General features: G+C 48.7%; 1 protein-coding gene across 2 annotated transcripts; it reads left to right on the top strand.

Annotated features, from left to right (window-relative positions):
* The first annotated feature begins 33,044 nt into the window (after positions 1–33,044).
* Positions 33,045–65,976, top strand: FOXK2 (forkhead box K2). Of its 2 annotated transcripts, XM_044296613.1 has the most exons (10): positions 33,045–33,477; positions 54,590–54,784; positions 55,059–55,206; positions 55,299–55,445; positions 55,643–55,836; positions 57,481–57,656; positions 59,523–59,813; positions 59,933–60,142; positions 62,044–62,103; positions 64,069–65,976. In XM_044296613.1, exons 1-10 carry the CDS (start codon positions 33,179–33,181, stop codon positions 64,275–64,277), a joined length of 1,929 nt encoding a protein of 642 aa, XP_044152548.1. In that variant the 5' UTR covers positions 33,045–33,178; the 3' UTR covers positions 64,278–65,976. The 2 variants fall into 2 exon arrangements, with proteins under 2 accessions (XP_044152548.1, XP_044152549.1); XM_044296614.1 differs by lacking the exon at positions 62,044–62,103.
* Positions 65,977–71,788: the final 5,812 nt, after the last annotated feature.

Below are 71,788 nucleotides of genomic sequence, written 5' to 3'. Positions count from 1 at the left end.
CCAGCGGTTGCTACTGGTAACCAGGTTGTTGCGGAACCCAAGGTCCCTCTCCCTGACAGATTTTCTGGGGGAAGGGACAAGTTTTTGACGTTCCGTGAGGCCTGTAAACTATACTTTAAACTGCGTCCTTACTCCTCTGGTAATGAAGAACAGCGGGTGGGTGTTGTTATTTCCCTGCTGCAGGGGGACCCGCAGTCCTGGGCGTTCTCTTTACCTACTGATTCCCAGGCTCTTCGGTCAGTGGATGAGTTTTTCGGGGCCTTGGGTCTCATATATGACGACCCTGACCGAGTCGCACTGGCTGAATCAAAATTACGGAGACTCCTACAAGGAGAGCGGCCGGTAGAGGAGTATTGCTCTGACTTCCGTAGGTGGGCTACGGATACCCAATGGAACGACCCGGCTCTCAGGAGTCAGTTCTGCTCTGGGTTATCCGAAAGGGTTAAGGATGCGCTTGCATTGTATGAGACCCCCTTTTCCCTTGATGCAGTTATGTCCCTTTCTATCCGTATTGATAGACGCCTTAGGGACAGGTTGAAAAAACCGGAGCCATTGATAACCCCTCCCAAGCAGCAGTTAGTCTGTACGGACATAGACGAGCCTATGCAGCTAGGAGGAACTACTCGTCAGGTCCGTCCTCCTGAGGTTCGCCGTCGGCGTGGGGGTTGTTTTTTTTGTGGGGAGAGGGGTCATTTCATTAACGTCTGTCCTTCTTTCCTCAGAAACAAAAAAACCGTCGGAAAACTACTAACCCCAGGCTGTGTGGAGGATGTCAGCCGGGGGGTATACGTTTCCTCCATACGTACATCGCAATTTTTGTTGCCAGCGGTTATTGTTTTTGGTGATAAGACAGAGACTGTTTCTTTCTTTCTAGACAGTGGAGCAGGGGTAAATTTGATAGATGCCCATTTTGCCCGCACTTTGGGTTTGTCTCTCTGTACGTTACAGAGACCTATTCCCATATTTGCTATAGATTCTGCTCCTCTGTCTCAGAGAAACCTCACCCACATCGTTCATAATTTACACCTTCGGGTAGGGGACCACCATAACGAGATGCTTTCATGTTATGTTCTGGAGGGGCTTCCCACTCCGGTGGTGCTGGGCCTACCCTGGTTGGTAGCGCACAATCCAGTGGTGGATTGGCAGGCCAGGGAGATATTGGAGTGGAGTGAGCCGTGCAGAGAAAATTGCTTAAATAGCAATTGCTTAGTCGCCTCCATAACTACCCTACCTACATTTGTTTCGGACTTTGAGGACGTTTTTTCTGAAAAGGGTTGTCAGAAGTTACCACCTCATCGCCCTTATGATTGCCCGGTTAACCTGATTCCCGGTGCAAAATTACCCAAGTCCAGGTTATATAATCTTTCAGGTCCAGAGAGACAAGCCATGAAGGATTATATCTCCGAGAGTTTGGCTAAGGGACACATCAGACCCTCTTCTTCACCCGTGGCTGCAGGGTTTTTCTTTGTTAAAAAGAAAGATGGGGGCCTGCGTCCTTGCCTAGATTTTCGTGAATTAAATCGGATAACCATCCGAGACCCATACCCTCTTCCTCTCATTCCTGACCTGTTTAACCAGATTGCAGGTGCTAGGTGGTTCTCCAAACTCGATCTTAGGGGGGCCTACAATCTGATTCGTATCAAGGAGGGGGATGAGTGGAAGACAGCTTTTAACACCCCTGAGGGGCATTATGAAAATCTAGTTATGCCTTTCGGCCTGACCAATGCTCCTGCCGTCTTTCAACATTTCGTTAATGACATTTTTAGTCATCTAATCGGCAGGTTTGTGGTAATATACCTAGATGATATCTTAATTTATTCGTCTGATCTGAAAACACATGAGGAGCATGTCAGACAAGTACTACAGGTCCTACGGACGAATGAATTATATGCTAAAATTGAAAAATGTGTTTTTGCCGTTCAGGAGATACAATTCCTAGGTTATTATTTATCTGCGTCAGGTTTCCGTATGGATCCTAGGAAGGTCCAGGCAATTTTGGATTGGGATCTTCCTGAGAACCTCAAAGCACTACAACGGTTCTTGGGCTTTGCGAATTTCTATAGGAAATTCATTAAAAATTATTCGGTGATCGTAAAACCCCTTACTGACATGACTAGGAAGGGGACTGATTTTTCTAAATGGTCTGACGCCGCTAAAGTTGCTTTTTCCTCTCTAAAAGAGAGGTTTACCTCAGCACCTGTACTAGTCCAACCTGATGTCTCTCAGCCTTTTATTGTTGAAGTCGATGCATCAGAGGTGGGAGTGGGGGCTGTGCTGTCTCAGGGTCCGTCTCCTGGCAAATGGCGTCCTTGTGCTTTCTTTTCTAAAAAACTATCTGCAGCGGAACAGAACTACGATATTGGCAATAGGGAACTGTTAGCTATTAAACTTGCGTTTGAGGAGTGGCGTCACTTTTTAGAGGGGGCAGTCCACCCCGTCACTGTGTTTACGGACCACAAAAATCTGCTGTACCTCGAATCAGCTAAGCGTCTCACCCCTAGACAGGCTAGGTGGTCGCTATTTTTTACCAGGTTTAACTTTGTGATTACCTATCGTCCTGGGGTAAAGAATACCAAGGCTGATGCACTATCTCGTTGTTTCCCTGGAGGGGGTAATGTGAGTGATCCGGTACCCATTCTACAAAGAGGAGTAGTTGTCTCTGCGGTACACTCTGCCTTGGAGGGGAAGGTGTTAGAGGCCCAGGGGGACGCCCCGGTCTCTTGCCCTTCAGAGAAGTTGTTTGTACCGTTGAACCTACGTCTCGAATTATTAAAGGAACATCATAATTCGGCACTTGCTGGGCACCCGGGTAGTAAAGCAACCTTAGAGCTATTGTCTCGTCGTTTTTGGTGGCCAAGGTTGCGTCAGGATGTATTGGATTTTGTGTCTTCTTGTTCTACCTGTGCGCGCGCAAAAGTTTCACATACACGTCCTGCAGGGTCTCTATTACCACTCGTCATTCCCAATAGACCATGGACACATCTGTCTATGGATTTTATCACTGACTTACCTTTGTCTGCGGGTAAAACAGTGATTTTGGTAGTAGTGGACAGGTTTAGCAAAATGGCACACTTTATTGCGTTACCCGCACTACCTAATGCTAAAACTCTTGCTCAGGTATTCGTCAGTGAGATCGTGAAGCTTCACGGGGTCCCCTCCGATGTTGTTTCGGACCGGGGAACCCAGTTTATTTCTAAATTTTGGAAAGCTTTTTGTTCCCGTTTAGGGGTTCACTTGTCCTTTTCCTCAGCTTTCCATCCTCAGTCGAATGGACAGACTGAGCGTACCAACCAAAACCTGGAGACATATCTAAGATGTTTTGTGTCTGAAAACCAAGAGTTGTGGTCGTCATATTTACCGTTAGCTGAGTTTGCCATAAATAATCGCCGTCAGGAATCCACTGGCAAGTCACCTTTTCTTGGTGCATATGGTTTTCATCCCCAATTCTGTACTTTCAAAGAGGGGGGGTCTTCTGGGGTTCCCGAAGAGGAACGGTTTTCGTCATCTCTTTCATTCAGTATGGCAGAAGGTGCAAGCTAACTTGAAAAATATGGGAGGTAAATACAAATGCATGGCTGATAAGAGACGGTCGCCAGGTCCGGACCTAGGAGTGAATGACTATGTGTGGCTGTCTACAAGGAATATCAAGTTGAAGGTTCCCTCTTGGAAACTGGGTCCTAGGTTTATTGGTCCTTACAAGATTGTAGCCATCATCAACCCCGTGGCTTTTCGCCTGGAGTTACCTCAGACTTTTAAAATCCATAATGTCTTTCATAAGTCGTTACTCAAAAAATATGTTCCTCCTCTAGAACCGTCACCGCTGCCACCCCCTCCTGTTGTCGTGGATGGTAGTTTGGAATTTCAGATATCCAAAATTGTTAATTCTCGTCGGGTCCGCCGCTCTCTCCAATATCTGGTGCACTGGAGAGGTTACGGTCCCGAGGAAAGAATGTGGGTTCCTGCGTCTGAGGTAAACGCCGACAGGCTAGTCCGGATTTTTCATGCCTCTCATCCTGAGAGACCTGGTCCTGAGTGTCCGGAGGCCCCTCGTAGAGAGGGGGGTACTGTCACGAGGGTGTCAAGAGCCACGCCTGACTCCGTTGTACCCGGGGTCAGGAGGTCGCAGCGGTTGGCTGCACGCTCTATGTCAGATAGGGAAGTTTCCTTATTGTAGCTTTCTGGGTTTGCTTTACAAACCCTTTTGGCTCACTCAGGGATCCGTAGCTCCTTCTCTCAGCTGTTCCTTGTCCAGCACTCCCAATCCTCCTTATATTCCCCTCTCACACTTCTCTGGTTGCCAGATATAGAGCTTCCTGCCTGGACATCTATTCTGACCCACTGGAGCTGTGTTGCTGCGTTCTCTGAGTGTTGCCTTAGAACGCTACCCTCCGGATCCCTGTTGGACCTTTGTGGACAATTGTTGCCGTCCACCTGGGTGTTTGTGTTTGTCTGTGTTTGTCTGTCCTCTCCCTGGTGTTTCCCTCTTAGTGCAGTGGTGAGGACTAGCGATCCCACCGGCCCGTTCATTATCTAGGGCTCATTTCAGGGAAAGCCAGGGTTTAGGCACGTGATCGCCGCACGGGTGAGGAACCCGTCTAGGGACGACAGGGCAGGCAGGTACCAGCTGCAAGGTGAGTTAGGGGTCACCACCTTTCCCTCTCCCTTGTGCAGGGCCTTCCCTGTTTTCCTCCCTGTGTGTGTTGCCGGTCATTACACCCACATGCCTTTCCGCAAACTCACAACGTGCCTTTTTGTTTTTAGCTGAAAGTAATGGCTTTCTTCTGGTCACTCTGCCATAAAGCCCAACTCTATGGAGCGTCTGGCTTATTGTCGTCCTATGTACAGATACTCCAGTCTCTGCTGTGGAACTCTGCAGCTCCTCCAGGGTTACCTCGGGTCTTTGTGCTGCCTCTCGGATTAATGCCCTCCTTGCCCGGTCCGTGAGTTTTGGTGGGTGGCCGTCTCTTGGCGGGTTTGTTGTTGTGCTATGTTCTTTCCATTTGGTTATGATAGATTTGATGGTGCTCCTGGGGATCATCAAAGATTTGGATTTTTTTATGACCTAACCCTGACTTGTACTTCTCAACAACATTGTCCCTTACTTATTTGGAGAGTTCCTTGGTCTTCATGGCAGTGTTTGGTTAGTGATGCCTCTTGCCTAGATGTTGCAGCCTCTGGGGCCTTTTAAAAAAGGTGTGTATATGTAATGACAGATCATGTGACACTTAGATTGCAAACAGGTGACATCATGTCACTAATTATGTGACTTCTTAAGGTAATTGGTTGCACCAGAGCTTTTTATGGGCTTCCTAACCAAGGTATTCACCACATACGCACATGCCAATTTTCTGTTTTCTATTTCTAAACAATAGTTTTATTTATATATTTTTCTAATTTCACTTCACCAACTTAGACTATTGTGTTCTGATCCATCACATACAATTCAGATTAACAAAACATTGAACTTAAGGAAGGTATATGGAAGAAGATAAAGAACTAGCTGACTGCCTCAATGAATACTTCTGTTCAGTTTTTACAAAGGAAAATGAAGGAAAAGGACCTCAGTTAAGAAAGAAGACTAATGAATCTTTTGATGCATGTGTCTTTACAGAGGAAGAGGTTCTAAGTCAGCTGTCTAAAATCAATACAAATAAGTCACAGGGGCCTGATGGGGTACACCCAAAGCTATTAAAAGAGCTCAGCGGCGAACTAGCAAAACCATTAACAGATTTATTTAACCAATCACTGGCAACAGGAGTCGTCCCAGAAGATTGGAAATTAGCAAATGTTGTGCCCATTCACAAGAAAGGTAGTAGGGAGGAATCGGGCAACTAAAGGCCAGTAAGCCTGACATCAATAGTGGGGAAATTAATGGAAACCATACTTAAGGAGAGGATTGTGGAACATCTAGAATGCCATGGATTGAAAGATGAAAAACAGCATGGGTTTACTTCAGGGAGATCATGTCAAACTAATCTCATTGATTTTTTTGATTTGGTGACTAAAATAATAGATGGCGGAGGTGCAGTAGACATCGCTTATCTAGACTTTAGTAAGGCTTTTGATACTGTCCCACATAGAAGGCTTATCAATAAATTGCAGTCTTTGGGCTTGGACTCCCATATTGTTGAATGGATTAGGCAGTGGCTGAGGGACAGACAACAGAGGGTTGTAGTCAATGGAGTATATTCAGACCAAGGTCTTGTTACCAGTGGGGTACCTCAGGGATCTGTTCTGGGACCCATATTGTTTAATATCTTTATCAGCGAAATTGCAGAAGGCCTCGATGGTAAGGTGTGTCTTTTTGCTGATGACACAAAGATTTGTAACAGGGTTGATGTTCCTGGAGGGATACACCAAATGGAAAAGGACTTAGGGAAACTAGAGGAATGGTCAAAAATCTGGCAACTAAAATGTAATATTGATAAGTGCAAGATAATGCACCTGGGGCGTAAAAACCCAAGAGCAGAATATACAATCAGTGATACAGTCCTAACTTCAGTATCTGAGGAAAGGGATTTAGGGATCATTATTTCAGAAGACATAAAGGTAGGCAGACAATGTCATAGAGCAGCAGGAGATGCTAGCAGAATGCTTGGGTGTATAGGGAGAGGCATTACCAGTAGACAGAGGGGGCGCTCATGCCGCTCTACAGAGCACTAGTGAGACCTCATTTGGAGTATTGTGCTCAGTACTGGAGACCATATCTCCAGAAGGATATTGATACTTTGGAGAGAGTTCAGAGAAGAGCTACTAAACTGGTCCATGGATTGCAGGATAAAACTTACCAGGAAAGATGAAAGGACCTTAACATGTATAGCTTGGAAGAAAGACGAGGCAGAGGGGATATGAGAGACACTGCTAAATACATAAAGGGAATCAACAAGGTAAAAGAGGAGAGAATATTTAAAAGAAGAAAAACTGCTACAAGAGGACATAGTTTTAAATTAGAGGGGCAAAGGTTTAAAAGTAATATCAGGAAGTATTACTTTACTGAGAGAGTAGTGGATGCATGGAATAGCCTTCCTGCAGAAGTGGCAGCTGCAAATACAGTGGAGGAGTTTAAGCATGCATGGGATAGGCATAAGGCCATCCTTCATATAAGATAGGGCCAGGGGCTATTCATAGTATTCAGTATATTGGGCAGACTAGATGGGCCAAATGGTTCTTATCTGCCGACACATTCTATGTTTCTAATGTACCAAAATACGGGGGAAAAAAAAGTCAAGGGGGTGAATAATTTTGCAAGTTACTGTATCTATCACCATCTATCTGTCTGTATCTATCTATCTTATATCTATTTATACATTATCTATCAAACTAAACATTATGGGACACATTTACTAAGGGACTTGCGACTCCTTTTTTAACTGGCCCTACTGGGGGTTCTGACCGGGGTCGGGGGCATGTCAGGGCCCAGAACTCCAGCTGTAAATGTTACTGAAAAACTACACCAGTTAGTGGCTGGAGTAGTTTTTATGTAGGTTGCACAGACTGCCACAGTTAAAAATGTAACAAAACCTCAGCTGTGAGAAGTATTAAGTCAATGAGCATCAGAATTGCACGGACCCACCCACTGTGCACTGGAGAGATCTGGATACCACAATACTGCTCCCATTAACTTCAATGGGATCTGGGTGCAACAGCTACTGCAGGACCGCTGATCGGTGGGGTGCGCGGTGTCGGACCCCTCCGATCACATAGTGATGGCCTGTCTTGAGGATAGGCTATCATTTGTAAATGGTTGGACAATCCTTTTATGCCATACACGTTAGATGTCTAACAGCCGCACCTGCCAGTTTCGTCAGGTTTTGGCCAAGCATCTAATGCGTATGGTGGGGTCCTGACTGCCCCCCCTCAGAGAGTTAAGGAGTGGGCATGATGGACTGCATCTTTTATAATGTATAGGGTGAAAGCCATGGTTAATTCTGTGTCAGAGAGCCTCAGCAGACAGATTACATCACGTGTCATATATGGTGGAATGAAAATCTGTCACAGGAAATCCGCTCTGGATATGGGGTCTTCAGTGGTCTTCTGGAGTGGTTTCACATAAAATATCACTGCATTGCTGAGGTAAAATAGGGGGTTTTCCAGCAAATCAAAAATTGGTGGCAATGAGGTTAGAGAAGCTTAAAAACATAGAAGAAGCAATACTCACCTCGATCGATCCCCCACATGTTCCGTTCCCGTGCTACCTGGACCCATGTCACACTGGCAGATTATCGCTAACGAGCATTTGCATTACCGCTCTTTAGAGATCATCTTGCAGTGTAATACTGCCGCTAATTGCCTGATGAAAAGGAAAACGCTTGTTCATCGAGCAATTCTGATTTTTAAGCATGGTTAAAAATCAGCGCTTGCTGGCGGCAGACTGTGCCGTCTAATCACTATCTGCTGCCGGCAAACCACTAGACAGTATGGAGACAAGCGATGGTAAAGTGATAGCTCCACCCCCCATGCTGTGGAGGAGATCCCTGCATGTAATAGCAGCAGTCTCCTCCGCTAGCCAACAAGCGATTGCCCTCCCGACAATCGCTTGCTGATCCGCCTGTCTAATACAGAGAGGTGGGGAATCGGTGGAGCTAGCGGTTCCTTAGCACCATTTTTTGTTACGCTGGAAACCTCCCTTAAAGAGGTTGGTCCACTACATTTTTACCTATAAACAGGTTACGTAGTACTTGATATGATCGACAGGGATCCGACCGATGGAACCCCCACCAATCACAAGGTGATCACAGTATGTTCCATGCACTGTCTAAGAGGTGCCAAGTACAGCGCTTGGCTCCCTCCGCTAGTCCCATAGAAGTGTGTGGAGCAGTGGTCACAAGTGCCCCTCCACTCCATTCACACAGGGGACTCGGGGACTTCTGTTCTGATGATCAGTGAAGGTCCTAGCAGTCGGACCCCCAACATGGATAGATGGTAAGTGTTTATTAAAGTAATATCTCTCTTAGGTCAACGCATTATCCTAGCGCGTCCACCTGTGTCGGAGGCAGACACCTCAAGAGGAATACGATGGACACCACTGTAAGCCAATGGCCATGTCTACGACCCTAATTGTGAGTTAAACATGCACTATTATAGCGGTTGTAGGCTCCACTTATTACTACATCGTGTTCCTGACAGCCATTCACACACTTCCCAACACTCTGGGATAAATTTAAGATTTTAGACAATTTCTGAGGTAAATATTTTTACAAATAGCTTTTTTTCAAGGTAAATTTAATGTGGCACTGTATACCTGAGGTAAATATGACGTTTGAGATTTTGCCACATTTTAAATGTATTATTTTATACAAACCGGATTCCCAAAAAGTTGGGACACTATACAAATTGTGAATAAAAACTGAATGAAATGATGTGGAGATGGCAAATGTCAATATTTTATTTGTAATAGAACGTAGATGACGGATCAAACGTTTAATCAGAGTAAATGTATCATTTTAAAGGAAAAATACGTTGATTCAAAATTTCACGGTGTCAACAAATCCCCAAAAAGTTGGGACAAGTAGCAATAAGAGGCTGTAAAAAGTAAATTTGAGCATAAGGAAGAGCTGGAAGACCAATTAACACTAATTAGGTAAATTGGCAACATGATTGGGTATAAAAAGAGCTTCTCAGAGCGGCCGTGTCTCTCAGGAGCCAAGATGGGTAGAGGATCACCAATTCCCACAATGTTGGCAGAAAGATAGTGGAGCAATATCAGAAAGGTGTTACCCAGCGAAAAATTGCAAAGACTTTGCATCTATCATCATCAACTGTGCATAACATCATCCGAAGATTCAGAGAATCTGGAACAATCTCTGTGCGTAAGGGTCAAGGCCGTAAAACCATACTGGATGCCGTGATCTCCAGGCCCTTAAACGACACTGCACCACAAACAGGAATGCTACTGTAAAGGAAATCTCAGAATGGGCTCAGGAATACTTCCAGAAACCATTGTCAGTGAACACAATCCACCGTGCCATCCGCCGCTGCCAGCTGAAACTCTACAGTGCAAAGAAGAAGCCATTTCTAAGCAAGATCCACAAGCTCAGGCGTTTTCACTGGGCCAGGGATCATTTACAATGGAGTGTGGCAAAATGGAAGACTGTTCTGTGGTCAGACGAGTCACGATTCAAAGTTCTTTTTGGAAATCTGGGACGCCATGTCATCCGGACCAAAGAGGACAAGGACAACCCAAGTTGTTATCATTGCTCAGTTCAGAAGCCTGCATCTCTGATGGTATGGGGTTGCATGAGTGCGTGTGGCATGGGCAGCTTGCATGTCTGGAAAGGCACCATCAATGCAGAAAAATATATTCAGGTTCTAGAACAACATCTGCTCCCATCCAGACGTCATCTCTTTCAGGGAAGACCCTGCATTTTTCAACAAGATAATGCCAGACCACATTCTGCATCAATCACAACATCATGGCTGCGTAGGAGAAGGATCCGGGGACTGAAATGGCCAGTCTGCAGTCCAGATCTTTCACCTATAGAGAACATTTGGCGCATCATAAAGAGGAAGGTGCAACAAAGAAGGCCCAAGACGATTGAACAGTTAGAGGCCTGTATTAGACAAGAATGGGAGAGCATTCCTATTTCTAAACTTGAGAAACTGGTCTCCTCGGTCCCCAGACGTCTGTTGAGTGTTGTAAGAAGAAGGGGAGATGCCACACAGTGGTGAAAATGGCCTTGTCCCAACTTTTTGGGGATTTGTTGACACCATGAAATTCAGATTCAACATATTTTTCCCTTAAAATGGTACATTTTCTCAGTTTAAACTTTTGTTCCGTGATTTATGTTCTATTCTGAATAAAATATTAGAAGTTGGCACCTCCACATCATTGCATTCAGTTTTTATTCACGATTTGTATAGTGTCCCAACTTTTTTGGAATCCGGTTTGTAGTATTCCTGTCACACATCTCCAAAACTCACAATAATTAGAAGTGCTCTCGTACTATATGTGTAAGGCCGATTCATTGGCCTGTATTTGTGGGAGAGGCATGGCTGCCTACTTCAACAGCCAGCATCCCTCTCACTCTGTACGTCGTTACAGCGTTTGATGAGCCACTCCTGGCTTCCCAGTGAGAGGAGTGCAGCATACCTGGATATCCTGACGTCGGCGAGGGTGAGAAGCTGCTTCTCTGCAGCTCGCAGTGTTAGGGCCTGGCCGGCGGGGGCTTACCTCCCTAGGTGAGGGAAGGGCTCCCCCGCACAGGAGCATAATGCCAGGGAGTTGCGTGGCTTCCCACGCGGTACGGGTGTCCAGCCGGTGGTGGGTCGGGCCCTGGCTGAAGAAGGGCTCCCCCGCACTGGTGCACTCTGCCAGGGAGCTGTGCGGCTCCCCACGCGGCACACGAGTCAAGCCGGCGGGGGGGGCGGAGCCCATGGTGAAGGAAGGGCTCCCCCTGCCCCGATGCACAATGCCAGGGAGCTGCGCTGCTCCCCATGCGGCACGGGTGTCCAGCCGGCGGTGGGTCGGCCCCTGGCTGAAGGGGGGCTCCCCTGCACTGGTGCACTCTGCCAGGGAACTTTGCAGCTCCCCAAGCGGCTCACGAGTCAAGCCGCCGGGGGGTGGAGCCCATGGTGAAGGAAGGGCTCCCCCTGCCCAGATGCACTATGCCAGGGAGCTGCGCTGCTCCCCACGTGGTACGGATGTCCAGCCAGCGGTGGGGATCCCCCACACTGGTCCACTCTGCCAGGGAGCAGCGTGAGCTCCCCACGCGGCAATTGGGTATAGGTGCAGGGAACAGCATGTCCCTGCTCCTCGTTTTCATTAAAGTCTGGCACGGGCCGCCATGCCGTTAGTTAGGCAGGGATCGGGGGTGGGAGAACTAGGCTCGGTCAGGGGGAACAGCTCATAGGCGGTGGCTGGCTTCCTTCTGCCGCCCGTACATAAGGTTTCCCAGGGGGTTATTTAGGTACAGGGTGTTAATGAGTCCATGCAGGTAATTACCAGGGATCTTAGGCGGGTGTGTTGGGTCTGGTTTGGTAGGGACGGGATATAATAAAATAAAAAAAATAAAAAAAATATATATATATATATATATATATATATATATACAGTACAGACCAAAAGTTTGGACACACCTTCTCATTCAAAGAGTTTTCTTTATTTTCATGACTATGAAAATTGTAGATTCACACTGAAGGCGTCAAAACTATGAATTAACACATGTGGAATTATATACATAACAAAAAAGTGTGAAACAACTGAAAATATGTCATATTCTAGGTTCTTAACCCCTTAAGGACTCAGCCCTATTTCACCTTAAGGACTTGGCCATTTTTTGCAAATCTGACCAGTGTCCCTTTAAGTGCTGATAACTTTAAAACACTTTGACTTATCCAGGCCATTCTGAGATTGTTTTTTCGTCACATATTGTACTTCATAACACTGGTAAAATGAAGTCAAAAAAATTATTTTTTTTGCATAAAAAAATACCTAATTTACAAAAAATTTGGAAAAATTTGCAAATTTCAAAGTTTCAGTTTCTCTACTTCTGTAATACATAGTAATACCCCCCAAAATTGTGATGACTTTACATTCCCCATATGTCTACTTCAGGTTGGAATTATTTTGGGAATGATATTTTATTTTTTGGGGATGTTACAAGGTTTAGAACTTTAGAAGCAAATATTGAAATTTTTCAGAAATTTACAAAAACCAAATTTTTAGGGACCACTACAGCTCTGAAGTCACTTTGCGAGGCTTACATAATAGAAACCACCCAAAAATGACCCCATTCTATAAACTACACCCCTCAAGGTATTCAAAACTGATTTTACAAACTTTGTTAACCCTTTAGGTGTTGCACAAGAGTTATTGGCAAATGGGGATGAAATTTGAGAATTTCATTTTTTTGCCTAATTTTCCATTTTAACCCATTTTTTCCACTAACAAAGCAAGGGTTAACAGCCAAACAAGACTGTATCTTTATTGCCCTGACTCTGCCGTTTACAGAAACACCCCATATGTGGCCGTAAACTACTGTACGGCCACACAGCGGGGCGTAGAGTGAAAGGTGCGCCATTTGGTTTTTGGAAGCCAAATTTTGCTGGACTGGTTTTTTGACACCATGTCCCATTTGAAGCCCCCTGATGCACCCCTAGAGTAGAAACTCCATAAAAGTGACCCCATCTAAGAAACTACACCCCTCAAGGTATTCAAAACTGATTTTACAAACGTTGTTAACCCTTTAGGTGTTGCACAAGATATAATGGAAAATAGAGATACAATTTCAAAATTTCACTTTTTTGGCAGATTTTCCATTTTAATATATTTTTTCAAGTAACAAAGCAAGGGTTAACAGCCAAACAAAACTCATTATTTATGGCCCTAATTCTTTAGTTTACAGAAACACCCCATATGTGGTCGTAAACTGCTGTACGGGCACACGGCAGGGCGCAGAAGGAAAGGAATGCCATACGGTTTTTGGAAGGCAGATTTTGCTGGACTGTTTTTTTTACACCATGTCCCATTTGAAGCCCCCTGATGCACCCCTAGAGTAGAAACTCCAAAAAAGTGACCCCATTTTAGAAACTACTGGATAAGGTGGCAGTTTTCTTGGTACTAGTTTAGGGTACATATGATTTTTGGTTGCTCTATATTACACTTTTTGTGCGGCAAGGTAACAAGAAATAGCTTTTTTGGCACCGTTTTTTTTTTTATTTACAACATTCATCTGAAAGGTTAGATCATGTGGTAATTTTATAGAGCAGGTTCTCACGGACGCGGCGATACCTAATATGTATACTTTTTTTTTATTTATGTAAGTTTTACACAATGATTTCATTGTTAAAACAAAAAAAGTTTTAGTTTCTCCATAGTCTAAGAGCCATAGTTTTTTCAGTTTTTGGGCGATTATCTTATGTAGGGTCTCATTTTTTGCGGGATGAGATGGCTGTCTTATTGGCACTATTTTGGGGTGCATACGACTTTTTGATCGCTTGCTATTGCACTTTTTGTGACGTAAGATGACAAAAAATTGCTTTTTTTAAACCGTTTTTATTTTTATTTTTTTACGGTGGTCACCTGAGGGGTTAACTTATGTGATATTTTTATAGAGCCATTCTATACGGACGCGGAGATACCTAATATGTATACTTTTTTTTATTTATGTAAGTTTTACACAATGATTTAATTTTTGAAACAAAAAAAATGATGTTTTAGTGTTTCCATAGTCTAAGAGCCATAGTTTTTTTAGTTTTTGTGCGATAATCTTGGGTAGGGTCTCATTTTTTGCGGGATGAGATGCCGGTTTGATTGGCACTATTTTGGCGTACATGCGACTTTTTTGATCACTTTTATTACCTTTTTTGGGAAGTAAGGTGGGCAAAATTTAAATTTTCTCATAGTTTTTATTTTTTTATTTTTATGGCGTTCACCGTGCGGGGAAAGTAACATGACCGTTTTATAGATCAGGTCGTTACGGACGCGGCGATACCAAACATGTGTAGGGAATTTTATTTTTTTCATTTTTAATTAGTGATAAATGTGTTTTTTGATTTTCACTTTTTTTTTACTTTTTCTTACTTTTTTTTTGACCCAGACCCACTTGGTTCTTGAAGATCCAGTGGGTCTGGTGTCTGCATAATACAGTACAGAACCTATATATGTTTCTGTACTGTATTTTACTTACACTGAACAGATCTATGCTTTCAGCACAGATCTGTTCAGCACCATGGACAGCAGGACGCCTGAGCAGGCGTCCTGTTGCCATGGGAACCTTCCCCGTCTGCCACAACTTCGCAGACGGGGAAGGGTAAGGACTGGGGTGTCGGGGGGCTGTCTGGGGGCTCTCTCCCTCTCCCATCGGGGGGCTGCAAAGGCACAGCAGCCCCCCGATGGGAGAGGGAGGGAGCCGCATCTTACTGTTAACTCTTTCCATACAGCGGTCCGTACGGACCGCTGTATGGAAAGGGTTAAACGGCTGTCATCCATTCACAGATGTCAGCCGTTTATACCAGGGTGCCAGCAATGTGCTGGCACCCTGGTATACCCACTAGAAGCCAACGATTATTCGGCGGGAGGCGGGCGGGGGATCGCGATCCCGCCTGCCGCACCGCCCGCCTCCCGCACCGCCCACACAGCCCGCAACACCCCCCCTGCACCTCCCACCAGGCTAAAATCATGCAGGGGTGCAGGGGGGGTGATCACTATAGATTTGTGCCACACTAAAGTTTCTGATCGCCGCGGTCAGGGACCGCGGCGATCAGAAACAGCAGAAATAGCAACAAACCGCAGGTCTGAATTGACCTGCGGTTTGCTGCGATCGCCGATACGGGGGGGTCATATGACCCCCCCAGGCGTTGTGACAGGATGCCGGCTGAATGATTTCAGCCGGCATCCTGTGCGGATTAACCCCTGGGGCGCCACAATCTCAATTTAAACTCATGACGTACCGGTACGTCATGGGTCCTTAAGGACTCGGGAAACATGCCGTACCGGTACGTCATGGGTCCCTAAGGGGTTAAAAGTGGCCACCTTTTGCTTTGATTACTGCTTTGCACACTCTTGGCATTCTCTTGATGAGCTTCAAGAGGTAGTCACCTGAAATGGTTTTTACTTCACAGGTGTGCCCTGTCAGGTTTAATAAGTGGGATTTCTTGCCTTATAAATGGGGTTGGGACCATCAGTTGCGTTGTGGAGAAGTCAGGTGGATACACAGCTGGTAGTCCTACTGAATAGACTGTTAGAATTTGTATTATGGCAAGAAAAAGCAGCTAAGTAAAGAAAAACGAGTGGCCATCATTACTTTAAGAAATGAAGGTCAGTCAGTCCGAAAAATTGGAAAAACTTTGAAAGTGTCCCCAAGTGCAGTCACAAAAACCATCAAGCGCTACAAAGAAACTGGCTCACATGCGGACCGCCCCAGGAAAGGAAGACCAAGAGTCACCTCTGCTGCGGAGGATAAGTTCATCCGAGTCACCAGCCTCAGAAATCGCAGGTTAACAGCAGCTCAGATTAGAGACCAGGTCAATGCCACACAGAGTTCTAGCAGCAGACACATCTCTAGAACAATTGTTAAGAGGAGACTGTGTGAATCAGGCCTTCATGGTAGAAGATCTGCTAGGAAACCACTGCTAAGGACAGGCAACACGCAGAAGAGACTTGTTTGGGCTAAAGAACACAAGGAATGGACATTAGACCAGTGGAAATCTGTGCTTTGGTCTGTTGAGTCCAAATTTGAGATCTTTGGTTCCAACCACCGTGTCTTTGTGCGACGCAGAAAAGGTGAACGGATGGACTCTACATGCCTGGTTCCGACCGTGAAGCATGGAGGAGGAGGTGTGATGATGTGGGGGCGCTTTGCTGGTGACACTGTTGGGGATGTATTCAAAATTGAAGGCATACTGAACTAGCATGGCTACCACAGCATCTTGCAGCGGCATGCTATTCCATCCGGTTTGCGTTTAGTTGGACCATCATTTATTTTTCAACAGGACAATGACCCCAAACACACCACCAGGCTGTGTAAGGGCTATTTGACCATGAAGGAGAGTGATGGGGTGCTGCGCCAGATGACCTGGCCTCCACAGTCACCGGACCTGAACCCAATCGAGATGGTTTGGGGTGAGCTGGACTGCAGAGTGAAGGCAAAAGGGCCAACAAGTGCTAAGCATCTCTGGGAACTCTTTCAAGACTGTTGGAAGACCATTTCAGGTGACTGCCTCTTGAAGCTCATCAAGAGAATGCCAAGAGTGTGCAAAGCAGTAATCAAAGCAAAAGGTGGCTACTTTGAAGAACCTAGAATATGACATATTTTCAGTTGTTTCACACTTTTTTGTTATGTATATAATTCCACATGTGTTAATTCATAGTTGTGATGCCTTCAGTGTGAATCTACAATTGTCATAGTCATGAAAATAAAGAAAACTCTTTGAATGAGAAGGTGTGTCCAAACTTTTTGGTCTGTACTGTATATAAAAAAAAAAAAAGGGGGCTGGAATTCGTAGTTGGTGAAGCAAGGTCTCCGGGGAAGGGCGGGTTACAGAGTACTGCACGGTCTACAGGCCTGGTCCGCCGTGAGTAATCCTAGCGAAGGCTACAGGTCAGGGGCCCAGGTTCGCTTGTGTCAGTGTTAAGCCAGTACGGGGGCTTAGTAGGTGTGGCTTGCCGCGGTAATTTAAAAAATAAATAAATAAAATGCTGCTCTTGTTCCATCATTCACATTTTACACATTTCCATGGTTTCCTCACGACGTGTGCACAATCCAGTGTTAATGCCTTAATTGTTTTGCTTCTAGGTCCAAATCTTGTCTCAAGTTACATCCTGAATTTTGGCTTATCGGCAAGGTAGTAGGGGTACACGTCGGGGAGGGGGGAGGACGCTTGGTTTGTGTCTCATGCACTGTCTCACGTCCAGGTCGTGCTGTGTTACTACCGTTCTGCGGTTGTCAGTCCGTAGGGATTCTGAGCTGGTATGTGCATGGTCTCACCGTCTGTGTGAAACTTTCTGGGTGTCAGTTCTTGAGACCGAGTTGGATAAGGGTTTTGATCGGTCCCTTTGAAGTGTCCCCCCTTTCAGCGGTGGAGAGTTAGCCCCGATGGGGTGGTCACAGGTAAGTTTACCAAGAAGGAGAGACTTATCATCGACCTGTCAGCCCCGTATGGTTCCCACGTCCCTAGTCCTAACTCCCTCAGTGGGCATGAGGTATTCTTCTATTGATAAGTGGAAGGTCCGATACTACTTTTCCACCAAACTCACTTTCGGTTATAAGAGCAACCCGTGGCTCTTTGATCAGTTGGCTCAGGCCTCCATTGGGTTTTAGAATATAAGGTACGTTGTGAATTTGTTATTCATTATTTAGGTGACTTCCTGCTGATCTAGAGGCCAGGGTCAGCCCTCTTAGAGGTGGGGAGATTGTTGAGCTATTTTCCCAGTTAGGTGTGCCGGTCTCCCCCAAGAAAGTGGAGGTCCTGTCCACAGTCATCACCTTCCTGGGCATTGAGCTAGATTCGCAGTACATGTTAGCCAGGTTGCCATTGGACAAACTAGTTAGGATCAGGGAAGTCATTCACAGGTTTTCTGTCACAACCGTGGTCACTAAGGCTGATTTACAGTCGTTACTGGGTATGTTGAAATCCGCCATAAGTATCATGCCGCTAGGTAGGTCGTTCATCTCCCGCTTGCTGGCACTCCTGGCCACAGCTCCGAAACAGGACAGCCCAGTGCGTCTGGATAGTCAGGCCTTAGCTGACCTACACATGTGGGACCATTTTCTTTGCCAGTGGAACGAGATGTTCTTGTTTATCCCCAAGTTGTCTAGCCAATCTCCCGTAGTCTTTTCGGACACGGCTGCTAGCTCAGGTTTTGCTGCTATTTTGGCACCCACTGGGTCGCAGGCGAGTGGCCTGCTGAGGTTAGACAAATCCCAGGTTTCCTGCAAACCTCAGTACTTTTCGAACTGTACCCCATTGTGGGTACACTGGCGGTGGTAGATATCTTAACTAATGGGTTGTCTAAGTCGTCTTATGTCATATGTCTCTTGAGACATCTAGTTCAACTCTCCATGCGACATCATTCTTGTGTTAGTAGTACGCATGTGCCAGGTTCTCAAAATGTGGCAGCTGACACTTTATCGAGGGCTAATTTCTCCCTTTTTCCGCAGGTCATGCCAGAGGCAGATGTTGTGGGCGCTACCGTCCCCTTCCACGAGTCACTAATACTGGTTTAACTGGTTACCTAGAGACGGCCCACTCCTTACTAGCCAAGCCCCTTTCGCCGTATACGGCTAGGGCGTATCGCACTCGGTGGAGGGCATTTTGCAGGTTTTAGGGAATATGCCCTGAAAGGTCCACTTTTGTGGAATACAGCCTGGCCTTCATTTTCTACTGCCACTCGGAGCTCAAGCTGTCCCACAACACGGTGAAGTCATACTTGTCAGGGGTTTAGCATTTCCTCTGTCAGTAATCCTGAACGGGCATCAGTGTTCTATGTGCATGCTGTCAACGTTAGGTTGAGGGGTTTGAGCAGATGTGGACCAGGAGGCCAAGTACGCAGATAAGCTGTTACTGGACTGCTTTTCGTTACCTATCTGACATCCTGGATAGTAACTCTTTCGGGGTTTTGCCCAGCCTGGTGCTTAAATCCGCTGTTTACTTAGCCTTCTATGGTTCCTTGAAGCCTGGGGAGTTTACTTGTTCCCCCTAGTAGTAGCAAGTTCCTCACAGTCAGCCAGTTGGTCCAGGGTCCCGAGGGTTACGTGCTGCTGCTGAGGACATCCAAGACCTCGCAGATGGGTCCCCCAGTCCCAGTGTCCTATTTCCCGACGTCTCATCGATGGTGCCCTGTCAGAGTTCTTCGTCAGTTGCAGACAGTCTTAGCTGGGTTCAGGCCAGATAGTCCACTATTGCCTTTCGGGGTGGTACCACTCGCTACTCCTTAGTTGCCAGTTTGGGCGGCGACCTCAGGACATCCATACCGTATAGGGGCAGCATCCACGGCCTCCAAGAATCAGGTACCGGAGCATGCCACCCAGAAGGTGGGTCGTTGGCGCTCCTCATGTTTTTTGCCGATACATACCTTACCCCAAAACTAGATGTCAATGGCTTTCCAAAGTCTGGTTTTGTGATTTACTCCAGCTACTCAGTATGTCTTTTGCCCTCTTTCAGGTGTCCCTACTATGGTGCAGTAGGTGGGAAGGGGTGCATTCTCACAAGTGTAAGGCCGATTCATTGGCCTGTATTTGTGGGAGGGTCATGGCTGCCTACTTCAACAGCCAGCGTCCCTCTCACTCTGTACGTCGTTACAGCGTTTCCCCACCCACCCATACTATCCACTACTCTTAAAGGGGATGCCCTCTTTCAGGTGTCTCTATTACGGTGCGGCATAACTCTAACCGCTTAGGGGCAGGGTAGTCTCAGGTGGGACGGGGTGCATTCTCTTGGTTGTCACGACCACAATTATAGTCATGTCGGCCATTTGTATATGCAGTGGCCGGGTTTGGGGTGGCCCTAACGCTACACTGGATCCCCCGGACACGGTTGAGTTGTCATAACTAGTGATGTCCCGAACTATTTGCCAGGCGAACAGTTCCCGGCGAACATAGCTTGTTCGCGTTCGCCGCGGCGGGCGAACATTCGCGATGTTCAGTCCGCCCCCTATTCATCATCATTAAATAAACTTTGACCCTGTACCTCACAGTCAGCAGACACATTCCAGCCAATCAGCAGCAGACCCTCCCACCTCCTGGACAGCATCCATTTTAGATTCATTCAGAAGCTGCATTCTTAGTGAGAGGAGGGACAGTGCTGCTGCTGCTGATTTAATAGGGAAATCGATAGCTAGGCCAGTGTATTCAGTGTCCACTCCAGTCCTGAAAGACTCATCTGATCTCTGCTGTAAGAACAACACCCCAAAAATCCCTTTTTAGGGCTAGAACATCAGTCTGCTTTTTTTTTTCCTGTGTAATCAAATTGCAGTTGCCTGCCTGCCAGCGTGTGTGTCAGGCTCACAGCCCTGCAAGTGCATAGTGTCACCAGCGCAACTCATATCTGGTGTCACATTCGATTACATTTAAAGAAAAACAACAATTTGGACTGAATAACTAGCAGTCAGTTACACACGTGTTTGTGTGTCTAAGGCCCAGTGCAGTGCATAGTGTCACTTCAGCGCCATTCATATCTGGTGTCACATTCGATTATATGTAAAGAAAAACAACAATTTGGACTGAATAAATAGCAGTCAGTTACACACGTGTTTGTGTGTCTAAGGCCCAGTGCCAGAGCATAGTTTCACTTCAGCGCCATTCATATCTGGTGTCACAGTAGCTTGCACGTATAGTACAACCTAACCAATCTAAAAAAAATGACAGGCAGAGGCAGGCCACCCCGCAGGGGCCGTCGTGGTCATGGTGCTGTGATTCCCTTTGGCCCTAGAATAATGCCCAGTGTTCAGAGGCCACGTACCCTGAACTCGAAAAGTTCTGAGGACATAGTTGACTGGCTAACACAGGACGCCCAATCTTCCACAGCTTCCGCTCGGAACCTTGACGCACCATCCTCCTCCAGCTCAGCTTCGGGCACCTCTTAAGTTACCACTCGCCCGCCTGCCGCCACCACCAACACTAGCACCACAGCCGCTTCACTTGATCTGTCAGAGCAGTTATTTACACATCAGTAGGATGAAATTAGTGATGCACAACCAATATTGCCAGAGGATGTAGATAACAGGGATATGTCTCAGTCAGGCAGCATTACACATATGGACGTCAGGTGTGATGATGATGTTTTACCTGCTGCTGCTTCCTTTGCTGAGTTGTCAAAAGCGGTTGATGACGATGTGTCCGTGGATGTCACGTGGGTGCCCGCTCGAAGAGAAGAACAACAGAGGGAAAGTTCAGATGGGGAGACAGAGAGGAGGAGGAGACGAGTTGGAAGCAGGGGGAGGTCGTCACAAGGAGCTAGTGGCACAGTCAGACAGCATGTATCGGCGCCCGGGGTCAGCCAGACAGCACGCCAATCAACGCATGCTGTTGCCACCACCAGAATGCCATCATTGCAAAGCTCAGCAGTGTGGCATTTTTTGTGTGTGTCTGCCTCTGACAACAGCGATGCCTTTTGCAACCTGTGCCAAAAGAAACTGAGTCGTGGGAAGTCCAACACCCACCTAAGTACAACTGCTTTGCGAAGGCACATGATCTCACATCACAAACGCCTATGGGATCAACACATGAGTAAAAGCAGCACACAAACTCAAAGCCACCATCCTCCTCCTCCTCGTCCAGCATCTTCAGCCACGTCAACCACTGCTGTCCTCCTTGCCCCCTCTCAACCACCCGCCACTCCACCTCTTGCCTTGAGCAGTTCCTGCTCATCTGCCCACAGTCAGGTGTCTGTCAAGGACATATTTGAGCGTAAGAAGCCAATGTTACAAAGTCACCCCCTTCCCTGGCGTCTGGCAGCTGGGTTGTCTGAACTCTTAGCCCGCCAGATTTTACCATAAAAGCTGGTGGAGTCTGAGGCCTTCAAAAAATTTGTAGCTATTGGGACACCGCAGTGGAAGGTACCCGGCCGAAATTTATTTGCACAAAAAGGCAATCCCCAACCTGTACTCCATTGTGCAAAAGGAAGTCATGGCATCTCTGGCATACAGTGTTGGGGCAAGGGTCCATCTGACCACTGATACCTGGTCTGCAAAGCACGGTCAGGGCAGGTATATCACCTACACTGCGCATTGGGTAAACCTGCTGACGGCTGCCAAGCATGGAATGCGTGGCTCTGCAGAGGAGTTGGTGACACCGCCACGACTTGCAGGCAGGCCTGCTGCCACCTCCTCTACTCCTCCCACTCCATCCTCTTCCATAACCTCCTCGGCTGAGTCCTCTTCTGCTGCTGCAGCTTGCTCCACGTCAACGACACCCCCCAGCTCCCCAGGGGCTATTCCACATCCCGGATTCGGCAGTATCACGCCGTCTTGGGGTTGACTTGCCTGAAAGCAGAGAGTCACACCGGACCAGCACTCCTGTCCGCCCTGAACGCACAGGTGGATCAGTGTCTGACTCCGCACCAACTGGAGATCGGCAAAGTGGTGTGTGACAACGGAAGCAATTTGTTGGCGGCATTGAATTTGGGCAAGTTGACACATGTGCCGTGCATGGCACATGTGTGTAATCTGATCGTACAACGCTTTGTGCATAAGTACCCAGGCTTACAGGACGTCCTCAAGCAGGCCAGGAAGGTGTGTGGCAATTTCAGGCGTTCCTACACGGCCATGGCGCACTTTTAAGATATCCTGCGGAGAAACAACATGCCAGTGAGGCGCTTGATTTGCGACAGCCCGACACGTTTGAATTCAACACTCCTAATGTTTGACCGCCTGCTCCAACAAGAAAAAGCTGTCAACGAGTATTTGTATGACCGGGGTGCTAGGACAGCCTCTGCGGAGCTGGGAATTTTTTTGCCACGTTACTGGACGCTCATGTGCAATGCCTGTAGGCTCATGCGTCCTTTTGAGGAGGTGACAAACCTAGTCAGTCGCACCGAAGGCACCATCAGCGACATCATCCCATTTGTTTTCTTCCTGGAGCGTGCCCTGGAAGAGTGCTGGATCAGGCCGTAGATGAGCGTGAAGAGGAAGAGTTGTGGTCACCATCATCACCACCAGAAACAGTTGTATCAGCACTGCTTGCTGGACCTGCGGCAACGCTGGAAGAGGAGTCAGAGGAGGAATGTGGCTTTGAGGAGGAGGAAGACCAACCACAACAGGCATCCCAGGGTGCTCGTTGTCACCTATCTGGTACCGGGAGTGGTGTTGTACGTGGCTGGGGGGGGGGGAGAACAGACCTTCATTGAGATCACTGAGGACGAGGAACAGGACATGAGTAGCTTGGCATCCAACCTTGTGCAAATGGGGTCTTTCATGCTGTCGTGCCTGTTAAGGGATCCTCGTATAAAAAGGCTGAAGGAGAACGACCTGTACTGGGTGTCCACGCTACTAGACCCCCGGTATAAGCAAAAAGTGCCTGAAATGTTACCGAATTACCGGAAGTCGGAAAGGATGCAGCAGTTCCAAAATAAATTAAAAAGTATGCTTTACACAGCGTATAAGGGTGATGTCACAGCACAACGGAAATCTAACAGGGGAAGAGGTGAAAGTAATCCTCCTCCTCCCACGACCATGCCGGCAAGGACAGAACGCTTTACAGACGTGTTGTTGATGCAGAGCTTTTTAAGTCCTACGCATCGCCACAGCCCTTCAGGGTCCACCCTCAGAGAACGACTCGACTGACAGGTAGCCGACTACCTCGACTTAACTGCAGATATCGACACTCTGGGGAGCGATGAAACCCCTTGACTATTGGGTGTGCAGGCTTGACCTGTGGCCTGAGCTATCCCAATTTGCGGATAGAACTTCTGGCCTGCCCGCTTCAAGTGTCCTGTCAGAAAGGACCTTCAGTGCAGCAGGAGGTATTGTCACTGAGAAGAGAAGTCGCCTAGGTAAAAAAAAGTCTAGATTACCTCACCTTTATTAGGATGAATGAGGGATGGATCCCGAAGGGACTGACAGTGGGCGATACATTCGACTAAAAAAGGCCTGATGACTGAGATGAGCTGCCTTGGGCTAAAAATGGTCCACACGCTGTTGTATTTTATCTCTGAATGCCAGATGACTTGCGTGACTTATCCGCCATCAACTAGGGTTCAAGTCGCAATGTTTTAGGGCACTTTCTGCCTGGGAAACATCAATTTTTCTGGACGCTGCTACAGCAGCGGTTGCAACAATACCTAGTTTTTCAGGACATGCCTATTTTTTCTGGTCTCTGGTGCTGCACTGTGGCTTCAAAAACCAAAAAAAAAAAAGGCACATACATGTGTCAATTCCCCTTCGTGATCGTTACCTTGTTGTGGTGAAGGGGCTTGCGTATCACAATGAAGCGACCACCTCTATGAGTGTGTTGGCAATGGCAATGTTGGCACACCCCAGATGATAAGGTCGTTGATTCATTGTGAACAGACCAAAAGCAATCGGCTGGGTAATTTTGCATAGAAAAAACATTAATTTTCTTTGTGATCATCTAAGGTGATCATTAAAGCTTACTAGGCCAACAATGGGCCCACACTGCAAAATCATTGTTTTCTGGGTCACTTAACTGTCACTGAACTACCTCAGCACGACCATAGGCTTTGAAAAAAACCATCGCCTGCAATCTCCCAAACGTGCGCACGAGCACAGTCATCACTACACCAAGATTGACGCATAGAGGAATACAATTTATGTCATGAGTGTGTCAACTATTGACAACTCTTTGCGGTTGTCTAAACTCTATTCCATACACGTCCCCTGATAGGGGACGTAACAGGGATTAAACTGATAGGAATAGTACTACTAAACACACCTTATAATAATAATACTAGTGAACGTAACAGTGATTTAACTGATTAAAGCATCTTTTTCCATCTCCCGGTTCCTAAAATCGATTCCATATACACATCCCCTGATAGGGGACGTAACAGGGATTAAACTGATAGGAATAGTACTACTTAACACACCACTCATATCTGGTGGCACATTCGATTGCACGTGCAGTGCCCCAAATTGGAAGTAGGAGGACCAACCAAGCATCTTTTTCCATCTCCCGGTTCCTAAAATCGATTCCATATACACGTCCCCTGATAGGAATAGTACTACTTAACACACCTTATAATAACGCAGAGAGAGGCAATGCAGAGAGAGGAGTCTGAAGAAGAGGAGTCAGAGGAGGAAGGTGGCTTTGAGGAGGTGGAAGACAAAACACAGCAGGCGTCCCAGGGCGCTTGTTGTCACCTTTCGGGGACCCTTGGTGTTGTACGTGGCTGGGTGGAGGAAGAGACCTTCAATGACATCAGTGAGGACAAGGAACGGGACATGGCTAGCTTGGTATCCAACCTTGTGCAAATGGGGAGTTTGCGGTTGTGCAAATGGACTGTTTGCGGTGCGTTAAACAGGGAGTTTGGTCTGTCATAGTTTGGTCTGTCACTGTGAAGCGGGCGTAACCCTTACACTACCTGATCGATACAACATCATACCTGATGTTTTAAAGCACGTTATTCCAAACAATTTAGGAATGTTGAGTGATTTATGCCCTTTATGGATAAAAACCCGACTCTGCGTCAACTACGTAATTTTCCATGGGAGTTTTGCCATGGATCCCCCTCCGGCATGCCACAGTCCAGGTGTTAGTCCCCTTGAAACAACCTTTCTATCACTATTGTGGCCAGAAAGAGTCCCTGTGGGTTTTAAAATTCGTCTGCCTATTGAAGTCAATGGCGGTTCGCCTGGTTCGCGAACATTTGCGAAAATATGCATTTGCCGTTCGCGAACCGAAAATTTTATGTTCGCGACATCTCCAGTCACCACGTGTTGCTGCTCTCCGGAAGGGATGGTAAGGCGTGGTGCACTTGAATGGGAAATAAGTGCAAAGAGTCAGGGTCTGCAGTAAACCAGAGTGCTTCTTTACTGGAGGGATTCAGGTGCAAAACAATACAGGTGAAGCATTGGGCTGGCTTCTCCAGTCTCCTCCCTGGCAGAAGAAGGGTATGATGCTGAGAAAAGGCCTGAGCTAGCTGTCACTTTCTTTCTCTTCAGAAGGCTGGTACCCTGGTCAAAGGCCTAAGGTCTGTAGCTCAGTAGTCTGGGTGGCTTTTGGTCACTCAGGTGGTCTGGCAGAGTTTTCTCCTTGAAGCACTGATCACTAACTTCATAACACTAGGGACTATTACTGCTTTCCTTATATACCATTTCTAGCTAGACTGGAACCTTCTAGAGGGAGGGGTGGAGCAGAGAAACTCAGCACAAACAGATACAATGTTACACTTTCCGTCTCTCATAGGCTTACATTAGAGCTTCAATGATACTCAATGGCAATGACACAACAGTTTTTCAAGACCAAAAAAAAAGTTTCCAGACATAACAACATAGCTAAAACAGACAGTCACAAGGTCAGTCTGTCTGGTTTTGGTGGTAAACCAGTCTGGCTTTATCTCTCCAAAACATGTTCTTTTTTAAACCTTATGAGAGCTGTGGAAAATTACCAGTTTCTTATTCAAAGTCCCAAAAGTCTCTCAGTATTCGTTAATCCTTTCCACAGAGCCTCACAAATGTAGTGCAAATGAAGAGGATATATATCACAAGATATAAAATGCAGTTACACAGTATAAGTCAGTGCAAGTTAACCCATTTAATTGAAATAAAGTAAGAAGTTTATAACTTTGCATAGAGGAAACAGACTTTCAGCACCCCTACTCCAGGGTACCACATATAGTTCACAGTTAGTTAGTTTTTTATTTTTTATTAATTTGTCCATTCTTCTAGGTAAATCTAAGATCCCACCACATTTGTGAGGTATATTTGATATTTCAATGCATAATTTTATTGTGGAAAATTCAGCCCGCACAACCCCTAGCAGGTGCAGATTGCTGTGGCGAAATAGAGATATAAATGTAAAAACACAAAATGCAGATATTTTCTATTTTACAGTAATTTTAAGGTAACCTTTGTTGGAGGCAGCACACATCGCTATATTTCTGGTCACAACGAGAAGACACCTTGACAGAACCCAACGGATGCCGCTGTAAGTCAATCGCCACGTCCACGAGTCCTAATTCTAACGCAAACAGGTGCCCCATTTATTACTAAATCACATTCCTGTTGGTCTGTTGGTTATTTCCACATTTCACTGCATTTGTGAGGTAAATGTAAGATTTTATAAAATTTGAGGTCATTTTTTTTTTTTTACTCTATTGCTTTTTTTCATGGTGAATTTAATATGTCACTGTATATCTAACTGTCTCAGTGTGAATGCAATGCTCATATCTGTAAGACATACAATATTAAAGACAAAGGAGAGAAGTTTATTGGGAGAAATTGTACGCCTCTAGCCTGGATACGAGATGAAATATGGCCTCTAGCTTGGATATAAGATGAGATACGGCCTCTACTCTAGATACGAGATGAGATACAGTGTCTATCCTGGATACAAGATGAGATATGACCTCTAGCTTGGATACGAGATGAGATACGACCTCTAGACTGCATACAAGATGAGATATGGCCTCTAGTCTGGAAACAAGATGAGATACAGCCTCTAAACCTGGATACAAGATGAGATACGGCCTCTAGCCTGGATACAAGATGAGATACAACATCTAGCCTGGATAAAAGATGAGACACAGCCTCTAGCCTGGATACAAGATGAGATAGGGCCACTAGCCTGGACACAAGATGAAATACAGCCTTCAGCCTGGATACAAGATGAGATACAGCCTCTAGCCTGGATACGAGATGAGATAGGGCCTCTAGTCTGGAAACTAGATGAGATACAGCCTCTAGCCTGGATACAAGATGAGATACGGCCTCTAGCCTGGATACAAGATGAGATACGGCCTCTAGCCTGGATACAAGAAGAGATAGGCCTCTATCCTGAAAACGAGATGAGATACAGCCTCTAACCTGAATACAAGGTGAGATATGGCCTCTAGCCTGGATACAAGATGAGATACGACCTCTAGCCTGGATACGAGATGAGATACGACCTCTAGCCTGGATACGAGATGAGATACGACCTCTAGCCTAGATACAAGATGAGATACGGCCTCTAGCCTAGATACGAAATGAGATACGGCCTCTAGCCTGGATATGAGATACGACCTCTGGCCTGGACACAAGATGAGATATGGCCTCTAGCCGAGATAAAAGATGAGATTTGGCCTCTAGCCTAGATGCAAGATGAGATATGGCCTCTACCCTGGATACATGATGAGATACAACCTCTAGCCTGGATACGAGATGAGATATGGCCTCTAGCCTAGATACAAGATGAGATACGGCCTCTACTCTAGATACAAGGTGAGATACGGTGTCTATTCTGGATACAAGATGAGATATGACCTCTAGCCTGGATACGAGGTGAGATATGGCCTCTACTCTGGAAACGAGATGAGATACAGCCTCTAACCTGGATACAAGATGAGATACGGCCTCTAGCCTGGATACAAGATGAGATACGGCCTCTAGCCTGCATACAAGATGAGATACAACCTCTAGCCTGGATACAAGATGAGACACAGCCTCTAGCCTGGATACAAGATGAGATAGGGCCTCTAGCCTGGACACAAGATGAAATACAGCCTTCAGCCTGGATACAAGATGAGATAGGCCTCTATCCTGAAAACGAGATGAGATACAGCCTCTAACCTGAATACAAGGTGAGATATGGCCTCTAGCCTGGATACAAGATGAGATACGACCTCTAGCCTGGATACGAGATGAGATACGACCTCTAGCCTGGATACGAGATGAGATCCGACCTCTAGCCTAGATACAAGATGAGATACGACCTCTAGCCTGGATACGAAATGCGATACGGCCTCTAGCCTAGATACAGCCTCTAGCCTGGATATGAGATACGACCTCTGGCCTGGACACAAGATGACATACGGCCTCTAGCTGAGATAAAAGATGAGATTTGGCCTCTAGCCTAGATGCAAGATGAGATATGGCCTCTACCCTGGATACATGATGAGATACGACCTCTAGCCTAGATACGAGATGAGATACGGCCTCTAGCCTGGATACAAGAAGAGATAGGCCTCTATCCTGAAAACGAGATGAGATACAGCCTCTAACCTGAATACAAGGTGAGATATGGCCTCTAGCCTGGATACAAGATGAGATACGACCTCTAGCCTGGATACGAGATGAGATACGACCTCTAGCCTGGATACGAGATGAGATACGACCTCTAGCCTAGATACAAGATGAGATACGGCCTCTAGCCTAGATACGAAATGAGATACGGCCTCTAGCCTGGATATGAGATACGACCTCTGGCCTGGACACAAGATGAGATATGGCCTCTAGCCGAGATAAAAGATGAGATTTGGCCTCTAGCCTAGATGCAAGATGAGATATGGCCTCTACCCTGGATACATGATGAGATACAACCTCTAGCCTGGATACGAGATGAGATATGGCCTCTAGCCTAGATACAAGATGAGATACGGCCTCTACTCTAGATACAAGGTGAGATACGGTGTCTATTCTGGATACAAGATGAGATATGACCTCTAGCCTGGATACGAGGTGAGATATGGCCTCTACTCTGGAAACGAGATGAGATACAGCCTCTAACCTGGATACAAGATGAGATACGGCCTCTAGCCTGGATACAAGATGAGATACGGCCTCTAGCCTGCATACAAGATGAGATACAACCTCTAGCCTGGATACAAGATGAGACACAGCCTCTAGCCTGGATACAAGATGAGATAGGGCCTCTAGCCTGGACACAAGATGAAATACAGCCTTCAGCCTGGATACAAGATGAGATACAGCCTCTAGCCTGGATACAAGATGAGATACGGCCTCTATCCTAGATACAAGATGAGATACGGCCTCTAGCCTGGATAAAAGATGAGATACGACCTCTAGCCTGAATACAAGATGAGATACAGCCTCTAGCCTGGATACAAGATGAGATACGGCCTCTAGTCTGGACACAATATGAGATACAGCCTCTAGCCTGGATACAAGATGAGATACGACCTCTAGCCTGGATACGAGATGCGATACGGCCTCTAGCCTAGATACAGCCTCTAGCCTGGATATGAGATACGACCTCTGGCCTGGACACAAGATGACATACGGCCTCTAGCTGAGATAAAAGATGAGATTTGGCCTCTAGCCTAGATGCAAGATGAGATATGGCCTCTACCCTGGATACATGATGAGATACGACCTCTAGCCTAGATACGAGATGAGATACGGCCTCTAGTCTGGATAGGATATGAGATACGACCTCTGGCCTGGACACAAGATGAGATATGCCCTCTAGCCGAGATAAAAGATGAGATTTGGCCTCTAGCCTGGATAAAAGATGAGATACGGTTGGATATGGAGGCATACAGGTGCCCACTGATTGGCCTATAGATCCCTCACACTCGGAGGCTGGAGAAGCTGATGTCCCAGCTGGTCCTAAAGAGGTTGGACTGGTAATAAATCTGGTGACCAGTGGTCCATGAAGTGTTGTAATGTGGAGGAGACATTCCTGGAAAACCCTCCCTGTGTGCAGGCGAGCATTATCCTGCCATCAGAGGAGCACATGTGGCGGTAGGATGTCCTGCACATATCCGACTGTCATATGCTTTGGCTCCCAGATCATCACACCAGCAGGGGGCAGTGGGTCGCTCTACAGGTAGGACTAAAGCGCTCACCATGAGGCCTCCATACTCCAACCCGACCATCGTCAGATCCAAAACAGAGCCTGGACTAATGAAGGGGCCACCTATGTCTGGATGGTGGACAACAAACCTGTGGGAGCTGCTCGTGCTTGTCACCAGATCAAATGATCCTCCACTGGTGGTCTGTCTGGACTGACCTGAGCCTGTTCCCCCATGTATGCCCACATATAACTACTGCTCCCAACATCTCCTAACAGCGAGGTCAGAACAGACTAGATGGTGAGCGATTCATCAAAATGACCATCCTGCTTCTCTCAGTCCAGTGATGCACCTCCTCTCAAATTCTGTCATCTGGGCAAAACGTATTTGAGTGCATGATGGAGGCATGCCTAAGGCTAATTTAACACTGGCTGTAGCCTTCCCCTGCCGGATCCGTGCTACCACAAGCCCACTGTGCTAGCGGAAGTCCTCTCTGGCCCCATTCACTATAATGGAGGCGGGCCGAAGGTTGGGCCGCAGCACGGCAAACATTCCGAAAGGTGGCCCGACAAAAAAAAGCAGCCTACGGCCCTCCCCCATTATAATGAATGGGGCCGGAGCGGAATTCCGCCAGCATGGTGGACTTGCGGTAGCACGGACCAGCCTGCCGGCAGTGTGAAAGCAGCCTCACAGTTAATAATCTCTCACCAAAAGGTACACTACCCAAAAGTAGCTTCTGACAGCCTTTCGTAGGGCAGTGGGAAAGTACACTACCCATAAGTAGCCTCTGAGAGGCTTTTTGTAGGGCAGTGGGGGAAGCACCTTTAATACCTCTTATGACAAGACCCAAAGTTTTTAGTTTTTTTTAGATTCATTTGATATAGAACTGCATTTTTAGGTCAATTTAACATATCACTGCAGTTCTGAGGTAAATATAAGAATTTACAGTATTTCTGAGATAAATGGATTATTATTTAGCTGTTTTCCAAAGCAAAACTAAAATTTCAACACATTTCTGAGGTAAATGTGCTTGTTTTGGTGCATTATTTTACTGTATTCCTGTCAGACACTTCCACATTTCTGTTAATTCCAATGGCAGAAGTACGCTTGTACAATATTTATAGTCCTGTCGGCCATTTTGATTGATTTTTTTACGACTAATTTCCCTTTTTTTGTAAACTTGATACATCACCTCATATTTTTTTTCTAGAAATTTATATATAACCACATTTTTAAGGTAAGATTCAACATATCTCAGCAGTTCTGAGGTAAATGTTTTACCATATTGTATTTTTTTTCAGTGTATCTAAAATTTCACAATTCTGAGGAACATTTGCCGTTTTGGTGAATTGCAATGTGTTATTTTACAGTATTTCTGTCGTAGACGTCCACATTTCCCAATAATTCCAATGGCAGAAGTGCGCTAGTTCAATATTTATAGTCCTGTCAGCCATTTAGATTTTTTTCTCCACATTTTTTAGGTAAATTTGATATATCACCTCAGTTTTTAGGAAAAATGTATATATTACTGCATTTTTAAGGTAAATTTGAAATATTTTAATTTTTTTAGGTAAATTTGATAGATCACTGCATTTTTTAGGTAAATTTGATATAGATCGCCGCATTTTTGGGGTAAATTTGATAAATCATCGCTTTTTTAGGTAAATTTGACACTTCATTGGATTTTTTTGTAAATTTGATATATCATCGATTTTTTTTAGGTAAAATGTAACATTTCGCATTAGTTCTGAGGTAAAATCATTTAGCTTTTTTTATTTTATTTTTTTTAAAGTATCTCCAAAAATGTCGGCACGTTTCTGAGGTAAACGATATTTGGGTGCATTCCGATGCTTGTTTTCTTGTATTCCTGTCAGACATGTTGTATCTTCACAGTCTGAGGTAAATTATTTCCAGGTTCGGGGCAGCTCTGAGGTAAATATGGGACGGTTAGGATGTCACGGTATTTTCTGTCACACATTCGGTCATTTTACGGTAACTGTATGACCCCCTCACATTTGGCCCTCAGCTCGGGCGGATGCCTCCCGGCCCCGCACACGCCCGCACCGCGGAGCCTCCTCCTGAGCGGTTTGTTGTTGTTGTGGCCGTGTTTGTGTGATTGCGGCCCGGCCATGCTGTTGATATAATAAACCCCTCCCGTCCACATTGCAGGCCCAGGCCGCTCTCTCCGCCACAACCAACCCCCAAGTCGCGCTACAACCAAACCCGCTCTAGCCCCGCCCACCGCTGTCATTAGCAACCCTTCAGTACGCCTCAACCTAACGGTAAGCCCCGCCTTTCAATGACCTCTTCCCAGTCAATGCAAGTCTCAACCGAACCGCTAGGGACACGCCCCCTCGGTGACGTTTCCCAAGCCGGCCCCTCCTATTGGCTGCCGCCCGTCGGCTGCGTGCGCTTCACGTTAGGCTGCGCCTCCCCCTTTCCTTTTCTCTTGCTGGCCTCCGCCGCCGCCGCCGGTCCCCGGAGCTCCCGTCAGCCGCCCCCGGGCGTGCGTCCGTCCGTCCCCTTCCTCCCCTCCGTGTGTGCTGACAAGATGGCGGCGGTGGTGATGAGCGGCGGGGTGTCGGTGGTGGCCCGGCTGGAGGGCCGAGAGTTCGAGTACCTGATGAAGAAGCGCTCGGTGACTATAGGCCGGAACTCGTCGCAGGGCTCAGTGGATGTCAGCATGGGGCACTCCAGCTTCATCTCCCGCCGCCACCTGGAGATCTTCACCGCCGGGGACGAGGAGGAGGGCGGGGGGGAGTTCTACCTCCGCTGCCTGGGCAAGAATGGGGTGTTCGTGGACGGCGTGTTCCAGAGGAGGGGGGCCCCGCCGCTGCAGCTGCCCCGAGTGTGAGTACCGGGGGGGAGGGGTGCCGGTGACAGCAGGATTGACAGCTGAGGGGGGAGGGGTCAGCAATGGGGGCTGTAGTCGGGGCGGAGGGGGGGTCTGATCAATCACACAAAGCTTTTACCAGAAACTGGAGCATGTGCAAACTGGGGGGCCCTCCCACCTGGGGGTGCTGCCGGGTGCCACGGGGACTGGGGGTACCAGTGGTGGTGCTGGGGGTGCTGCTGGGTGCCAGGGAGACTGGGGGTACCAGGGGTGCTGCTGGTTGCCAGGGGACTGGGGGTGCTGCTGGGTGCCAGGGAGACTGGGGGTACTAGTGGTGCTGCTGGGTGCCAGGGGTTCTGCCAGGGAGACTGGGGGTACCAGGGGTGCTGCTGGGGGTTCTGCCGGGGGGGCTGGGGGTTCTGCCAGGGGGGCTGGGGGTGCCAGGGAGACTGGGGGTACCAGTGGTGCTGCCAGGGGGCTGGGGGTGCTGCTAGGGCTTCTGCCTCGGGTCTGGGGGACTGGGGGTTCTGCCTTGTGCCAGGGGGACTGGGGGTTCTGCCTTGTGCCGGGGGGACTGGGGCTGCCAGGGAGACTGGGGCTGCCAGGGTCGAAGGGGGGGGGGGGGGGGGCAAAAATTAGTAATACTGAAAAATGGAGGGATACGTCAAGGGTGGGTTTGGGGGTGTTGACGGAACAGTTGGGAAAGTTGCGGCAGAGTGCGTCATTGGAGGTTAATGCAGAGGGGGGACGCTTAGAAAATGTTGGGGTGACTGAAAGGAGGGGGGTACTCCAATAGAGGGGGGGCACCTGAGTGATTGGGGGAGTGAATGTTTATACTGGGATTGTATGTAAACACAGAGCATACTGGGAGACTAGGGGGCGTGGTTGTGGAGCCTCCATACATACATGTGACTAATCCCCCCTCCCCCTCAGCTTGGTTCAGTCCCGGTAACAGTGTATAGAATGTATCACTTGTGTTCTGAGCTGTTGGTTTATGTATTCGAATCCTGCAACAATGTATCGTTTACCGGGGGGGGGGGGGTAGTGGCTCCTGTGGTCGGGCCGGGGTTTGCTGCGCTCTGGTTTGGCGTATCAGCGGGGTTATTCCCACATTAAGGCGGCTGGGCTGTGCCTGTTACTGTAATGTATTGCTCTCTGTTGTCAGCCATTCTGGTGCACAGAGGCCACGCCCCTTCAACCATAGTGACCGGAGCGACACCGGTGAACGCCGAAAAGACGGTCCTTGTGTCATCTTAGGAGGTAGACTGATCCTGTGGCTTCAGTCGCTCGGTTTCATCCGGTTTTCCTGTATATGAATGAAATTGTAAATCCTGGTGTTTGTCATGTAAGCTGTCGGGGCCACGTTGGGGATTGTAGTTTTTTCAACAGCCGGAACACTTCTAATCTGTGGAGAGTGAAGGCCCGGTGTCTGGGCCACTACAACCTCCTCCATCCGCACAGAGTCCTTGGCTCTGAACATGTTCTGGCGTTATCTTGTCCTCGAGGGGTCGCTGGGGGTTGTTTTTGTTTTGGCGTGCCCCCTGGTGCGAGGCGCAGCACCCCACCCCCAGCGTGCAGCAGAGCTGTGTTTACAGTCTCCGCTCCCATGATGCTTTGCGTATATCGCCCAGCACGTGTCCGTTTTGCTGTTTCCTCATGTGTCAGGCGGGCAAGAAAGTTTGTGAATTATGGGGAGGGGGGTCACCAAAATCAAGACGGAGCAGATGTCGGGGTCCCGTAAAGCATCGTCCGTGCTCTGCTTTATTATTTTTTCCAGTCGTTTTTTTTCTTTGCTTTGTCTCACATAAAGCGCACTCTACGAGGGCTGCATACATGGCAGTAGGCCCCAAGCTGTTGTAGAACTACAACTCCTAGCATGCTCTGAGGCCTGAACGTCTGGTGGTGTAGATGTTGAGAGTTAAAGGGGGTTCTCCAGGATTAGAGAATAGTGGCTTCTTTTCTCCCACAACAGCGCCACCCCTGTCCATGGGTTGTGTCTGGTATTGCAGCTCGGCTCTATTGGAGTGAATTGGGCTTAGTTGCTATACCGCACGCAGCCTGTGAACAGGGGTGGCGCTGTTTTCAGGAGACAGGGCCTCAGACGGGGGCAGTTTGGCTCCGGTTAATTTTGAGTTCCACGTTGTTGGCAGATACACGTACTGTACGTCTATGGCAGCGACTCCGTGTACCTTCTGCTTTTTGGTCAGGTGCCTGTGACTACTGGCTGGCGTCTCCACTCAGTACCTGTAACCATGGTAATGGTCGACCATAGATACTCTCCCGCGGTGGTCGTCAGTCTGCAGGAGTCTCTGCCGCTTCTCAGTTTATTTTTTATTTATTTTAGAAATGTTTAATTTGACAGGAAGAAGGCGGAGGGGCGGGGCCTAACGTCCGTTGTCTTGTACTGCAGACAGAGCAGCGGGGGAGGGCTGCTGCAGCAGCCGGGAGCCTTACAGACGGTCAGAGCTGAGTTGTAAGAAGAAAGGGGAGGAGGAGCGGACACGGGACACTTATATGTAGACCTTCCGTAGGAAGAAAACCTCCCCAAAAGTGTGCTGCGTGGATAAATAATCTGGCGGAGTTGTCGCCTGTCTGTGTGTAACCTGGCGCGCTTGTCGCCCATGTGGTTATTTTTGCCGGGGGGATGGATAGTAATTACTGTTCATCGGGGTTTGGGGTGTATTATATATGTAGTGTCTTCCCCTCCCCCCATAGGGCTTTTATGCCTTTTTGGGGGCATATCTTCTTTCCTCTGTATCTGGGGTCTCCCCGGTGGTCACTGGACTGCGGTGCTGGTCTCCCCGGCGGTCCCCGGGCTGTGTACGTAAGCTGCGGTGCTGCTTTCCCCGGCGGTCCCCGGACTGTGTACATGGACTGCTGTGCTGGTCTCCCCAGCGCCCCCGGACTGTGTACGTAAGCTGCGGTGCTGCTTTCCCCGGCGGTCCCTGGACTGCGGTGCTGGTCTCCCCGGCGCCCCCGGACTGTGTACGTAAGCTGCGGTGCTGCTTTCCCCGGCGGTCCCCGGACTGTGTACATGGACTGCTGTGCTGGTCTCCCCAGCGCCCCCGGACTGTGTACGTAAGCTGCGGTGCTGCTTTCCCCGGCGGTCCCTGGACTGCGGTGCTGGTCTCCCCGGCGGTCCCCAGACTGTGTACGTAGACTGCGGCACTGGTCTCCCCGGACTGTGTAGGTAGACTGCGGTGCTGCTTTCCCCGGCGGTCCCTGGACTGTGTACGTAGACTGCGGCACTGGTCTCCCCGGCGGTCCCCGGACTGTGTACGTAGACTGCGGCACGGGACTCCCCCGGCGGTCCCCAGACTGTGTACGTAGACTGCGGCGCTGGTCTCCCCGGCGGTCCCCGGGCCGTGTACGTAGACTGCGGCACGGGACTCCCCCGGTGGTCCCCAGACTGTGTACGTAGACTGCGGCACGGGACTCCCCCGGCGGTCCCCAGACTGTGTATGTAGACTGCGGCACTGGTCTCCCCGGACTGTGTACGTAGACTGCGGCACTGGTCTCCCCGGCGGTCCCCGGGCCGCGTACGTAGACTGCGGCACTGGTCTCCCCGGCAGTCCCCGGGCCGCGTACGTAGACTGCGGCACTGGTCTCCCCGGCAGTCCCTGGGCCGTGTACGTAGACTGCGGCACTGGTCTCCCCGGCGGTCCCTGGGCCGTGTACGTAGACTGCGGCGCTGGTCTCCCCGGCGGTCCCTGGGCCGTGTACGTAGACTGCGGCACTGGTCTCCCCGGCGGTCCCCGGACTGTGTACGTAGACTGCGGCGCTGGTCTCCCCGGCGGTCCCCGGACCGTGTACGTAGACTGCGGCGCTGGTGTCCCTGGACCGTGTACGTAGACTGCGGCGCTGGTCTCCCCGGCGGTCCCCGGACTGTGTACGTAGACTGCGGCGCTGGTCTCCCCGGCGGTCCCCGGACTGTGTACGTAGACTGCGGCGCTGGTCTCCCCGGCGGTCCCCGGACTGTGTACGTAGACTGCGGCACTGGTCTCCCCGGCGGTCCCCGGACTGTATACGTAGACTGCGGCGCTGGTCTCCCCGGCGGTCCCCGGACCGTGTACGTAGACTGCGGCGCTGGTGTCCCCGGACCGTGTACGTAGACTGCGGCGCTGGTCTCCCCGGCGGTCCCCGGACCGTGTACGTAGACTGCGGCGCTGGTGTCCCCGGACCGTGTACGTAGACTGCGGCACTGGACTCCCCCGGCGGTCCCCGGACCGTGTACGTAGACTGCAGAGCAGGGGCACAGTACTGCCTATCGAAGCTGTGTCTGCTTGAGAGGGGCCCGACCACCACAAGAACGGGGGCCGAGATCCTGGAGCGGAGGGCGATCTTCAGGGCTCGTCCCATCAGTCAGTCGCACCTACCTTCACCATCATTCATTATGGGGATTCAGGACCCCTGTTCTCATGATGATGGGTGGGGGGTCCCATCAGCCTGACCCCTATCTATGGGAGATAGTGGGTGGGGGAGAAGTTTAGATCTTGGGACACCTTTAATGTCAGGGAGACGCCGCGGCCATTTCTATTTATACTACTTTTATATCTAGAGTCAGATTTCACTTCTGTGGTCCTTGTGTCGGCTGCAGGGACAACCACTGTCCTCCTGCCCCCCCCCCCCCCCTCCTTAAATATGGGGTATTGGTGCACCTGTTCCATTCATAGGGGGCGCTGCCATCACCTCCTCTCATGTACTGGAGCAGCGCTGCCTGTGGAGTATAATATGCGGGCAGGACACGCCCCCTCGGATGCGAAGACTAGCCCTGTGCAGGTCTGTACAGTGTCTTAGGGGACAGGCTTGGTGCGATGGGGTCCCTGTCCTGAGGTTATTACGGGGCAGTAGTCGCAGTCTCCGGCAGTAAGCAGGGCGACGTGCCGCTCTGTTGCCACCTCGTGGGGCAGTTTTCCATCCGTGGCCACGATTTACTCATCTGCGTTGGTCACGTGGGACTGTAACGTTCATAACCAGCGGCGTCCGGTCCTGCGTGAACAAGGCCGAGTCCTTGGACAAGGGAAAGGTCTTTCTAATAGATTATTTTCCCAGTGTTCACGTTCACTCTCAGCAAGAAGAGATCTTGAAATTGCGCTAGAATGAGGTTTCGGTATGAAACCTGACAGCAAGCAGAGAACCTGCAGATGTGTAAATCCCTGTATTAGAAGTATTGCATCTTCCTAATATACTTTGTTTAAAGTTTAAGATCTCTGCTTGCTGTCAGTGAATGAAATCGTTGTAATAGCGCATGGACCTACCTCTGTTTTTGTTCTGGTTGTATCCAGTCTTAGACGATCCCGGACTCTGCGCTGACACACTGTAGCAAAGTGCAATATTCAGCGTATGTCAGGGGCAGGGCCCTTGTGCTTGTGCGTTTTCCCCGTCGCCCCTTCCGGGTGGCAGGCAGGGTCAGCGAGAGGAGTCCTGGCCTCCATTGTTTGGCTTACATCACATCTTCTACTCCATTCACAACCAAAGCTGCATTTACAATGTGTTAGGAAAGCTTTCATAGGCCCCTGTTCACCCGGTGGCGGCACACTGTGCCTATAGCTCTGCGGTGCCCCAGGAATGCCATGAGCAGTGCCACCATCTCTGCCCAGACCCTGATGGGTGACACATTGGCGAGAGATTCCTGCTGCTGACGGGATGATTGTGTAGACTGGGCACAATTGTAACGAACCCTCAGCTGTCAGAAGCATCGGGTCAAGGTTAGTTTTTAGTCTCCAGATGTCCGAAGAGGTTTTGAGAATGGTCAGTAATTGTGCCCCAAATTTTTGCACAATTTTTGGAGTTCATGGTTGTGTTCAAGCCACAAGCCCCTTTACTAGTGAAGCCACACCCCCTTTTCACACGTGTCAGACACGGTGGACAATGTGTTTATCGTTTTTTCACACGAGCGAGTCCATTGCGGGAATCACGAGCCGTGTGTGGGGCATTACACTGACTTATAATGCTGTGTGCCGCTGCCTGACCTTAGAGATAGTGTCAGGCAGCAGCTCTGGAGTATAATACAGCATGTACACAGTGACTGCACCAGCAGAATAGTGAGTGCAGCTCTGGAGTATAATACAGCATGTACACAGTGACTGCACCAGCAGAATAGTGAGTGCAGCTCTGGAGTATAATACAGGATGTAACTCAGGATCAGTACAGGATAAGTAATGTATGTACACAGTGACTGCACCAGCAGAATAGTGAGTGCAGCTCTGGAGTATAATACAGGATGTAACTCAGGATCAGTACAGGATAAGTAATGTATGTACACAGTGACTGCACCAGCAGAATAGTGAGTGCAGCTCTGGAGTATAATACAGCATGTAACTCAGGATCAGTACAGGATAAGTAATGTATGTACACAGTGACTGCACCAGCAGAATAGTGAGTGCAGCTCTGGAGTATAATACAGCATGTAACTCAGGATCAGTACAGGATAAGTAATGTATGTACACAGTGACTGCACCAGCAGAATAGTGAGTGCAGCTCTGGAGTATAATACAGCATGTAACTCAGGATCAGTACAGGATAAGTAATGTATGTACACAGTGACTGCACCAGCAGAATAGTGAGTGCAGCTCTGGAGTATAATACAGGATGTAACTCAGGATCAGTACAGGATAAGTAATGTATGTACACAGTGACTGCACCAGCAGAATAGTGAGTGCAGCTCTGGAGTATAATACAGGATATAACTCAGGATCAGTACAGGATAAGTAATGTATGTGCACAGTGACTGCACCAGCAGAATAGTGAGTGCAGCTCTGGAGTATAATACAGGATGTAACTCAGGATCAGTACAGGATAAGTAATGTATGTACACAGTGACTGCACCAGCAGAATAGTGAGTGCAGCTCTGGAGTATAATACAGGATGTAACTCAGGATCAGTACAGGATAAGTAATGTATGTACACAGTGACTGCACCAGCAGAATAGTGAGTGCAGCTCTGGAGTATAATGCAGGATGTAACTCAGGATCAGTACAGGATAAGTAATGTATGTACACAGTGACTGTACCAGCAGAATAGTGAGTGCAGCTCTGGAGTATAATACAGGATGTAACTCAGGATCAGTCCAGGATAGGTAATGTATGTACACAGTGACTGCACCAGCAGAATAGTGAGTGCAGCTCTGGAGTATAATACAGGATGTAACTCAGGATCAGTCCAGGATAAGTAATGTATGTACACAGTGACTGCACCAGCAGAATAGTGAGTGCAGCTCTGGAGTATAATGCAGGATGTAACTCAGGATCAGTACAGGATAAGTAATGTATGTACACAGTGACTGCACCAGCAGAATAGTGAGTGCAGCTCTGGAGTATAATACAGGATGTAACTCAGGATCAGTCCAGGATAAGTAATGTATGTACACAGTGACTGCACCAGCAGAATAGTGAGTGCAGCTCTGGAGTATAATGCAGGATGTAACTCAGGATCAGTATGGCGGGTGGCTGATAACAGAGCAGTAGTTTGTGTTCAGGTGGACAGCAGACGGGTAGATTGGGGTCAGACTTTTATGACCGTCGTGTCGCCACTTCTGTATGGCAGGCTTTGTTGTTGGGGTTGGTGTCAGTCCATTGCTTGCGCAGGGCTCTACTGGTCCTGGGGGTGTCAGGAGGTTGGTTGTCAGTGTCGTGGGGGGGGGGTGTTATTTATGTTTCAGACAATATGGAGCTGCTGCCCCTGCCGGGGTCAGGAGCGGGTGTGCAGGGGGTGTGCCCTTGTCCCTTCCGCCCCCGCCCCCCTCCCCCCACTGAGCGCTTTCTGTTTACAGACAACAGTTTTTTACATGCTTGTAGTTTCGTATTCCTCCAGCCCCTCCCACCAGCCACAACCCCCAACATCCCCGGCCTGTTTTCTACAACCAATGGCTCCATGTGCTCGTCTGCTGCGGTGGAAAGTTAGTCTCCTGTCGGTCTTTGTGTTGCTGTTAGTAAATGAGGAACGTTTTATTTTACATGCAGATTGGGGCCTAAAACCATAAAGCTTCTCCCAGCTGATGTTTTGTTGCATTGTATCAGTGTAGCTAGATGGACAGTCGGGAAGTTCTATGCCTCACCTGCCCTGACCCTCATACATCCTGCACTGATACATTGTAGCAAGCTGTCAGCACAGGAGAGAGGTTGCTTCTGCTGCGGATACAGCGGTGTATCTGCTGGCGCCCGCTCCTGTCAGCACAGGATTGAGGTTGGTTCTGCTGCGGGTACAGCGGTGTATCTGCTGGCGCCCGCTCCTGTCAGCACAGGATTGAGGTTGGTTCTGCTGCGGGTACAGCGGTGTATCTGCTGGCGCCCGCTCCTGTCAGCACAGGATTGAGGTTGGTTCTGCTGCGGATACAGCGGTGTATCTGCTGGCGCCCGCTCCTGTCAGCACAGGATTGAGGTTGGTTCTGCTGCGGGTACAGCGGTGTATCTGCTGGCGCCTGCTCCTGACAGCACAGGATTGAGGTTGGTTCTGCTGCGGGTACAGCGGTGTATCTGCTGGCGCCCGCTCCTGACAGCACAGGATTGAGGTTGGTTCTGCTGCGGATACAGCGGTGTATCTGCTGGCGCCTGCTCCTGACAGCACAGGATTGAGGTTGGTTCTGCTGCGGATACAGCGGTGTATCTGCTGGCGCCCGCTCCTTGTCTCCAGCTGCTCATCCTTCTCGTTGTCGCCTCCGTGTTAACAGCACCCGGAATGACAGCTGTGAAGCAAACAATGGGGCTGGGATCGGGGCGGCCTGCGTATCGGGGGATTAGCCGCAGCCTCCGCGGTCATAACCGGAGATGTTTTTTCATTCCTCTCCTCCTGGAAGAGTGGAAATTTCCAGCAGCCGCCAGGCTCCTCCGAGCCGCAGTATTAACCCCGCAGCTCCGGCCCCTCGGCTTAGTGTCAGCGCTTTTCTCGTGGTGCCGCTATCTCGTCCTCCAGCTGCATGTTTTCGCTGTGTACGCGCGGACTGGCGTTTTCTGGTGTTTTTGTCCCTCTTTTATTTTTATTCTTTCATTATTTATCTTGTCCATCAAGGGAGGGACTGCCAGAAATGACCAAGATGGAGCTCAGCTCTTTGGAGAACTACCGTAGCGGTGAGCGTAGGGCTGTAGGGAACGGTTATTTTACAAATCGAGTATTCTAATAAGAAAGAATTAATTAATAGACTTTTTTCCTTTTATAAAAACTCATCAGTCCCCAACACCTATCGTTCCACCCCATGCAATCACCCAAGTGCATCAGTTCCCTCAGCTCTTCACCCCCCCCCCCCCCCACCCCAGGGCCTTCAGCTCTCCACCCCAGGGCCTTCAGCTCTCCACCCCAGGGCCTTCAGCTCTCCACCCCAGGGCCTTCAGCTCTCCACCCCAGGGCCTTCAGCTCTCCACCCCAGGGCCTTCAGCTCTCCACCCCAGGGCCTTCAGCTCTCCACCCCAGGGCCTTCAGCTCTCCACCCCAGGGCCTTCAGCTCTCCACCCCAGGGCCTTCAGCTCTCCACCCCAGGGCCTTCAGCTCTCCACCCCAGGGCCTTCAGCTCTCCACCCCAGGGCCTTCAGCTCTCCACCCCAGGGCCTTCAGCTCTCCACCCCAGGGCCTTCAGCTCTCCACCCCCCCCCCCTCTCCACCCCAGGGCCTTCAGCTCTCCACCCTCCCCCCCCCTCTCCACCCCAGGGCCTTCAGCTCTTCACCATACCCCCCCTCCCACCCAGGCCTCAGCTCTTCACCATACCCACCCCAGGGCCTTCAGCTCTTCACCATACCCCCCCCCCCTCCCCACCCCAGGGCCTACAGCTCTTCACCATACCCCCCCCCCCCCCTCCCCACCCCAGGGCCTACAGCTCTTCACCATACCCCCCCCCCCCCTCCCCACCCCAGGGCCTACAGCTCTTCACCATACCCCTCTACCCCTCCCCACCCCAGGGCCTTCAGCTCTTCACCATACCCCCCCCCCCCTCCCCACCCCAGGGCCTTCAGCTCTTCACCATACCCCCCCTCCCCACCCCAGGGCCTTCAGCTCTTCACCATACCCCCCCCCCACCCCAGGGCCTTCAGCTCTTCACCATCCCCCCCCCCACCCCAGGGCCTTCAGCTCTTCACCCCCCACTGGACGGTCCGGCCGCTCTCTGCCGCTGAAGATAAACTCCTGTGACTTCCGATTTTGGTGGCTTCTGTCCTGGGTTGAGTCATCGGCCGTATTATTTACTTCCTCCGCCGGCAGCCGCCTCATCCATTGTCTGACGTAACTTCCCTCCTCCTCGTGATTATCCCATTCAGAAAGTTGTCACTTGGACTTTGCTTGGCGTCCTCGGCCGGAGCGCACGCGGCAGGAAGCGCTCGTCACTGTAAACATTCACATGCGTACGGCAGGCCGCCGGGCCATACCCCTCCCGCCAGAACTCTTTATAGTATTTTATTTATTTTTTCACTTTTTTATGGATTATATTTCCTTTTTTACTACCTTTCTTCTTTTTATTTTTTTTTATTTTTTATGTGGGGTTTTTATAGTATAATTTTTTCTCCCTTTTTTAGATTTTTATTTTTAAAAACCCTTTTTGTTTCTGTGTACGATTATCCTCTCTGTAGGGCGTCTCCAGTCTTCATCTGTCGGGACATGTTAGGAGTTGTAGTTCAGACTACAACCCCCACTCTTGATGCCAGTGTTCATCTTCTCTCCGTTTTGGCCCCTCCCTTCTCCCCCAGCGGACTGGTCTCGGCCTGCGCTGGTCTCTCCCTTGGCACCGCCGGTTCCGCTCCTTTTTGGCGGCCGCCGTGTGTTTATAGAAGATTAGTCAGGGCACTGGAAGTGAGCGCAGCTCTGCAGGGACATGAAGGTGCCGCCACTCAACAGGGACTTGTATTTTTCTGACGCCCCTCGGGGGGTTATTAGTGTTTTATGGGGGGGGGAAAGGCCACATCTACAGCTGCCTGATCTATGTGGTGGTCTTTTCCAAGATCTCTGCTGGCTGTCAGTGAATCTAAACAGACTGATTTACGTCTGCGGACTGAAAACGGCCCTGATCCGGGCGACGTGACTGGTTATGAGGGGGGGAAGCACTAGACTGGGAGGTTTTAGGAATATGTTCAATGACAGCAAGCACAGGTGTTGAAAATTATGGAAAATAGTGTGAAATGTATGGTTCTACGCTGCATTTAAGGGGCGTTAACCCTTAAGTGACCTCCCAGTTTAAAGGGGACTTGCCCCAGTAAGATTGTAGCTTCAACTCTTAGGATTCTCTTCCAGCGCCCCTCCCCCAGCTGGGCTGTGTCTGGCGATGACCGTCTGACTGGAAATATTCTGCATAATTGCGGTTCCAGCGAGACGTTTTTCCTGTGATCAGTGTCTGCTGAAATCTGATGTTACATTAGTGAACCAGCAGGCTCCGGATGAGCACAGCTTTAGGTCCAGTCTGATTGAGAATCTGGTATTGTTAGTGCATGAGAAGGCTCAGGATGAGCAGTGTTTGGTGCTGTCTTCTGTGTAGCTCTCACAAGCTGCTGCCAGTCTGAACCAGGAGGCACAGGATGAACTGCTACAGGTCCGGCCCCAATATGTATTTAATTTGACACCTACTCCTCTGCCTGTATGCATTTTGATGGTTCATCCAGAGCCTCCTGGTTTACCAGCACAATTACAGTGATGACTGCCAAAGTAGCCTCAGGTCTGTTCATCCTGAGCCAGCTGATTCACCAGCAGAACTACATAGAGATGTCCCATCCAAATAATTGTGCCAGTCTGTGTGTCCGTAGTTCTGCTTTCTGTTATGAGCAGAGCTATGGGTGAACATAAAGGAAGGCGCATGCGCTGCGGCAGTGCTCACCTTGTACCTTTAACTTTTTTTGTCAGGTGTACACACAACAATCGGATGACATGCACCCAATCCTACAATAAAAGAAACTTGTTAAAAACCTTGATTCTGTTTTTCCAGTTGTCTGGAAGCTGCCTGCAGTGTAAAGAAAGGAGGTTTTCAGTAGCGACACGCATGTATGTAGGTACACGTTCACACGTGATCTGTGCTGATCGCCTCCTCTGTGGCGCCAGGGGGAGGTGCCGCGCTGATCGCCTCCTCTGTGGCGCCAGGGGGAGGTGCCGCTCTGATCGCCTCCTCTGTGGCGCCAGGGGGAGGTGCCGCTCTGATCGCCTCCTCTGTGGCGCCAGGGGGAGGTGCCGCTCTGATCGCCTCCTCTGTGGCGCCAGGGGGAGGTGCCGCTCTGATCGCCTCCTCTGTGGCGCCAGGGGGAGGTGCCGCTCTGATCGCCTCCTCTGTGGCGCCAGGGGGAGGTGCCGCGCTGATCGCCTCCTCTGTGGCGCCAGGGGGAGGTGCCGCGCTGATCGCCTCCTCTGTGGCGCCAGGGGGAGGTGCCGCGCTGATCGCCTCCTCTGTGGCGCCAGGGGGAGGTGCCGCTCTGATCGCCTCCTCTGTGGCGCCAGGGGGAGGTGCCGCTCTGATCGCCTCCTCTGTGGCGCCAGGGGGAGGTGCCGCGCTGATCGCCTCCTCTGTGGCGCCAGGGGGAGGTGTCTCTGCGTACCGAGATGCTGTCCAGTAAAAGGGACTCAAAACGCTCTGCAGGGTCATGTGACCCAACTGTGATTGGCCGGGCCCTCGGGTACCGTACGCCGTTAGTGATGGGAACCCTGTGTGCCGTCATCTGCTGTCACTTTGAAGAACATTACTGGAAAGCGTGAGTGAGTGAGTGAGTGCTGCGCTGCGGTTTCAGCTCTGCAGGCCCGGGGGCCTTTCCTTCCTGCTGCGGTTTCCCATCTTGTCATGTGGAGGGGGTGTGGCCTCGCTGAAGACTGCAAGTGCAGAGGCCACAAGAGCATGCAGGGCAGTATGATCGGGCGTGCCGCAGAGACGCGCTGTGCCGCAGTTCTTGCATTCCGTAAATAAACCTGACTGATACAGCATCCTGCTCATGAACCGCGAAGATCAGGATGAACTATAGGTCCAACCCATGCTATAGTGCAGGGACGGCCAATCTCCAGCTGTTGCAAAACTACAACTCCCACCATTCTCTGCTGTAGGCTGATACCTGTAGTCAGTCTGGGCATGTGTGCGAGTTGTTTTGCAACAGCTGGAGAACCCTGCTTTCCCATCCCTGCCTTATGCTCGTGAACCAGGAAGAGCAGGATGACCAATAGATCATTCAGACACTACAGTGATTTGACCTGTGAACCAGTGAGCCCAGGATGAACAATAGGTCCGACCTCTAACCCATTCCATAGTGCGTTGGAATTATGGTCCTGCACAAGGAGTGTCAGGATGAGCAGCGCTGCAGACCTCTATAGCCTATGGGACGTTCATCCAGTAACGTACTGATCCCCCCCCCCCCCCCCCCCCCCGCTCTCGACCCTATGACCCCTCCACCCCCACATGGCCAGTCAGTGTCTGCTAATGACCAGCCCTGCAGCTCTAGGGAATGAATGGCGGCCAGCCAGGAGGTGGTGGCTTTATATCCTTTGGGTGTCAGTCTTCACTGTCAGTTTTGAATTCTGTTCAGGCAGCAGGGTGAGCGACGGGTCTGGTCCATATAGGAGAGAACGGATGCAGTCAGAGGTTGTCAGACAGCGCCGGGGCCTCCTACAATGGCCTGTGTATCTGTGTCCTCAGAGCACCGCGCTCTTCTGCTGCGCATGTTTATAGAGATGTGGTAATGAGACAGACGCCCCCGGGGGCAGCATTACGTAACTGCATCCTCCCCGTATCACTGCCAGCGAGCAGAAATAATCCGGGATCAGGTGTCATCCCGAAATGTCACATCCTGCAGAGCGCCCACCGCAGACCTGTGCACAGAGGAGGCAGTATTATAGCAGTTATATTCTAGTACATAGGAGCAGTATTATAGCAGTTATATTCTAGTACATAGGAGCAGTATTATAGCAGTTATATTCTAGTACATAGGAGCAGTATTATAGCAGTTATATTCTAGTACATAGGAGCAGTATTATAGCAGTTATATTCTAGTACATAGGAGCAGTATTATAGTAGTTATATTCTTGTACATAGGAGCAGTATTATAGTAGTTATATTCTTGTACATAGGAGGCAGTATTATAGTAGTTATATTCTTGTACATAGGAGGCAGTATTATAGTAGTTATATTCTTGTACATAGGAGACAGTATTATAGTAGTTATATTCATGTACATAGGAGCAGTATTATAGTAGTTATATTCTTGTACATAGGAGCAGTATTATAGTAGTTATATTCTTGTACATAGGAGCAGTATTATAGTAGTTATATTCCTGTACATAGGAGCAGTATTATAGTAGTTATATTCTTGTACATAGGAGACAGTATTATAGTAGTTATATTCATGTACATAGGAGCAGTATTATAGTAGTTATATTCTTGTACATAGGAGGCAGTATTATAGTAGTTATATTCTTGTACATAGGAGCAGTATTATAGTAGTTATATTCCTGTACATAGGAGCAGTATTATAGTAGTTATATTCCTGTACATAGGAGCAGTATTATAGTAGTTATATTCTTGTACATAGGAGCAGTATTATAGTAGTTATATTCTTGTACATAGGAGCAGTATTATAGTAGTTATATTCTTGTACATAGGAGCAGTATTATAGTAGTTATATTCTTGTACATAGGAGGCAGTATTATAGTAGTTATATTCTTGTACATAGGAGGCAGTATTATAGTAGTTATATTCTTGTACATAGGAGCAGTATTATAGTAGTTATATTCTTGTACATAGGAGCAGTATTATAGTAGTTATATTCTTGTACATAGGAGCAGTATTATAGTAGTTATATTCTTGTACATAGGAGCAGTATTATAGTAGTTATATTCCTGTACATAGGAGCAGTATTATAGTAGTTATATTCTTGTACATAGGAGCAGTATTATAGTAGTTATATTCTTGTACATAGGAGCAGTATTATAGTAGTTATATTCTTGTACATAGGAGGCAGTATTATAGTAGTTATATTCTTGTACATAGGAGGCAGTATTATAGTAGTTATATTCCTGTACATAGGAGGCAGTATTATAGTAGTTATATTCTTGTACATAGGAGCAGTATTATAGTAGTTATATTCTTGTACATAGGAGCAGTATTATAGTAGTTATATTCTTGTACATAGGAGCAGTATCATAGTAGTTATATTCTTGTACATAGGAGGCAGTATTATAGTAGTTATATTCTTGTACATAGGAGGCAGTATTATAGTAGTTATATTCTTGTACATAGGAGGCAGTATTATAGTAGTTATATTCTTGTACATATGAGCAGTATTATAGTAGTTATATTCTTGTACATAGGAGCAGTATTATAGTAGTTATATTCTTGTACATAGGAGCAGTATTATAGTAGTTATATTCTTGTACATAGGAGCAGTATTATAGTAGTTATATTCTTGTATATAGGAGCAGTATTATAGCAGTTATATTCTAGTACATAGGAGGCAGTATTATAGTAGTTATATTCTTGTACATAGGAGCAGTATTATAGTAGTTATATTCCTGTACATAGCAGCAGTATTATAGCAGTTATATTCTTGTACATAGGAGCAGTATTATAGCAGTTATATTCTTGTACATAGGAGTAGTATTATAGTAGTTATATTCTTGTACATAGGAGTAGTATTATAGTAGTTATATTCTTGTACATAGGAGGCAGTATTATAGTAGTTATATTCTTGTACATAGGAGGCAGTATTATAGTAGTTATATTCTTGTACATAGGAGCAGTATTATAGTAGTTATATTCTTGTGCATAGGGGGCAGTATTACAGTAGTTATTTTCTTGTACATAGGAGCAGTATTATAGTAGTTATATTCTTGTACATGGGGGCAGTATTATAGTAGTTATTTTCTTGTACATAGGAGCAGTATTATAGTAGTTATAGTCTTGTACATAGGAGCAGTATTATAGTAGTTATATTCTTGTACATAGGAGCAGTATTATAGTAGTTATATTCTTGTACATAGGAGGCAGTATTATAGTAGTTATATTCTTGTACATAGGAGGCAGTATTATAGTAGTTATATTCTTGTACATAGGAGCAGTATTATAATAGTTATATTCTTGTACATAGGAGCAGTATTATAGTAGTTATATTCTTGTGCATAGGGGGCAGTATTACAGTAGTTATTTTCTTGTACATAGGAGCAGTATTATAGTAGTTATATTCTTGTACATGGGGGCAGTATTATAGTAGTTATTTTCTTGTACATAGGAGCAGTATTATAGTAGTTATAGTCTTGTACATAGGAGCAGTATTATAGTAGTTATATTCTTGTACATAGGAGCAGTATTATAGTAGTTATATTCTTGTACATAGGAGGCAGTATTATAGTAGTTATATTCTTGTACATAGGAGGCAGTATTATAGTAGTTATATTCTTGTACATAGGAGGCAGTATTATAGCAGTTATATTCTAGGAGCAGTATTATAGCAGTTATATTCTAGGAGCAGTATTATAGCAGTTATATTCTAGGAGCAGTATTATAGTAGTTATATTCTAGGAGCAGTATTATAGTAGTTATATTCTAGGAGCAGTATTATAGTAGTTATATTCTAGGAGCAGTATTATAGCAGTTATATTCTAGGAGCAGTATTATAGCAGTTATATTCTAGGAGCAGTATTATAGAGTTATATTCTAGGAGCAGTATTATAGCAGTTATATTCTAGGAGCAGTATTATAGTAGTTATATTCTAGGAGCAGTATTATAGTAGTTATATTCTAGGAGCAGTATTATAGTAGTTATATTCTAGGAGCAGTATTATAGCAGTTATATTCTAGGAGCAGTATTATAGCAGTTATATTCTAGGAGCAGTATTATAGTAGTTATATTCTAGGAGCAGTATTATAGCAGTTATATTCTAGGAGCAGTATTATAGTAGTTATATTCTAGGAGCAGTATTATAGTAGTTATATTCTAGGAGCAGTATTATAGTAGTTATATTCTAGGAGCAGTATTATAGTAGTTATATTCTAGGAGCAGTATTATAGCAGTTATATTCTAGGAGCAGTATTATAGCAGTTATATTCTAGGAGCAGTATTATAGTAGTCATGTACAGCTCTGTATGGTTACGCTGTTGTATATTATACAGTTATTATGTGCCGCTCTGTCTCTTTTCTCGGTATAATCTTGCTGACCCAGTTCTCTGTAGTTAATAGAAACCTAATTATCTTTGTCGTCCTCCAGAATTAGATCAGTTCACGTCCCGGCGGATACTTGTTGGGTTTGTGTACTGTGGGATGATCATGGCTTCGGTTTGAAGGCCTTACATTGGCCCCTGAGATGTCAGGGGCCACACTTCTTCTCAGTAGCCTTAGTTTGGTGGTTCTGACTCCAGAGCTGCGATCATCGCCATCTTTTGCTTCCTCATCACGTAAGTCGTTGCCCAGTGAAGCTGTTGTATTGCAGACAATGTCACCGCAGCTCCGCGGCCGAGAGATCGCTATGGTAACAGCTGCGTCTCTTCTGACACCATGAATGATCCATCTTAACCCCTAACAGGCGCAGTGTTCTCTGTGGGAGGAGGGGAGGGTTTTGTGGGCTATATATGGTGACCTCACCAACCTCACACAGACTGAGCGTTACATAGAGAAAGGAGCTGGGTCCTCCCAGCAGCACAGAGGATTTCAGGAGAGGAGTGTGCTGATCTTGTGGAGGTCACAGGCTGAGAGTTACATAGTGGAAGGAGCAGGGTCCTCCCAGCAGCACAGAGGATTTCAGGAGAGGAGTGGGCTGATCTTGTGGAGGTCACAGGATGAGAGTTACATAGTGGAAGGAGCAGGGTCCTCCCAGCAGCACATAGGATTTCAGGAGAGGAGTGTGCTGATCTTGTGGAGGTCACAGGCTGAGAGTTACATAGAGGAAGGAGCAGGGTCCTCCCAGCAGCACAGAGGATTTCAGGAGAGGAGTGTGCTGATCTTGTGGAGGTCACAGGCTGAGGGTTACATAGTGGAAGGAGCAAGGTTCTCCCAGCAGCACAGAGGATTTCAGGAGAGGAGTGTGCTGATCGTGTGGAGATCACAGGATGAGAGTTACATAGTGGAAGGAGCATGGTCCTCCCAGCAGCACAGAGGATTTCAGGAGAGGAGTGTGCTGATCTTGTGGAGGTCACAGGCTGAGGGTTACATAGTGGAAGGAGCAGGGTCCTCCCAGCAGCACAGAGGATTTCAGGAGAGGAGTGTGCTGATCTTGTGGAGGTCACAGGATGAGAGTTACATAGAGGAAGGAGCAAGGTTCTCCCAGCAGCACAGAGGATTTCAGGAGAGGAGTGTGCTGATCTTGTGGAGGTCACAGGATGAGAGTTACATAGTGGAAGGAGCAGGGTCCTCCCAGCAGCACAGAGGATTTCAGGAGAGGAGTGTGCTGAGCGTGTGGAGGTCACAGGATGAGAGTTACATAGTGGAAGGAGCAGGGTCCTCCCAGCAGCACAGAGGATTTCAGGAGAGGAGTGTGCTGATCTTGTGGAGGTCACAGGCTGAGAGTTACATAGTGGAAGGAGCAGGGTCCTCCCAGCAGCACAGAGGATTTCAGGAGAGGAGTGTGCTGAGCGTGTGGAGGTCACAGGATGAGAGTTACATAGTGGAAGGAGCAGGGTCCTCCCAGCAGCACAGAGGATTTCAGGAGAGGAGTGTGCTGATCTTGTGGAGGTCACAGGCTGAGAGTTACATAGTGGAAGGAGCAGGGTCCTCCCAGCAGCACAGAGGATTTCAGGAGAGGAGTGTGCTGAGCGTGTGGAGGTCACAGGATGAGAGTTACATAGTGGAAGGAGCAGGGCCTTCCCAGCAGCACAGAGGATTTCAGGAGAGGAGTGTGCTGATCTTGTGGAGGTCACAGGCTGAGAGTTACTTAGTGGAAGGAGCAGGGTCTCCAGCAGCACAGAGGATTTCAGGAGAGGAGTGTGGGTGACAGCTGAGGGTTTGTTACAGTGTCACCCTGTGTGAAGGTGCTGTTTCATGGTGTCTCGGGTAGCGCTCAGTCAAGCATCTCCCCTACTTCTTTGAGAGTAAGTGGTTCAGCCCAGAAAATGGCAGCTCCTGCTGTAACTTCTTAAAGGGGGGCTCCACCTAACAGTTTTTTATTTTGTTTGTTTTTTATAAACTGGTTTACCCTTCACCTCACCAGCATGACTCACCATACTTCTGACTGAAGACGTCTGACTCACCGGTTGCTAAGGACTCATTCTTGCAGTCCATCACCTAGCAACCAGGCTGTCAGACCGAACTTTACTTATGGCAGAAGGGAGGAGATCCCCTTTAAATGCAGCGAATCCTTGCGGTTGTAGCGGAGGGGTCCCGGCTGTTACATGGCGCCGTGGATGATGCGTGTGTTATCATTCTCTATCAGCCGATCCACAGCCGTGCGGCGACGGAGGAAGTAAACTCTGACCCCAGGCGCCGCCTCCTGTAACTGCCTCCAGCAGGACCGATCCTCCAGTGCAATATAAGACTGACAGAAAGGGGGCAGCAGGGAGGAGCGAACTCCCAGACTGCAGCTCTGGAGGTGACTAGAGTAGGTGGCGTCCGGTGGCCAGTGTACAGCACATTTACATGTGGCTGCAGAGATGAACGTGTCGCCCATGAGCAGCTGAGGATTATCCCGAGCTTTAATCCGCCATCTTCAGAGGAAGTGATTAGGTGCCCGTTTCCACCTCCTAATCCTGCCCTGTGATTGGCCGCTCCACGGCTCAGTCGTCTTACAGGAGCCAGTCGTGAGCAATATTAATCTCTCCGGAGCTTTCTCCTGCGCATCCAAGAGGAGCGGGGGATGGGAAGTGACAACTAATCTCGGCACATTTCAGCCATGGTTCTGCAGATGGAGGCCACCTCGGTGCCTCCTGGCTCCTCCCAGCTACGGATGCCGCCATAAAGCAGGTGGCTGCGATGTAAGGGGGTGGGATTGTTGACTTGCTGCCCTTGCAGGATGGATTAGCCGTGTCTGACGTGTACAGACCACTTGCTGGATGCATCTGTAGGCTGCCCCCAGGGGAAGCGGCGCACTTCTGGGGTTTTGTGCCTCCTTTATGAAGGACTAATGATTGCAAACCCTTAAATGTATAGAGATTTTCCCAGACCCCCTGGACTAATGAGGACCTAGACCGGACCCCCGAAATAAATGCAACCCCCCGAATCCAGACACCAGACCCCTCTAAATAAAACAAATACATACAAACCAGACCCACCCCCTCAGAGAAATACCTTAAATACCGACCCCAGGGCAGGCCCCCCTAAACAAATCCAGACCCTGCCCCTTGATTTTAACCTTTCAGACCGGTCCCCATACTGCCCCGGTCAGCCCCACGAGGAGCGCACGTCGGCAGAATTTACAGCGCACAGCTCAGTTGCTCCTGACCCAGTGCGGCTGGCGCTCTGTTTTAGCAGTTGGGGAGGAGCCACTGGGCTGGCGCTCTGTTTTAGCGGTTGGGGAGGAGTCACCAGGCAGGCGCTCTGTTTTAGCGGTTGGGTAGGAGCCACCGGGCAGGCGCTCTGTTTTAGCAGTTGGGGAGGAGCCACCGGGCAGGCGCTCTGTTTTAGCGGTTGGGGAGGAGCCACCGGGCAGGCGCTCTGTTTTAGCAGTTGGGGAGGAGCCACTGGGCTGGCGCTCTGTTTTAGCGGTTGGGGAGGAGTCACCAGGCAGGCCCTCTATTTTAGCGGTTGGGGAGGAGCCACCGGGCTCGCGCTCTGTTTTAGCGGTGGGGGAGGAGCCACCGGGCTCGCGCTCTGTTTTAGCAGTTGGGGAGGAGCCACTGGGCTGGCGCTCTGTTTTAGCAGTTGGGGAGGAGTCACCAGGCAGGCCCTCTATTTTAGCGGTTGGGGAGGAGCCACCGGGCTCGCGCTCTGTTTTAGCGGTGGGGGAGGAGCCACCGGGCTCGCGCTCTGTTTTAGCGGTGGGGGAGGAGCCACCGGGCTCGCACTCTGTTTTAGCGGTTGGGGAGGACCACTAACTTCAGAGCTGCACTCTTACTGCTTGTTCTAGTGATTGTGGGAGCGTTGTTTACAGATCATCTGGGGAGAGGGGGACCCCCCAGCACTAGAAGGGTGTCTCTGCAAGCTTGCTGATGGTTTCCCATAGCCACCAGCAGTATTGTTAATCCAGTTCGGGGGGGGTCTTCATCTATATGTCCTGTGTATCACCAGTTTGATGCCTTATGTTAACCCTTTGCACTTCCTCTTTCCGCAGATGCACCTTCAGGTTTCCCAGCACAAATATCAAGATCACCTTCACTGCTCTCTCGTGTGACAAGAAGGAGAAGCAGGAGGCGCCCGAATCCCCCATCAAACCCGTGCAGCCGCAGATCTCCCCCCTGACCATAAACATTCCAGACAACATGGCTCATCTGATCAGTCCTCTGCCCTCCCCCACCGGAACGATCAGGTGAGTGACCCCGGCTGTTACTCGGGGAGGCAGGGTACTCGAGCGCAGGGTCAGAGGCCGTAGTGTAGTGAAATCTCCCAGCACCCCCTGCTCGGTCGGTCTTTGGTGTTTTGCATTTTGGGAAGTGTCCTCTTTACACCACTGTACATATAATGTGATGCAAAACCATCTGCCCCCTGCAATTTAGGAGCTCAGCGGAGGGATGTTGCAACAGGCTTGCTGACGTTTTCCGTTAAGGGGCATCACTCATTTGACCCATGTTTCCTTTCGCCAGTGCTGCAAATTCCTGCCCGTCAAGTCCTCGCGGCGCCGGCTCGTCAGGGTATAAAATGGGCCGCGTCATTGCCGCAGACCTCCACCTAATGACTGACAACTCCCAGCTGGAAAACGACAAAGAAGCCTCTGGTGGAGACAGCCCAAAGGTGAGCGATATAGTGATTTGTGGCGGGCGTCTCTGGGGTTGCCCCCTAGTGTGCCACCAGGTAACCACCCGCTTTCTTCTTGTATTCGGCAGGATGACTCTAAGCCCCCCTACTCTTACGCACAGCTCATAGTACAAGCAATCACAATGGCCCCGGACAAGCAGCTGACGTTAAACGGTATCTACACGCACATTACGAAAAACTACCCCTACTACAGGACAGCGGACAAAGGCTGGCAGGTGGGTGTGAGGCGGGGGCATGTCACCAGTATGGGGAAGGAGCCACGCCTGTGCCATGGTGGGAATGGTAGACGTTCTACAGCCCAGACCTCCACCGCCTACTGTGGTTTCTGTCTAGTGATTGATCCGCGGTGTGAACAGAGCCCTGCGGAGTCCTTGTGTTCACATTCTGTTCGTTGCTCGCTGTGTTTCCGCAGAATTCAATCCGTCACAACCTCTCCCTTAACCGATATTTCATCAAAGTCCCGCGGTCCCAGGAAGAGCCCGGGAAAGGTTCCTTCTGGAGGATAGACCCCGCCTCGGAAAGCAAACTCATAGAGCAAGCGTTTAGGAAACGAAGGCCCCGGGGCGTGCCGTGCTTCAGGACCCCTCTAGGACCTCTTTCTTCAAGGTATGGACAGATTGTCTCCTGCACCGGCCGGTAAAAGTCGGTAAAAGTAAAAGCCATGTAGCCTCGGCCTGAGTCCCCATCCAGTAGGAATTTGTATGAAGTAAGGGGGTATCTCTTTCCCACCCATTACCCTGAGCCTTGATGACAGCGACCACAGACTCCAGTTTCTCCCAGTGCCACCAGTACTGTATGCTAAAGTGATAAGAAAATTTCTTTAAGTTAGTATCGGGTCCGATTCACCTAAAGTTTTATTCGGACCTGAATAGATTCTGCACAAATCAGATTCCTGATTGGCCTTGGTGCCGGTACTACTCCTCCTTATGGAGGCCGCGAGGAGTATTGTAAGTCAGTTAACGCTCCTCTGAGTTTCTGGAAAAAAATATATGTAAATTTGCATATCTTACATCTGCTAGCATCAGATAGGATTAGGAAAGCTAATTTGACTATCTTTCCCAGAAACCCAGAGGAGCGTTGCCTGGCCTACAATATCCTGCACCCATGCTAGGCGCCCCCTGTAATAAGAGAGTAATGCCCCTCCCCCAGACAACACATATATATTGCCCAGAAACCCAGAGCAGCAGACTAGGCGCGCACTTATTCATTTGCCAAATCCTAACTTCAGGTCTAACTCTGAATTGACTTGCTCACCTGTAGTATGCCAGTGTCCAGTATCTTATGGACATGGCAGCGTGTGGCCTTCAAGGGCTTGTCCATATCCAGATATCAGTGATTTTACAGATTTTTTTATATATATGATCAGTCATGTGACCAGTAGCAGCCATTGAGCGCTGTGCATGTGAAATCCGGTTCCTCCTTCGCTCCAGGGACTGACGCGGCCCTTGGCTTTCCCAATAGCAATGTTCTATATTCTCCATGGGTTTGCGCCTGGCAGCAGTGACTTGTCCTGAGATCTGATCCCAGCGGTCAGACCTCACCAGTTAGGAGAACATCCCCGAATGATTGGATGCTTTACCTCTCCATTCGTTCTCTCTAGGCAGTCCCATAGACAGTGAATGGAGAGGCGATGTGCATGCTCGACCTGCCGATTCATCCAGGGTGCTCAGCATCCTGGTGATCTGCAGGGCTCCAACGGTCGGAAAGGGGTGGTTTTATCTCTTGGGGTCACCCCTTTCAGTGGTCGAGACACACATTGGCCACCTCAATATCAAACTGTACATGCAGATGAAATCTAACCTTGAAGACTCTGATTGGACTCCATCTGCTCTCCCGCCCTCGCCAATCAAGCCCCTTTCCCGCCAATCAACCCCCCCATTCCCCGGAGCTAGGTTACACTCCAGCTGTTATCCACCCTTCTGGTTATCCTTCCCAAGCCAACCGCCTGGAATTCAATCCCTCCTCAGTTCTCTGTCTCCCCCAAGTGGCAAGAATTTGAATAGCAGAAGTCCAATGGAAACGGCCACAACAGTGGAGACTAAAACTGTGGCGGGGGGGGGTCTCTTCGCTGACCCCGTGCATATTCCGAGGAGCTTTTTTACAGTGAAAATTCCTTTTAGTTAGACATCGGTGGCCCCTGAAGGGTGCCGGATTATCAGACCGGGACCAAGAAGTATGACGTTTCTGCAAATTCTCCTTGGTAGGAAGTGTAACTGTGTAACTGGTGGTTTCCTTGTGGTCCCTTCTCAGGAGTGCACCAGCGTCTCCCAACCACTCGGGTGTCTTGTCCGCACATTCAAGTGGCGTCCAGACTCCAGAGAGCCTGTCCAGAGAGGGCTCCCCGATCCCCATGGATCCCGAACCCAGCTCCATCCAGCCAAAGCTTGCAGTGATCCAGGAAGCACGGTTTGCACAGAGCGCTCCAGGTAACGCTGGTCGGCGGATAGGCTTTCTCTTGGGTCCAAGGCTGCGTTCACACCAATAATGTATGCGTATATGTTAAATGTAAGGAGATGAACGCAGCCTAAGGCTACTTTCACACTGGCGTTTTTGGTTTCCGTTTGGGAGATCCATTCAGGGCTCAGCGGTCCAAAACAGATCAGTAATGCCCTAATGCAATCTGAATGGAAGAGGATCCGCTCAGAATGCGTCAGTTCGCCTCCGTTCCGTCTCCATTCCGCTCTGGAGGCTGCCTGCAGCGTTTTGGTGTCCGTCTGACGAAACTGAGCCAAACGGATCCGTCCTGACACACAATGTAAGTCAATGGGAACAGATCCGTTTTCACTGACACAATCTAGCACAATAGAAAACGGATCCGTCCTCCATTGACTTTCAATAGCGTCTTGGCTATGTTAAAGATAATACAAACGGATCCATTCTAAACGTATGCATGCGGTTGTATTATCTGAACGGATGTGTTTGTGCAGATCCGTGACGGATCCGCACCAAACGCGAGTGTGAGAGTAGCCTAAATCAGTCCAGGGATGCCTTGGTTAATTTCCTCATATGTCATTAGTGGTCGGAGTTTAATTTTCTGGTACAGAGCTCCAAATCCCCTGCCCAGTCATAGAGATGAAGTGGGTTCTGGCTGCCTTCTGTCACCACTAGGGGGAGCTCACTGCATTCAGATTTATCCCTTCATGTATGGCAGATGGTGCCCACTGTAAAGAGCCCCCCCCCCCCAGTGGTGACTGCAGGAGGCGCCCCAACCCCTCCCCCCCCCCCCCCCCCCCCCCCCCCCCAGTGGTGACTGCAGGAGGCGCCCCAACCCCTCCCCCCCAGTGGTGACTGCAGGAGGCGCCCCAACCCCTCCCCCCCCCCCCCAGTGGTGACTGCAGGAGGCGCCCCAACCCCTCCCCCCCCCCAGTGGTGACTGCAGGAGGCGCCCCAACCCCTCCCCCCCAGTGGTGACTGCAGGAGGCGCTCCAACCCCTCCCCCCCAGTGGTGACTGCAGGAGGTGCCCCAACCCCTCCCCCCAGTGGTGACTGCAGGAGGCGCTCCAACCCCCCCCCCCCCCCCCCCCAGTGGTGACTGCAGGAGGCGCTCCAACCCCCCCTCCCCCCCCCCCAGTGGTGACTGCAGGAGGCGCCCCAACCCCTCCCCCCCCCCCAGTGGTGACTGCAGGAGGCGCCCCAACCCCTCCCCCCCCCCCCCCCCCCAGTGGTGACTGCAGGAGGCGCCCCAACCCCTCCCCCCCCAGTGGTGACTGCAGGAGGCGCCCAACCCCCCCCCCCAGTGGTGACTGCAGGAGGCGCCCCAACCCCTCTCCCCCCCCCAGTGGTGACTGCAGGAGGCGCCCCCCCCCCCCCCCCCCCCCCAGTGGTGACTGCAGGAGGTGCCCCAACCCCTCTCCCCCCCAGTGGTGACTGCAGGAGGCGCCCAACCCCCCCCCCCCCCAGTGGTGACTGCAGGAGGCGCCCCAACCCCTCTCCCCCCCCAGTGGTGACTGCAGGAGGCGCCCCCCCCCCCCCCCCCCCCCAGTGGTGACTGCAGGAGGTGCCCCAACCCCTCTCCCCCCCCCAGTGGTGACTGCAGTAAAACAGAATCTTCTTTCACTCTGTGCTGGGGATTTGGAGCTCTGTGATACTGAGAGGGCGATGTTAATCGGAGTCGTTACCTGCCATTTATAGTCTTGCGTTTTGCAGATGTAGCTGAAGTTGTTGCAGTGTTTGTGCCCTGGGGGATTTACATGCAGTCCTAAGTAAACCATGGATGACACAGCCATCCCTGCTACATCGGACTGGCTTGGCTCTGCTGCGTTGTGTGAGTGATTTTTGTTTGTCCTGCGCAGGATCCCCCCTCTCTAGCCAACCGGTCCTCATCACTGTGCAACGGCAGCTCCCACAGACGATAAAACCAGTAACCTACACGGTGGCCACGCCAGTCACCACGTCCCAGCAGACAGTAATGCAGACCGTGCACGTGGTCCACCAGATACCCGCCGTCTCGGTCACCAACGTCTCTGGCCTCACTCCTGTCAACACCTACACGGTCAGCGGGCAGGCTGTGGTAGCACAAGCTGCAGTGGTCGCCCAGCCGAAACTAGAGCCTCAAGAGAATGGAGACCACAAAGAGGTCAAAGGTGAGTGAAGCGGGTGATTGCGGCTGTGGCCAGTGTTTCTAATCTATGTTTTCAAGCTCTCTGCTTGCTGTCAGTAAATCGGATCATGCAGTGAAGGAACCTTGTCCTTCTTGTTGCAGTGAAAGTAGAAGCAATTCCTGCGATGAATCACCCAGCGCTCAGCACAGCGAGCCGGATCATCCAGACCTCGTCGTCCGCCCCCCTGCAGACGGTCACTATAGTGCAGCAAGCTCCTCTAGGTCAACACCAGCTCCCCATCAAAGCGGTCACACAGAACGGGACGCACGTCCTGCCCATCACCACTGCCATCCAAGGACAGGTCACTACAGGTAAGACAAGGGAGTGGAGGGATCCAGACGTGGGGCCAAAATTCTGTCCCGGATGAGGACCCCCTAACCCCGTAGAGCTGAACGATAAAATGCTTTCTGCCTGCAGCCACCACTAGGGGGAGCTCACTGCAGGTACACAGTTCCCGTTGTACTTGGGGTATTTAAGCTCCCTCTAGTGGTGGCTGTGCGGTGGATTACACTGCAGCGTGTCGCTCTGCTCAGTCCCTCACAGCCTTCCATATGGTGCAGAACAACCGCAGTAAACCAAAATGGCTGCAGCTACCCATCCCCCGCGGTCACCAGGTAATAGGCTGCCGGCTTGGCGCATCAGCTCTGGGAAGTGGCGGTCTCTGTCGCTTCACACCAGGCCGGACCCTCTTCCCATGCCGTCACTCTATAGTCGCACCCTGGACAAATCGCATTGCGTCACTGATAAATGCAGTCCCCAATCGGCAGGACTCCTCCAGTCTTGTATTAACCCCTTAGTGACCACCAATGGTGGCCCAGTCTAAGCGATGCACGGGTCTTCTATGAAATGGAGAGCGGGAGCTCAGTTCTCATGTGAGAGCCGGACTCCTGCTCTAACAGCCCTGATTGGCAGAATCACTGATCCGGCCAATTGGCCCCTTAGATGCTGCGGTCAGTATCGACCGTGGCATCTAAAGGGTTACAGGGGGAGCAGAGATTGTGGGGTGCCGACGCCTAATGGCGGCTCCACGCCTGCAGTGTTTCCCTGATGGTGACGGTCAGTATGGCACTGATAATACTCTGCACTGCATGAGCAATACAGAGAATTAGAGAAGCAATCCAAGATCTATTGAAGTCCCCTCGGAAATAGAAAATCTCCAGAAACACCTTTTTCCACTGAAAACTGCTTTTCAGTGTAAAACGTTGCAAAAATAATACCCCCTAGCACACGCGTGTACCCAGACGTATCGTCCCGCACTACAACTTATCCTGTATGGTGAATGCCTTAACATAAAAACGCCAGAATAGTTTTATTTATTTCTTGTTTGTTTTTTGGCTTATTCGCCACAAAAAAAAGTTATCAAAACATGTTATCTACCCCAAAATGACCGCTGAAAACCAAGTTTTTCCTCAAAAGCCCAGCCCCCCACAGCCATGTAGAATAAAAAAAAAAAGGTTTTCATCACCACATCCCAAGAGCCATAAATGGTTTTTATTTTGTATTTTTTGTACTATGCTGAAAAATGTATAGGCTCAAACCTCGGCGGCCGTGTCGCTGGGTTTTTTTTTCCCCATCCCCCTCCCAGAAGGGGTCAGTGCAGGTTAATCGGTAATATTAAAATCTGCAAAAAAACTGACGGAAAAATAAAAAAGTTCTAGCTCCCGGAAGGTGACTGAAAAAGAACGCTTGGCCACTAAAGCCCCAACCAGGCCGTTCACCAAGGGGTTAATAAATCTTAAAGGGGAGCTACCCATATTGATGGTCTAACCTTAGTTTTGGCCATCCATGTCAAATCACTGAGGTTCTGACAACTCTGAAAAATCCATCTCTGCTTGCCCTCAGTGAATGGGAATGCTTTAGTTTACACCCATAGGTTGTAAACCTACCTGCCTTCACTGATACACTGTAGCAAACCATGAGCAGCGAAGAGAGGTTTAGCTCACAGCAGGTTGTTGACCCTGGGTACAATTGTGACAAACCCTCAGCTGCTAAAAGTATTAGGATCTGCACGTGTTTCGGCCTCTGGATGACAGCAAGCAGAGATATTGGTATTTCAGTCATACAATGTTCAAGCTGCATGAGGACGGGCCCTTTAAGGCGTCCACATGATGCCCCCTTATTGGTCACACGTCTGATCCCTTCCCCTTTAAGTATATTACGGTTTGCGGGACGGTCCTCAGATCCCGATCCTTAGCTGGGTGTGTTTTTTCAGCAAACGCCAACTACTCCATGATTGACGGCCACCGACTGTGGAGAGGAAATGGAGTCCGAGGTAGGATCCGCTGTGTCTGTCTTGTGTTCCTCTAGTTGTCACCGCGGCCCGGGGCGGAGCCATAACGTCACCCCCTCCAAGAGCATTTACCTGTAAAGTAAAGATGCCCTAGTCTGTCCATGGGGGGGGGGGGGTCTTTAAGGGTCCGTGCACTTTGTGTAATGCCCCCGTCACCCGCACCTCTCCAGATGACAAGGGTCCTGGGATATGTAAGAAAGACACTGTCTTATGTCCTTAAAGGGGTCCTCTCACTTCAGTAAGTGGCATTTATCATGTAGAGGAAGTTAATACAAGGCACTTACTAATGTATTGCTATTATCCATATTGCTTCCTTTGCTGGCTGGATTCATTTTTCCATCACATTACATTACACTGCTTGTTGCCATGGTTACAGACCAATCCATCAGTGGTGGGCGTGCTTGCACACTATAGGTAAATGTCAGCCTCTCTGGTGTCCGGGACCATGGGGAACGCACATAGGCTAGTACAGGGATGGCCAACCTGAGGCTCCCCAGCTGTTGCAAAACTACAACTCCCAGCATGCCCAGGCTGCCTACAGGTATCAGCCTACAGCAAAGCATGGTGGGAGTTGTAGTTTTACAACAGCTGGAGGGCCCCAGGTTGACCAGCCATGGGCTAGTGCTTTATCCTATATTGTGCAAGCACGACCACCACTGATGGATTGGTCTGTAACCATGGAAACGAGCCGTGTATAATGTGATGGAAAAATGAATCCAGCAAAGGAAGCAATAAGGAGAATCCCAATACATTAGTAAGTGCCTTGTATTCTCTTCCTCTACCTGATAGATGCCACTTACTGAAGGTGAGAGGACCCCTTTATAGGCCATGTCCACCTTTATTATTCTGTCAGTGCATGTAAAACGAAGCAACGTTTTTCCTGATGTGTCTACATCTCCATGGTAACAGACAACAAACCAATGCCCTGTAGTCAGATCCTGCAGCCACGTTTCCTTCCTAACCTACCATGAAGATGGAGGAACGCGTGAGGCTGCAGATACCACTTGTCTGCTGCCATGGAGAATAGAAGATAGACCTGGTCTTCAAAGGGGTTATCTGAGTAATGTGAAAACCCAACTCCTCAGGACAGACAGATACATTAGTTACACTTGCACCTTTGCATGGTTCTGGTATTCTTGCTTTGTTTACAAGCTGCAGCAAAGCTGTGGGGCGTGTACCAACAATGCCTGAGCCCCACAGTGGGTGTGAATAATCTGCCCTTCCCCGCCCCCCTGCGCTGCTTGCTCTGCACAACCTAACCTTCATACAGTCACATGATCACCTCCTAGTTCATACAGGCAGAAGATCTGCACCACATACATCATACACGTTACACACCACGCGCTGCGCCGCGCACACTACGGCAGAGTGATCCAGCAAAACGGTTGCCAACTGATGGCATTTGTAAGACGGATCAGGACCTAGGACGGAACTCAGTGCTGTTAAAGAAAAGCGCTAGTGTGAAAGTACCCTAAGACCACCATATTTTAGGTCTTTAGGGTGAAGCAATTTTTAGTTATTTTATTTTTGCCGCACACTGTAGCAAACCCCTTAGATGCCACAATCATTAGTGACCACAGCATCTAAGGAGCTAAACTCCCAGGGTCAGCATCATGGCGGTCATTACAGCAGGATGCCAGTTAGAGGTTGAAGCAGACGTCACCAGGAAGGGGTTAAGTTGGTCACTATTCTCATGGACAGGTCCACCATAAAAATGTAGTGTAGTTCCACTTTTGCCTGTGACTACAGGGTCAGACTACACAGGGTTTGAGAGTAGTCTGTCACCATGGAGACAAAGCTATCGACACAAAGTTGCTTTGTGTTTGATTCACTGTTTGTGAAGGTGGACGTGTCCTGTAAGGACCTTTATTTTAAGGGCCTGGCGAGTTAGAGAGACACCTGCATAATGTAAGAACTAACGTGGTCTCCTCTCCCTGCCCCTTACAGCTGCCGCTAGCCCCCTGCACATGCTGGCCACCCACGCCTCGGCCTCGGCCTCCCTCCCGACCAAGAGGCAGAACGGAGACCAGAACGAGCAGCTGGAACTGAAGAGAAGCAAAATGGAAGAACGCGAAGCTCTAGTGATATCCGTAAACGAGAACGCCAAAACGGAAGGAACCGTGGCGTCCAGTGAACAAGTCGGCAACCAAAAATAGGAAAAATCCCCCCCGCCCCGCACACACACAAAATGAATTATTTTTCTTTTCTTCATTCTTATCCCCCCACCACCATTTCTGGAAGTGACCTCCATTTAAAGGAATACACACACAGTTTCAGAGGTGCCAAAAACATTTGTATGAAACTGGGGAGGGGGGATGGTCCCTGTGAAGAGATGAATCGACTTTGTAGAACAGCACTGAATCGGCGCAGAAGGCCTCACATCATGTCACAGAGGTCTCGCAAAACGGACACTTTTTTTTTTTTTTTAATAACTTCTACCTGGATACCCTAAGCCGCCCCCTCCCCGCCCACCCGCTGGCAGGATGTGCAAGGATCTACCGACGGGATCTTCAAGTCTGCAAATTTTTTAAGAGAATTGTTGGACGCTGTGTGGCCCCTCCCAACTTTTTTTTTTTATATATAGGTGTATAAAGCATATTTCTGATCACTATGTGCTCGACGTGGACTGGATCGGGAGTCACAATTCAGCATCTGTTCCTTTTTAAAGGGAAACTATTCAAAAATCGGCAGCTAGCCCTCCCCCTGCCCCCTCGGAGTCGCACAAGACGGACCCTCCTCCCTGCAGAAAAATGACACGGATGTTAAAAAAAAAAAATATATAAACTAAAAATTTTTCCTTCCCAGCTCAACAAGTGGACGGGTCGTACATTTCAGAATTTCCAGCCACTTCAATATTTTGAAAAAACCTAATGTTTTTAGTTTTGTTTTGTTTTTTAATTTTGAAGAACTGAATGTAGTTTTTTTTTGTTTAGTTTTTTGTGTCCTTCCGATGTTACATTTTTTTTGGTCCCTTATATTTTAGCCTGATTTATTTTTATTTTTTCTCCTTACCACGTGTGGTGATTAACTCCTTCTTTTTGAGCGTGCATGTCCCAGAAGGAAGAAAAGAAAAAGGAAAAATAATAATCGTAAGAGACGTTTAACAAATTGTAAAGAAACTGCTATCAGTTTTGATCAGAGCTGCACTTAACTCCTCCCCCTCCCTTCATGTTCTGTGCCCCGGCCTAATTTACCCGCCTTATCCTGCCCCCCCTCCTTACACCGCCCCCTCCCCTGTAAGGTAAAAAACAAAAAAGAGAAAAAAACAAAAAATATCTTGCTTAATATTGTGTATGTTTAAATGGCAAAAGGCTGCTGTTAAAGTCCCGATTAGAAAAGGAAAAAAATGACAAACTTTGAGAAGGCAACAAAAATAATAAAGGAGAAAAAAAATGGTAAAGAAAAGTGTCGAGGGTAAATTTTCAGAAAATAAAAAACGCTCAGAACACTGGAACTGTAAACCCATCTGTCCCACAGTGTCCGTTTTGGTTTCCGTTTTTTTTATTTTTTAAATATACACATAGAACCGTCTTAGTCTGACATGCTGCTCGAAGGACGACACAATCCTCCGCCTCTGGAAGTTTCCGGCCTCTCGGTTTTGGCCGGTGCACTGTCCTCACTTCCGCCGTAGTGTTTTTGGTTTTTTTTGTTTTTTTTTTATGGATCTAATGTAATTATGATATTTTCCTTATAACCACGACTGGCCTGCCATGAAAATGAATGGAGATTGGATGATGGAAAACGCTGGCTTTTATTTATATCTAGATTTTTTTATTTTTTTTGTTAATGGCACCATTAAAATATTTATAATCTTGACATTTAATAAACCTCGGAGTATGATGTTTTACATGAAAACATTTTTCTAGTTCAGTTTTATGTTAAGCTTTATTTTTTATTATATTATAATTATATCATTATTTTAGACTAAAGGGGTCCTTTTACACAGACCAATCTTTCAGTCAATTATCAGGAACATTCCCAATAATTGCCTGATCATCAGCAGAGATGAGGCTGCAGCAATCCCCTCAGATCGCTCATCCCCGTAGATATTCGTAGTTCCCTGTTTAGGCGGCACAATCCGCTGCACAGGATCGATGGTTTTTGGCGCCGGCCGAAAGACGTGTTTGGTCATTGATTGGTCTGTGTAAAAGGACCCTCCCTTTTTAAAATAAGCCCCACCTTATGAAAGAACCATACTTTCCTGCTGGCCACCCCTCGAATTCTGCACCCTGACTCCAGCGGGACAGGGTCACGTGTTCCACTGCAGCCAATGACTGGCCTCAGAGGTGACGTTGCCATCATGGCCGGGTTCATGTTCTGCTCAGGGCAGGCGAGTATGATTCCTTCATTAGGTACAACGCTGTAAGGGGCTTACTTTAATAAATAAGAAAAGAAAACCTTAAAGGAGTTCTTCCTTTAAGGTTTTCTTTTTATTTTTATTTTTTAACATGTAAAGTATTTTTTTCTTTATTTTCTTCCTTTGTTACTGTTTTTGAACTTCGTCCCAGCCAACATTGAAGTCTTCTGTTGGTCCCATGGACTGTTTGAGGGTTAATTATAATGCTCGATCATTCTGTGAAGGGACTCTCTCAGGATTCCTGATCTGGAGGACCTAGCGGAAGGTGAGACGTTCTATTCTTCTTTATCCGGGTGGGGGGGGGAAAACCCGGCAATTCGGTGGACTCGATACTGTAGAAGAGACTGCGGTACACAAGCGAGCCACACCCGACAGCCGCCTCCACGTTACGAGGCAGTCTACTTTCTACAAGCCTCGGCGCCTGTGTTTATTCCACCGAGCAGCCGGGTGACTGGTGTCGGCCATATTGTGCTTCATGCAAAATGTCATACTCCTTGACCTCGACCCAAGAATATAAATATTTTTAGTGATGTTTTTGTGTTATTTTTGTAAGTTGTTGGTTTACTGTGACTAGGGTGGAATTTATGACAAAGTTCTCAGTCCTGTCATGGTGGGAGTCTGGTCCAATCAGAGATATCTGTAGGACAGATGTACACTGGACAGAGATATCTCGTGGGTCCAGCCTGCATTCCTCCAACTGCATGCTTGGAAATGCAAAAGTATACATACCCTTTTATTAGGTTCCTGCAGATGTTGTCTGGCCTTGTCAAAACAGTGAGGGGTTTGTAGGAGGAGCGAGGGTGCACAGAGCCGAGCCTGCCCTCTGGGCACTTAAAAGCTTGTTCCCATATGGGTTAATGGTACCCCCCCCCCCCCCCCCCCCCCAAATGAAGCAATGGGTTTGGGCTGAGCTAACTGTACTGGTGACAGGTTCCCTTTAAGAAGCTCCAATAGTATTTAAAGTAATTGCCCAGGATTAGGCAGACAACCTGTTGGGTGTGGTGTCACAGCTAGGCCCCATTCACTTCAATAGAGCTGAGCTGCAATACCACACAACCTGTGGACCGCTGTGGTACTGTTTCTCCCCCTTTCAGTAGTGGTCTCCAACCTATTGAACGTCTATTCCCATCACATTCTTCTGCCAGAGCATAATGGGAACGCTGTAATGCAGGTTGTCAGGGGACTGGAGCGTCTGCCTCACTGCAGGATCTGTGGACATGTACATGAGCCTGCACAATCACTGAAACAATCCATTTGGGGGAGGAGGAGGGGGGTGCAGCTGCAGCATCTTAAGTGTATATGCTGTGAGGAGGGAGATGCAGCTGTGGTATCTTAATTGTATATGCCTGTCCATAGAAGTTAATGGATCACGCTGGGAGTTGTAGTGTCACCACAGCTGGCGTGCCAGAGGTTAGTCATCACTATGCTGTGAGGAGGGAGATGCAGCTGCAGTATCTTCCTCAGTGGGTGCTAGGAGGCAGGAGATGCAGCATCTTTCTCAGTCTGCTGGTAAATAATTGGGGGATGCAGATGCAGCATCTTCATCAGCATGTGCGAGGAGAGAGGCAACTGCAGTATTTTTCTCAGCGTGTGCTGGAAGGGAGTGGAGATGCAGCTGCAGGAAGTTTCTTTGTGTGCTGGAAGGGAGATGCAGCATGTCTTGCTGCATCTCCTTCCTCCCAGCACCACCGAGTAAAGATTCGTTAATTTCTAACAATAATTTGTTTTCCCTTAGTCCTAACAGCAGCACAACTGGGGTATTACTGCCCCTGTGGACAATCGGGATAGGTGGAACTTTTATTAATTAAAACAAAATAAAGTACTAATTAACCCATTAACCAAGCCCCCTGTGTGACCTGTTAAGTAATAAACAAAAATTAGAGGGAGGGATATAAGTGTGCTGCTGTTAGGACTAAGGGAAAACAAATTATCGTTAGAAATTAACGATAGGAGAACCTATTATGAGGGAGGGTCTTCCAGCTGAACTGAGTTTAGGACAGACCTGCCAAAGCCGGTGTGTCCCGAACCCCTTAAGTCAAGCCTATAATGGTCTACAAAAGTGGAGTGGGAACTCCATGAGGCGGCAGCAACACAAACGTGCTCCAACGGTACTAGGCTCCTCAGCTGCAGAGGCAGCTACCGCCGGGTAGAATGAGCGTGGATAAAAGCCGGGGGTGCTAATACCTGAGCGACAAAAGTTTATCTGATGGCCTCCCTGAGCCACCAGCTTATGTCGGTTTAGAAGCTTTAAAACCCTTGTTCCTTCCTGCAAAAAGAATGAAAAAAAAATTCTCAGATCTCTGGAAGTCTTTAGTTCTTTCCAGGTATGTCTTCATACTTCTGGCAACATCTAGTGTCTGTAGGGTCTGTTCTTCTTCTGATGGATAAAATAAAAAACTGGTAAGGAAATGACCTGGTTTAGACTGTGGAAAGAGGGCATCTTAGGAACAAAGGTTGGGAGAAACCTCAGCAGGACTATCTGGTAAGAATAGAGTATATGGCTCCACAGCAGCCAAGGCCTACAATTCTCTTTGCTGATGTAATGGCCAGCAAAAAACAGGTCTTTCAAGATAAGAACTTTAAATCCATGCTCTGAAGGGGGTAGAGCATAACCCCCTGAGCACGACTGAAAGATCCTACTGAGGGATCAGACTCGGGATCCTAGGTTGCAGTCTTTCAGCTCCCCTCAGGAACCTTTTGATTAGAGGGTCCTGAGAAAAAGGCTTGCCCAAAACTGCCGACAAAGCGCAGGTATTTTCCCCTAAGGCCTCTTTCACACGGGCGTCATGTTTTGGGCCCGGATAGGATGGGTTTTTTTTTGTGGGGGAAAAGGGTCGGCACTGCTAAAGATGTGAGCGGTGCACGAGTCAATGGGAAGGTGTCCCAAAACTTGCAATGAAGAAAGGAGAGACCGGCACTCGCGATGATTGTTGAATGCTGTAGTTTATTCAGTCACATATTACAGAGCATAGTGACTCGTTTCAGCACACACATGTGCTTTCTTCAGACTGCCAGGATGCGGGTGCGTCGCGGGAAAATGCACAATTGTTCCATGCACGTTCAAAACATTGTAATGCGGTTTGCACGTGTGTGAGAAAAATGGCATGTTTGGTACCCAAACCCGAACTTCTATACAAAAGTTTGGGTTAGGTGTTGTGTAGATTTTATTATTTTCCCTTATAACATGGTTATAAGGGAAAATAATAGCATTCTTAAAGGGAGTCTGTCATCAACATTTCACGTTTGTAACCCTTCCCATAGCTTTCTAGCATCCTTACAGTTAATAACGTTACCTTTATGATCAATCCTGGACTTAAAATACCGGCAAAAAACATCTTTGTAGCATATGCAAATGAGGGCTCGCAAGTGCCCAGGGGCGGCGTTACCCTTGTAGGTGCCCTGCTAGCTCAGCCTTTTCTTCACTTCCCCCTGCCCTTTCCCTCTGACCGCCTATCTACTAACTTCCTGTTTCGCCGAGATCCCGCGCCTGTGCACTGCGATGCCCATTCCTTGTACGGCATCACAGTAATTAATGCGCGTGCGCTGATGGACCGCCTCCTTTGTTGTGTTTTCGCGCCGTTAGCCGGTGCATGTGCAATAGTTAGTGATGCCGTTCAAGGAATGGGCATCTCAGTGCGCCGGCCGACGGACTGAGTGCACAGGCTCGGGATCTCGGCGAAACAAAAAGTTAGTAGATAGGCGGGCGGAGGGAAGGAAGGGGCAGGTGGAAGCGAAGAAAAGGCTGAGCATTGCGAGCCCTCATTTGCATATGCTACAAAGATGTTTTATAAGGCCAGGATTGATCATAAAGGTAACGTTTATGATCAACTATTAAGGATGCTAGAAAGCTATGGGAAGGGTTACAAAGGTGAAATGTTGATGGCAGACTCCCTTTAATACAGAATATATAGTACAATAGGGCTGGAGGGGTTATAAAAAAAATATATATATATTTAACTCACCTTAATCCACTTGTTCGCGCAGCCCGGCTTCTCTTCTGTCTTCTTACTGCACAGCAAAGATGAAGACAGAAGAGACGCTGGGCTGCGCGAACAAGTGGATTAAGGTGAGTTAAATTATTTCTTTTAACCCCTCCAGCCCTATTGTACTATGCATTCTTTATTAAGAATGTTATGTTATAAAAGAAAATAATAATGATCGGTTCCCGTCCTGATTGTCTCTTAGCAACCGTGCGTGAAAATCGCACCGCATCCGCACTTGCTTGCAATTTTCACGCAGCCCCATTAACTTCTATGGGGCCTGCGTTGCGTGGAAAACGCACAAAGAGAAGCATGCTGCAATTTTCACGCAACTCACAAGAGATGAGTAAAAATCACCGCTCATGTGCACAGCCCCATAGAAACGAATGGGTCCGGATTCAGTGTGGGTGCAATGCGTTCACCTCACGCATTGCACCCGTGCGGAATGAGGAGGATCCAATAAGGATACCTTATTTAGAGCACACCACTGCAGAAAAATCCTTCTGACTCTGGAATTGGCCTTGTTGGTGGATTCCGATCTGGAATGGGACAAAGTCCTCAGGACCCTCGCAGAAAACCCTCTAGATGGGGGTGATCATTCTCCAGGCTGTCAGATGTACTAGGTCCTGCCTCAGGGGAAGCTTTCAATATTGTCCCTAGCTCATCTGCATGAGCTGGGTGAACCAAGACCTTTTTGGCCAGAAGGGTATTATGGTGGTCCCTAAATTCTAGTCTTGCCTGAGTTTCATCAATAGCGTTGATATGAAAACTAGAGGGAATACATAGGCCAGCCTGAACCTCCATGGAATGGACAGAGCATCTACCGTACAAGGATTGTCCTCCCTGTATAGCGAGCAGAATCTGTCCTCCTTGGTGTGGAACCTTTTCGCCATAAAATCGTTCTCTGGCATTCCCCACCGTTGAGTTATCTGATGGAAGACGTCTTGGCTTAGGGACCACTCGCCTGGCACCAGAAGATTTCGACTTTAGGTGATCTGCCACCACATTGAGGGTTCTTCTGATGTGAACCACTGCTAGGTGGGTAAGGTTCTTTTCTGCTTAAGACCAGATCAATCCCACTTCCTGGAGGAGAGGTTGAGATCTCGTTCCTCTCTGTCTAAGTAGAATACTGTCATCATGTCCGAGCAAATTTTGACTGCTTTTCCCTAGACTTGGTGCGCGAAGTGTAGGAGCGCCAACCGGCACGCTCTTAATGCTCTTCAGTTTGACAACATTTTTCTCTCTTGTGGAGTCCAAGTACCCTGTACTGGATCTTCTTCTAGATGAGCTCCCCAACCTAGAAGGGATGCATCTGTGGTCAACATGATCC

The sequence above is a fragment of the Bufo gargarizans genome, chromosome 6 (assembly GCF_014858855.1).
Source record: "Bufo gargarizans isolate SCDJY-AF-19 chromosome 6, ASM1485885v1, whole genome shotgun sequence".
In the NCBI taxonomy this organism is placed as follows: domain Eukaryota; kingdom Metazoa; phylum Chordata; class Amphibia; order Anura; family Bufonidae; genus Bufo; species Bufo gargarizans.
The sequence above is the reverse complement of the archived record's forward strand: the minus strand, read 5'-3'. Positions and strand labels throughout refer to the sequence as shown.

Excerpts from the sequence above, each read along its gene's own strand:
- FOXK2 (XM_044296613.1), top strand. The coding sequence starts at position 33,179 with ATGGCGGCGGTGGTGATGAGCGGCGGGGTGTCGGTGGTGGCCCGGCTG. Across the intron at positions 55,207-55,298 it reads CTGGTGGAGACAGCCCAAAG|GATGACTCTAAGCCCCCCTA; the intron begins GTGAGCGATATA and ends TGTATTCGGCAG. Across the intron at positions 57,657-59,522 it reads GTTTGCACAGAGCGCTCCAG|GATCCCCCCTCTCTAGCCAA; the intron begins GTAACGCTGGTC and ends TGTCCTGCGCAG.